Consider the following 72089-nt stretch of genomic DNA (forward strand, 5'->3'; position numbering starts at 1 on the left):
AGACGTGGATGGACCTAGAGACTGTCATACAGAGTGAAGTAAGTCAGAAAGAGAAAAACAGATATCATATATTAACGCATATATGTGGAGTCTAGAAAAATGGTACAGATGAACCAGTTTGCAAGGCAGAAATAGAGACACAGATGTAAAGAACAAACGTATGGACACCAAGGGGGGAAAGCAAGGGAGTGCGTGGTGCTGGGATGAATTGGGAGATTGGGATTGACATATATACACCAATATCTATAAAATAGATAACTAATAAGAACCTGCTGCATAAAAAAGTAAATTAAATTTAAAAAAAAGAAAAAAAGAGAGAAGTCATAAAAAGGAAACACGTATTTCAAAGAAATTTATAAGGAACATTAAGGACATGGGTTTATAGAAAAAATACATCAGGAAAAGGTAAGTGACGGTGCATTGAAGGTGAAGCAGAGATTTTAATATTAATTGTGGAAAGAAGAAAGTGGGCTTTGGAGTGGAGATCAATGCTGTGAATCACAATCAGCTAAGCGCCTTAGACACTAATATGGATGTTTATAAATGTTTCCAGCTGTGAAATGGCTCGGCTTTTTAGAGAACCTCAGTGGTGTTGGGGGATAATAGCTGTGAGTTCAGCACCTATAGCTTTTTCACCCCTAAAATCACTACCATGGTATTTTTAAATTTAGGATGAGTTGCTTTGGTGATTCTTGTCTTGAGCAGTCCTAGAGGGGACTAGGATAATGCATGATTATCTGGATTGGCACAGTGGACAAAACAGAGGCTATTTCTAACACAAACTAGTATCTTATTGATGAAGTGCAGGTTCCTGTTTTTGTAGATCACTCCTTGGCTTTGTGCCTCACCTTTGTTTCCAGATCAATCTTTAAATCTTCTGCCTTTAATGCATGAAACTATTTGATGTGGGGCTTCGCTCGTGGCGCAGTGGTTGGGAGTCCGCCTGCCAGTGCGGGGGAGGCGGGTTTCATCCCTGGTCCGGGAAGATCCCACATGCTGCGGAGCAACTGGGCCCATGCGCCAAAATTACTGAGCCTGTGCTCTAGAGCCCACAAGCCACAACTACTGAAGCCCACGTGCCTAGAGCTCATGCTCCGCAACAAGAGAAGCCACCAAAATGAGAAGCCCACGCACTGCAACAAAGAGTATCCCCCACTCGCAGCAACTAGAGAAAGCCCGCGCGCAGCAACGAAAATCCAACACAGCCAAAAATAAATAAATAAATGAATAAATAAATAAATAAATTTATTTTAAAAAAGAAACTATTTGATGTAACATTTCTTTAGAAAGAAGAAAAATGGGGGATAAATTCCTTGAAATATTTTCTTGTAATATTTTATAAATCATTCAAGGTGGAGATTATTGGTAAAACGCCTAAAATGAAGATTCGAACTATCTTAAAAGAGACTAACAAGACAATATTTTTACACATTTCTATCCACATACATGAAGGTTCATTTAGAGCATGAAAATATAAGCACTTCAAGGAAGATTAATAACTTTATATATCCTTTTTAATTTCACTGAAGTCAGTATCTGAGTGTATATATACAATCTCCTCTTTAAATACATGTGAAGAATCGATGTGCAGGGTGTGTAAACCATGACATAATGAAGCAGAAATGGCACTCAAATCGATTTTAGTATCTACCATATTACAGCCTAGCATGGTGTGTCATGATTGCAGATGGACGGGGAAACCACCGTAACCCGCCCTCTTGCTTGATGGACGCTTTTAATCCAAGGGATTCTCTGTTTGAGAAAAGATGAGAATACAACTGGGATGTTAAGAGAAGAGTTAAATCGTTTGCCACTTTTCCAGAGAATAGCTACAGATATGAATAGAGAGAGAAATTCCAGGGCACTCAGGGTGCAACGTCATTGGTCCTGAATTGCTCATGTCAGAATTGCTCAGGCCACACATAGATTCTAATTGCTGAGAATAGCAACAGCTTTAATAATGGAGGCTAATAATAAATGTATGAAATGGGATGGGCTGTTGATGTTCAAACCCACAATGAAAAGGCTCTTCCAAGTGTTGCTACTGCTGCACTGGGATTGTTTTTTTGCAGTCACCCTCAAAAGTAAAAAATCACAACAGAATAATAATCTAATGTTTTAGAGGGGAGGGGATAGGCATAGTGGAAATTATACACAGCAAGAGAATTAAACAAGTGAAAATTAAGAAAGAAAAGAAAGGGCAACAGTGGATTATAGGAAAGAAGAAAGGGAGGGAAGGAAGGAGGGGGGAAGGAAAGAATGAACTAATATTCTTGGGATGATTATTGAATTTTGGACTCTTGGCTCTATACAAAACAATTTAAAATTCTACTTAAAACTTTACACATAGCTCTCTAAAATATCTAATTTTATTTATGCAGTTTTTGTCTATAATTGGACTCTTCCACTAGTTAAGAAAGCTCTGTGAGGAAAAGACTTTGTCTTATTCATCCCTGTATCGCCTGTGTCTAAAACAGAGTCTGACTCATTGAAGACCTCGAGGGAACATTTGCTAAATAAACAGTCTAACAAAATAGGAATTCTTTTCCAGAAAAGGTAATAACTGAAGGCTGAGCTGCTGGTGGCAGGATGCACAAGGGAAGAATTTTTCCACCAAAAAACTAAAAATCTGTGTAATTTTCTTCTATTTCTCCTTATTAAAGACTATTTTCATACACCTGATGTCCACTGTCAAGTTCAAGGTTCTATTATCCCTGAAAGAACAAGGTACATTCTTGTCTAGGCTCTAGATATATTTAATTCTGTTACAAACTTCTAAGGTATCAATTCATATTTTTAAAATATATCTGATGCCCCCATAATTGAGAAGGTATTTGAGGGCAGAATATATTTCTTTCTTTCTTTTTTTTTGAAAAACACATGGTAGCCTCTTAACTGTTGTACCAATTAAAATTTCATCAATAATGTGACAGAGTTCCTTTTTAACAAGTAACTTATACATGCTGTCAGAAAAGAGGGCAAATGGAGTTATATTGAGAGAGCTGCAACAGTTAGATTAAGGAGAAAAATAAAATTTGTGTAAACATTTGATAAATGGGAAAATCATAATGGCCTTTTCAGAATAACCATTTGATTTTTTGTGCGTATTATTTGAGTGAAATTAATGAATTTTCATTTGAGCATGTTGGCTTTTTACTCATAAAGGAAAAGCAATTCAACCGAATAGTCAAAAGCAAAAACCTTTTAAAAATTTTACGTTCCAAGGGATGATTCAGCCCTCTTCTTTACTTCGTCACTTTGAACTAGGCTGCTTACATTTATCAAATTAACTAGATGCTTTACAAATCTTTGTATGTGCTGGATAAAACTGGCTGATGTCTGACAAACTATAGTCTACAATCTCCACATCAGTTGTTTGTAACATGCTTTGAGCTGAATTCTAATTTTCACTTCCCTATTTCTAATTTTTGATAATTGCACATTGCCTATCAATAATGTTCTCATTTAAACCCTTGCTGTAATAGATACATATATATCTAGTTCTTTTGCTCTTGTATAAGACATTGTGGCAGTTAATTCTATAGTCTAAGGACCATTTTGTAAAGAAATTTTGCTTGAATTGCTTATAAAATAATCCCCTTCTCAAACTTGATCAATAAACCTCTTGTTTTTCTAGTTAGTTATTACATTGGCTCAAACAGCTTCCTAGAATCAATCTGTTCCTTTCTATTTCAAACTTCTGTGCCATCATTTCTTTAACTCTATCAGTCACCTCTGACTAATCTATCTTTATAATTCATACCCACAACCCTGAACTATTTCTCTGCCTTCTGACCTAACCTTTTCAATCTCTACTATCCTTTCCCTAGTTTAGGGAATCTGGAGGTAAGCCTGATATTTCAAAAATGATACTACTGGGCTTCCCTGGTGGCGCAGTGGTTGGGAGTCCGTCTGCCGATGCAGGGGACACGGGTTTGTGCCCCGGTTCGGGAGGATCCCACATGTCGCGGAGCGGCTGGGCCCGTGAGCCATGGCCGCTGAGCCTGCGTGTCTGGAGCCTGTGCTCCGCAACTGGAGAGGCTGCAACAGTGAGAGGCCCAAAAGATACTACCTCCCTTTGGTGGGACAGATTTAATAATTTTGTTATAAAATACTTTATGTTCTTTTTCCATTTTGTCCTCAGTTTGAGAATAATATGGCTTTTTGTTTGATCCATTTGTTGATACACTAAAGTCAAATTAAGTTATGCTTAATAAAGCTGAAACTTTTATATGATTCAACGTGCCACAGTTGAGATTTATTAGTAACTGAGGACAAATTATCACATTAGTATATTTTATTCTTTCTAAATACAATTTTTATGTTATATGTCGTAAAATTCACTTTGTTGTGTACATTTTTATTAATTTTGGCACATTTGCAGAGTCATGTATCTACAGCCAAAGTCATGATACAGAACAGTTTTATCAAATCATAAACTTTCTTTATGGGTTTCCCTGGTGGCACAGTGGTTAAGAATCTGCCTGCCAATGCGGAGGACATGGGTTCGAGCCCTGGTCTGGGAGGATCCCACATGCCGCGGAGCAACTGGGCCCATGAGCCACAACTACTGAGCCTGCGCGTCTGGAGCCTGTGCTCCGCAACAAGAGAGGCCATGACAGTGAGAGGCCCGCACAAAACAACAACAACAACAAAAAAATTTCTTTATGCCTCTCCTTGATAGTCAACGCTTTCCTCTACCCTGAACCCCTAGCAACCACTGATCTACTCTCCATCCCGATAGCTTTGCCTTTTCCAGAACATCATATAAATAGAATTATTTAGTTTGTAGTCTTTTGACCTGGCTTTTTTCAGTTAGCAAAAAGCATTTGAGATTTATGAATGTTGTTGCACGTATCAATAGTTTTGTGTTTGGTTTTTTTTTTTAAGTTTTATTGCTGAATACTATTCCACTGTATGGATGTACTACAGTTTGTTTATCTGTTCACTGGCTGAAGAACATTTGGGTTCTTTCCAGTGTTTTGTGATTATGAGAAAAGCTGCTAAAAACTTCCACATACATGTTTTTGTGTGAACATAATTTTTCTCTCTTTTGGGGGGAAGTGGGATTTCTGGGTCACATGGTATAGGTGTGTTTACCTTTAAAAGAAACTGTTTCTGCTTTCCAAAGTGATCATTTTGCAATTTATGAATGTTCAAGTTGCTCTGTATCCTCACCAGCAACTGATGTTGTTTTTTAGGCATTCTAATAAACATTTGGTAGTATTTCATAGTGGTTTTAATATGAATTTTCTTAATGACCAGATAAAATGAACATTTTATCTGCTTATTTGCCATCCGTATACCTTCTTTGATTTAGTGTATATTCAAACATTTTGCCCATATTTTTATTGTGTTGTTTACTTTCTCTTTGATGAGTTTTGAAAGTTCTTTATATATTCTGTAAACAAGTCCTTTGCCATATAGGTGACTGACAGATATTTTTGCCCTGTCTGTGGTTTGTGTTTTCATTCTCTTAACAGTGTGTTTTGCTGTCTCAGGTCTTCTACCAATCTTTTGGGGGGAAGGTAGGGGAGCGAGGCCCATGGAGTAAGTTAGGTGTTAAGAGTGGGTCTGAACTCCCTCCCTATCTATGATCCCCAAAGGATCCACATACTCTTGCCAGTCTCTACTTGTCCTTTACCAATTTGTAAATAATTCCAGCTGAACTCTTTTTAGATTTTGGTCTAGTTGGCTACCCTGTGACTGAGGTCTCTTACGGATCTAAAAAAAGTTGTAAACTTGCAGTTTGTCCAGCTTTGGTTCTTGTTATAAGGATGGATTAATGTTTTTTTCAGCTCTCTACTTCCCATGTAGAAACCATAATTCTCCTCATTCTGTTTTTCATGTGACTTTTCATTTACCTAAGTTGGGGAAATATTATTAGAAACAAAAATCTTTTGTTAACCTAGAAAACCTCTCCACAAAGGTAGAAAAAGAGAAAGAAAACAGTTTTATTATTGAATGAGCATTAAACTAGAGTGTGATACATAGCACAGGCAATCTAAAAAGAATGCAAAGACAGAAAGAAATCTTACCCTTTTATACAACCAAGCAGATACAACCCATTATATACTTGTTCCCAAGTAAACAATAAACAATAACAAGCCTCAAGTATGAAGACTTGACAGCACCCTTTCTCACACAAAGTTCATCCAAAATTCACCTGGTAATTGGAGTGACCATTTGTGTTTGGTAATGGTCTTTATCCAAAAGAAAAAATATTTCCTGGATCTTTATGACAGGAGCTAGGTTTGCAACTTAGAGACAGATACCAGCTAAACTTAGGCTCCTGTCCTCTGTGGAAACTGGGAGATAGGGGCACTATTTTCCTTGATGATTGCATTTCAAATCATGGCTCCCTGGTCCTTGAGGAAACATTACTGGGTTGTAGAACTAAACAAAGGCTTACTTAGCTTTTGAAAAGATTTACATACACTTCAAAGAGGCAGAGAAAGATTTTATAATTACTGAAATTCTAAAGTAAATGCTTTAAGAAAAGGAAGGGGGAGGAGCCTGTTTCCCTGTTTGCACCAGGGAGAATTGATTTTTTTTTCTTATTTTTAATTTGTATTTTTTCTTACACCTGTAAACGTCAGGAATGCAGCCCACAGAAAGGTTTACACAATATATTTAAATGCTTTGGTTTACTTGAGATTTACAACAATCCTGTGAGGCAAGCCAGAAAGTAATTATTTCTATTGGTCCAGTTTAGTAGATGAGGAAATTAAGATGCAGAGAAGCCAGTTGAATTGTCCAATTACACACTTCTAAGAAGAAATAAAAGCAAGGCCTCTCAAATCCAGCTTCTCTGGAGTTGTCTCCAGTCCTGCCACTCTATACTACCTTCTCAAAAGCTTATATATTAATAATCCCAAGTTTATGTTTAGGATCAAAGAGTAAACACATGCACACTTCGCAGGTCTCAACAAACGTTTAGGATATGTAATTTAGCCATATTAAATGTACCCTTGATTGGTTCAGTTGACAAGTAATTTGGCTGAGAGCAAAAGAGCCAACAGAGTTAATATTTATTGATACATTTATTATCAATACACACATCTCACCTCATTTATGCCTTCAAAGAATATTTACTGAATGTCTATTATGTACCACATATCATTTTAGGGGCTGGGGAAGCAGTAATGAATCAAACTGATCAAGTCCCTGCCCACATGAAGCTTATATTCTAGTGGGTGGAAAAGAGAATAATACTTAACACTACATAAAATATGTATATATATACACAAAGTGATTGCAATGTATACAGTGTAGAAAACCAAAGACCAAAACAAGAAACAGGGGACAATATGTGTTAGGAGGATATAAGAGCTTTTTTTTTTTTTTTTTTTGGCAAAGGCCTGAAGAAAGCTAAGAGTAAGCCATGATGATACCTAGGGAAAAAGCAAATAAATAGGGGAAAAATAAGTAAAATGTCCTTGAAGCAAGACTATGTTTGTGTATTCAAGTAACAGCAAAGAAGATATGTGACTGGCACCGAGTCCAGGAGGAAAGAGAGGTGGAAGGGGCTAGGTTATTAAGAGCCTTGTAAGTGAGATCAGAAGCCTTTGTGTTTTGAGAAAATGACGTTGATCAAACATTTAAAAAGTTCACTCTGGCTGAGAAGACACTATTGTGGGTCTAGGGCACCAGCATTGAGACCAGATAGGAAACTATTGCAATTCAGCTGAATTCATGGTACCAAATAGGGGGAAATATCCCTGCTTTATCTTATTGTTATAGTTTTAAAATTCACTTTTTTTCAAAATGTTTTTTTTAATTTATTACAGTGGTAATAGATTTATGATACCATGTAAATATAAAATATGGACTTTAATACATCAGAAGGGCATTTGCTTAGGAAACATTTCATTGACATTTCATGTAGAAAAATAACTTCACATTTGCCTAGGATAGGCTGAGACCATGATAGAATGAGTAGTAAGAGTGCTCCGAGCTGTGTTTTTCAAATAAGAATTTACTTGATAGTTTATCAAGTAGACAACATGTGGAGAGAAAGATAGAGTCTGCACATCCAAATTCATCTTGTAGTAACATTTGTGATTGTGATTAAGGAGAGACGTACTGAAGTAAATTCCTATCTGCTTAAGAACTGACAAAACTTGATTTACATTTGTCAGTTTCTCAGTATTACTGAAATATGTATTGGTCCACTAACAAATTATTGCAGAGTATCTTCCACAAATTCAGTAACAGTTTTCCTGCATGGTGTCCCTATTTTTATCTTAAATGTGGCAAATTATAGAATATATGATTCCTCAACTTTAGGATAGTCTTCAAATTCCTTTGCATGTTAAGTAAATTTATTCAAAGGGCTTTTAAGTCGCTTTATAATTTTACTAAGATCTGAAATACAATTTCTAGGCTCTTTCTACTTTATTAGTTTGAAATAACTAACTGAAGACTTTGGAAGAAAAATCAGTATCTAAAAATGTTTTCCCTTTTTCTATTGTTAGAGTAAAACAAAGTAAGTGTTGAGATATCTTTGTCACCTATAGATTTCTCATTACCCTCATAGCATTCCATTGTTTGCTACATCCTTAATTGAAGGACTGTTATAAACACTCATGATCATCAATCTTAGTAAGCTCATGTAATTTAACAGACTTCTTGTGGGGTAGTTGTTCCTCAAGAAAAAGTTGCTCTTTATTGTTCAGTTTATTTTCACATTAATGGTTGTTTGAGAAGCTGCATCTATTTGTTTCTTTTCTTTTCTGACAGCTTTTAGCTTCTCCTCCTTTTTGTATTTATTTTATTATTATTATTTAAAGAATCTAGATCCTACCCTCATCTTTTACACAGAGTTAACAATAAGAATGACTAAGGTAAAGATGTCACTGACATCCCCATGACCACAACATAAATTCAGTTCAAATTAAAAGCCATCATCTTCCAGGCTTCCATTTCTTTGACCTACACCTAGGTATTTTTCTTTCTCATTTGAGTATACAAAGCCAACCTTCTTCACTTTCATACCCTTTTTCTAAGATCATAAAAACTTAAGTCCCTATTCCATAAATACACTCATTCAACACAATTTATATGTAGAATATATGAATCAGTGGTATCATCAGAAAAGGCAAAGGAATATGCATTGAATCTTGGGATCAGATAACACTGAGAGCTATAATGAACCTTCCAGATTATTTATACCAGCAATTTTATTTTATTGGTAAGCAAATTCAAAGGTCTGAGAGGTTAAGCAGCATACTTCAGGATACACAACAAAGTGCAAGTACTGAATTGGAACACTGGTATCTTGACTGCCATTTCGTGTTTCTGCTACTACACCACAATGATTTTCACCTACATAAGTAGTCATAGTAACAGTATAATGAAACAATACTTCAAAAAGGAGAATTAAGTTTATGTTGATGATAATTATATTACTAAGCACCTGCTTGGATATGCCATTCTTTCTTTCATCCAAATTACTAAAACAGAATACAAAGCACTTAAAAAGATACAACTGCTATATTATAGTAACTTATAAAGAAGAAATGACCATGGTTATAATATAAATAATTTCCAGAAATGTACCTAATTATGGAACATTTTCAGAAAGTAAGCATTTGCTTTATAAAAAATTAAGTGGCAAGGTTTTCTCTGATTTGAAAGAGAAGAAATCAAAGGAGGTCAGGAAAAGTTGAATATGCACTTTTATTTTTCTTTAAAGGAGAGTAAAAATTTTAAGTGGATACTTTATGTGAATTTTTAATGTAGAAAGTTATAGAGGCATAAGGAGTTCTAAGAGAGAATCAAATAAAAAGGTAATTCAACAATGAACCCCGTTTATTACATTCTTACTATGTAACAGATGTTTCCTGGCTCTGGGTGGTAAAAGAAAATAAGACCTAGTTTTGGATCTTAGGAATCTCAAGACTAATATTAAAACAAATTTATACTATTTAGTAAACTACAATATAGGTAGAAATATATGTAGAAAACATGATACAGACGAAGTACAAAAAAGGAATTTGTTTGCTCGACCCATCAATGTCAAGAAAGGCCCTGCCAAGAAATGATGACTAATATTGGTGTCAAAAGTTAAGAGTTCACCATAGAGACATGAGGAATATTATATCTCAGCAGGGGAAGCAGTCTGTTTAATGGTTTGGGGACATCAAACAACATGACATGTTTGAGCAAGGGCCAAAATTTTTCCTTTTGGATTATGCTTAGAATGTTTCAGGAGATGAGGATATAGAATTAGATAGAGAGCAGGACTTGGGAAGCCTTACTCTACATAACACATCAAACAGCTTTTTCATAAGAAATGAAACATACGGAGAAAAAGAAAAACAAAAGAAATGTACAAATCTGGGTTTATTTTGGTGAAATCTGTTGAAGCAAACCTCAGGATCATGATCTTATATATATTGTAGTGAAAAGTAATGCTTTGGGAAAGACAGAAAATCATCCACAATCGCATCATCATTTACCTTGACTTCTTGAAAGGTAGTAGCATCACACTCCCCTCTACATGCCCCTTCTCACTTTCGTTTCCATGAAGAGCCCCTCACTCCAACTCTTCTTCCTAGATATCTAAGCTCTTTGCTGCCATCATGCCCATAACTTTGTGACTTGAGGGTGTAGTGGGATTGTAAAAAATTCCTCATTAAATAGTAGTGCAGCCAGGGAAAGAGGAATGGGCAAATCAGTTAAGTCAGGGGAGAAAATAGTATGGTTAAAGGCAATGCAAATTGAATAGGAGACTCATGTTTAAGTTGAGGAAAAATGAGGAGAAAGACATAGTGATTTGTGTGAAAAAGACAAGAGGACTAGGGTCAAAATTAAAACCCTTAGAGCTGAATTTTAAACTAAATGTACAAAGTAATTTGAAGCAAAGCTAGTGGAGCAAAATATAACAAAGAGTCCAAATTGTGCCTTTTCATAAGCAAAGGTCATGAACCAGTGGTATTTTCTTTGTAATAGGAACCCTATAGGAAATCTAAGATCAATGCTGGATGTAGATTTACTTGCATTAAACATGCTGATTCTACACTATTTTTGAAAGGTTAAGAAAACATGTGAGGAGCCCAATACAATGAAAAGTGTTTGCATGATTTCTTTTTTGAACCTGAAGAGGTTGAAGCAAACCCTAGACTGAATCTGTAAGATGATAGTTGTAGCAGACACAGATGGCATCCCACCTCTCACCTTTACCATCTTGATTCATACTTGTGAACTTCAAACTGCCAGCTCTTAAATTTATGTGTGTGTGTTGTTTTTTTTGGCCCTTGGGGCTTGTTTTGCAGCTAGACAGCAGACCAGAAATTATAGGCAATTAATAGCTCCCAGGACAGCTACATGTAAAAGAATGAAATTACAACACTCCCTAACACCATACACAAAAATAAACTCAAAATGGATTAAAGACCTAAATGTAAGGCCACACACTATCAAACTCTTAGAGGAAAACATAGGCAGAACACTCTATGACATAAATCACAGCAAGATCCTTTTTGACCCACCTCCTAGAGAAATGGAAATAAAAACAAAAATAAACAAATGGGATCTAATGAAGCTTCAAAGCTTTTGCACAGCAAAGGAAACCATAAACAAAACGAAAAGACAACCCTCAGAATGGGAGAAAATATTTGCAAATGAAGCAACTGACAAAGGATTAATCTCCAAAATTTATAAGCAGCTCATGCAGCTCAATATCAAAAAAACAAACAACCCAATCCAAAAATGGTCAGAAGACCTAAACAGACATTTCTCCAAAGAAGATATACAGATTGCCAACAAACACATGAAAGAATGCTCAACATCATTAATCATTAGAGAAATGCAAATCAAAACTACAATGAGATATCATCTCACACCAGTCAGAATGGCCATCATCAAAAAATCTACAAACAGTAAATACTGGAGAGGGTGTGGAGAAAAGGGAACCCTCTTGCACTGTTGGTGGGAATGGAAATTGATACAGCCACTATGGAGAACAGTATGGAGGTTTCTTAAAAAACTACAAATAGAACTACCATACGACCCAGGAATCCCACTACTTGGCATATACCCTGAGAAAACCATAATTCAAAAAGAGTCATGAACCACAATGTTCATTGCAGCTCTATTTACAATAGCCAGGACATGGAAGCAACCTAAGTGTCCATCAATAGATGATTGGATAAAGAAGATGTGGCACATATATACAATGGAATATTACTTAGCCATAAAAAGAAACGAAATTGAGTTATTTGTAGTGAGGTGGATGGACCTAGAGTCTGTCATACAGAGTGAAGTAAGTCAGAAAGTGAAAAACAAATACCATGTGCTAACACATATATATATGGAATCTAAAAAAAAAAAAATTCTTCTGAAGAACCTAGGGGCAGGACAGGAATAAAGAAGCAGATGTAGAGAATGGGCTTGAGGACATGGGGAGTGGGAAAGGTAAGCTGGGACAAAGTGAGAGAGTGGCATGGACATGTATACACTACCAAATGTAAAATAGATAGCTAGTGGGAAGCAGCCACATAGCACAGGGAGATCAGCTCAGCGCTTTGTGACCACCTAGGGGGGTGGGATAGGGAGGGTGGGAGGGAGACGCATGAGGGAGGAGATATGGGGATATATGTATAGCTGAGTCACTTTGTTATAAAGCAGAAACTAACACACCATTGTAAAGCAATTATACTCCAATAAAGATGTTAAAAAAAAGAATGCTAAGTGGTAAATTTTGAAATCTAATTTTATATTTAATATTTCAAAAATCTCCCTGTAACCAAACGCTACCCCCATTAGAACAGTGGTAAGGATTCAGGTGTTATTATATCTCACTGATTCCTTATTTACAGGATATTAGAGAATATAAAATATGCTTCATCAGAGAAGGAAATGGATGCTTATTATTGTGCCATTGACAAGCTGAGAACCTTGGGGTCAGAGCAATCAAGAACATCTACCTGTCACATACTAATGGTAAGTGTGTGTAAAATGTAAGAGGAAGGAAGATTTTTCCTAACCCTATAGCTTTCATTATATTCACCTATCTGTCCTTTATATCTTTGATTAATTCCATTTAGGGGCACATAGATGTTTTCACAGACAGTTTATTTTGATACACAAAATGGAAAAACAAAGGACCTTTTTTCATTTTGCTTAAGCTTTAACTTCTAATTGAAGAACCTCACCTGGAATAAGCTTTACAATAGTGAGTACATTTTGTGAGTCAATTGTCACTTAAAACATATAATTCCTGAAACAAATTGGTTTACATGGACTTTAATTTTTGTCCTACTGTTTACTTTCTCCCAATAAAATATGCACCAGATGGATGTTAAGAAAATGGATTGAGTGAGACAATACATTTTTGCAAAGGTGATTTCTCCTCAAGTAAATCCGTTCATATTACTTCACCAAAAGTTTATGTCTAAGGAGGAGAAAATCAACTATACAAATGACTAACTATTAAACAGAACATATAATGTTTAGGGACAGTTCTCTATGGGTCACTTGCAATTCTGCATATCTTGTGAGGCACTGACTGCCCTTTGTCTGATCTTTTCAACAAAGTCTGTGTATCAAACAGCCTTGGAAGTTATAAATAATGTCTCCAGAGCAGGGGGGAGGCATGCTTTCTGCCCATTATACAAAATTCAGGTTTCCTAAGCACAGGGCTCCTTTCCTGCAATGCAACTCACTGTATGTTCTGGTGTCACCTGGACCTCTCCATGTCACTCTCTGGTTACTGGGACTTGGGTAACCAGTGTAAGAAAATGCATATACTCTGGCTACTACTATTGCTTTGAGTAATAACGTTCTTTATCTCTTACCCAAGCGTCTTGTGTTTTCTGCCAGCATCCATGAAACTGTGACAGGCTAACTTGTTAGCTTGCAAGAAAAATAAAAGTCTTAGCTTCTTCACAGCTCTTGACAGCAACCAAATACCTCTGTTTTCCTATTTGCAAAACAATATATAACAAAATTAGCCTTTAAAATAGCATTTAAGGGCTTCTCTGGTGGCGCAGTGGTTGAGAGTCCGCCTGCCGATGCACACGGGTTCGTGCCCCGGTCCGGGAAGATCCCACGTGCCGCGGAGCGGCTGGGCCCGTGAGCCATGGCCGCTGAGCCTGCGCGTCCGAAGCCTGTTTTCCGCAATGGGAGAGGCCGCAACAGTGAGAGGCCCGCGACCGAAAAAAAAAAAAAAGCATTTAAAATTTTCCTTTTGCTCCTATTTTTGTTTTAATATGTATCATAAGTCTGAATTTCTTCAAATCATTTAACTAGCTTCAAATATATGATTAAAATGTGAGATATGTAACATGATGAAGAGTGAAACTGTAAATCAAGGAATATAGTTTTGATATCAGTTATTTATGAAAGTGACGCTACAACCATTTTAACTTGTCTCCTTGTAGCACTGTATTCTTTTTTAACAGAACATCAAATTCACTGAGGTTAAGTAATGATGATAAAATTGAACTCTGTATTGTTACATATACATTATTTTTACTTGTTTATATCCATATTTTTTACTTTAAATGTTGTCAGAACTGTAAGAATAACATATATGTGTATATATTACACAGGTATATATTATTTAGATCTAAATTTATATACATTTCAGTATTATTTATATACTTACGTTATATATAAATTTATATATTTTTATTAACATACATTTGAGGAATATGTGTGAATATTTAAGCCACATCACTATAAGCTCCTTTGCTAATTACTTATCTAAATCTGAATTTCTTCTGTATTTAAGCAGAATAAACAATTTAAAATTGTAGGCAACAAATTAATTCTACTCATAATCTGCATTGATTATCTTATATAATTATCTAAAATAGTTGTACACAATGTTTGTATGGTGTTATATGCAAGAACATGGGGGAAACAAAGGTATTTAACTACTGAAAAATTTCATGACTTTCTGTCATAGGCTTTTGTCCTATCCCCTTCCCCATGTATTTTCTCTTTTGAATTTTAAGTACTGCACAATTTCAAACATGTGCTCCTATGGAGAAGAAGGGACATGCAGTTTTACATCCAGGTGTGATGCGACAGGTATCATCACTGAGTTCTGTATACACAGAACAGTATTACCAGTTCCATGTCATAGTTATCTATACTACTATAGTGCTCGCTAGAGCAGGGAATATCTTCTCCCTGGATTTCATCAGCATCAGGATTAATTTGCTGGCCTCAGTGTTGACCAGGATACTGGTGCTGGTGGGGTTAGAGATCTGGACATCATCACAAAGCTATTTCTATCACCAAACAACAAGGACTACTCTAAAGAATAGGCACAGTTTTAGTAAATCATTTTTATGCAGTTGCACTTGATGTCATTACAGGAAACTTGGAAGCTAGAATTAGAGGACATTTTTGATCCTTTAAGAAACTTTCCTAGCTCAGCAGACTATGAATACTGTTAAATCTCTTTCAGAGATAGTATCAGCATGATGGCGTACTTAGGATTGGACCCTAAAAACCCATATAAGTCAACATGAAAAAAGAGATTTTGGACATTCACTACAGTGCTATCAGTTTGAGAATGTTTGAAGTCTGTGCTTCCTCTTCTATTATTCCTGTTTTTAGATTAGAAACTCGAGAAAGGCAATGCTAACATTTGTTCCTAATTGCTAGGCAGTATGCTAAAAAATAAAGATAAGCAGAAAATAAAACAAAAATGTTGATGGTTGTTATATCTAAGTTATATGATGATAGAAGTATTTTTTTTGTTCTTTAAAGCTAATTCTATATTGCCAAAAATCACAACTCATTCTCCAGCCTAATCCCTGGAGACAGATGTAAAAACAGAATTCATAATTGGTTAAGTCTTAAAGACTGGGGCAGAGATTAAGAATATGGTGAATATTAGCACATGAGATATTGTCCTAAGATGCTGGGTTTTTGCTGATGGGTAGAGGGTCACTGATGAGATATGGAGTTTAGGGATAACAGAAGTAGTAGAGATGGGGTAGGGATGCCTGTTACATGAATTACTTGCTAAAATAAGTTAGATCTTAATAGCTGGTTTGTGGTTAAAAAAATGTGAATATCAAAATATGATCTACATGAGAATGACCATATCAAATGCCTAGGTAAAGCCCAGTGACCAATATGGTGAGCAGTCTCAAAGAGAAGTAGTCTATTTTGAGCAAAATACCACCTACCTGTGAAATGAACAGTCAAAAAGCTTATCTTTCTGTAACAGGGTATAGATAATATACAAATATCTCACACACTACATCTGACTCTCTTCTTTGGGGCTTATGCCTTGAGGCCACATAAACGTGTTTGCCATAAGTTAGTTTATTATTCTCTTTCATTTTAAGTAACTTATTGAATATTTCCTGTACTTTTATGGTAATTTTACAGTAATTTGCTTCCATTATGGTAATAATGAACGTTTATCAGCAACACTGTAAATAGTTAAACTACCTACATTTTTTTTTAACAGTCTGGCTTCAAAAATTGCTCATCTAGAACTTATCTAGCCATAATTACAAAGCAATGTTACCTTGTTCTTTTTGTTATTGTGATATTTGGGATTGGGTTAATTATGACCAACAAATATTAGGAATCGATTCTAGATGAAGGAGTAAGATGGGCTCTGAAATGTCTAAGAGATAGAAAGATCAGTTGAAGGATGTATATACAATATCATCACAGCCATGTGAAAAGGGAATTCGCATGGAAAATTACTCAAATACTTGGTGTATACAAAGCTAAGAAGGATTACGTAATACTTAACTTATGCTTCACCAATGCATTAAATAAAGTGGATAATTAAACATTATCAGTAAAACTTGGGTATTCCTGTTTTCTTAAAGTTCATGTTGTTATATTCTGAATCATATCATATTCTTATAATTCTTATACAATATTCATAGAGGCTATTCACAAAACCTAAATGTACAACTGCATACACATATGTAACCCATCCCCATCAAGATATAGTATTATTCCACCACCTCACAAAGATCAGTCATGCCTTTCCCAGCCAATTCCAATAGACCACCTCCACATCATTCCTCTTAAACAGTTCTGATTTCAACTATAGATTGGATTGGCTCATTCTAGAATTTTTAACAGCTTTATTAAGGTGTAACTCACATACAATAAACTGCATATATTGAAAGCACAAAATTTGATAAATTTTGGCATATGAATACATTCACGTAACAACCAGCACAATCAACATAATGAATATATCCATCACCCCCAAAAGGTTCCTCATGCTCCTTCGTAATCTCTTTCACATCCCTCCCAGTCCACAGGCAACCACTGAATGATACTCTTTACGTCACTATACATTCATTTTCATTTCCTAGAATTGCATATAAACGAAATCATACAGTATGAGTTATGTTGTTATGTGTTATGTTCTTTCACTCAAAATAATTATTTAGAGAGTCATGTATGTTATAGCATGTATCAATAGTTTGTTCCATTGTATGTATACACCAAAGTTTATCTATTCCTCTGTTGATGGACATTTGAGTTCTTTCCAGTTTTTCACTATTACAAATAAAGATGCTATGAACTTTCATATAAACATCTTTGCATGGATATAAGCTTTCATTTCTCTCAGGTAAATACCTGGTGGTATAATAGCTAGGTCATGTTGCAGGTATGTGGTTAACTTTTTAAGAAACTGCCAAACTGTTCTCCAAAGTGGATGTACCAACTTACATCCTCACCAGCAGTCTCTGAGAGTTCCTTCACATCCTTGGCAATACTTGGTATGAGCAGTCTTTTTACTGTGCATATTCTGATATGTGTGTAGTGGTATCTCATTGGGATTTTAATTTTTATTTCCCTAATGATTAATGATGTTGAGCATCTTTTCACGTGCTTCTCTGTCATTCTTAACTGTCTTTCAGTGAACTGTCTGTTTAAACCTTTTGACCATTTATATTGGGTTATATGTTTTATTATTATTGAGCTTTAAAAGTTCTTTATAAATGCTGGGTAGCTTTTTACCATATAAGCCTTTTACCATATATATGTTTTGCAAATATTTTCTCCCACTCTATTAGTTGTCTTTTCGTTCTCTTAGCAGTGTCTTTTTGAAGAACAGATGTTTTTAATTCTGGTGGAATCCAATTTATCAATTTGTTCTTTTATGAATTGTCCTTTTGAAGTAGTATCCAAAAAATCTTTGCCTAGCCCAAGAACCCAAAGGCTTTCCCCTACATTTCCTTCTAGCAGTTTTATAGTTTTGGATTTTACATTTAGATCTGTGATCCATTTTTTGTTATTTTTCTTCTACAGTGAAAGTAATGGATCAAAGTGTGTGTGTATATTTCCAATTGTTCCAGTATCATTTTTTGAAACGACTATCTTTTCTTCACTGAATTGCCTTTGTACCACTGTTGACAATCAGTTGTTTATATATGTTAGAGTCTATTGCCAGTTTTTCTATTCCGTTCCATTGAGCTATTTGTCTATCTTTACAAAAATACCACATTGTCTTGATTATCATACTTTATAATGTCTTGACATGACGTAGTGTCAGTCCTCCAAATTTCCTTTTCTTTTTCGAAGTCATTTTGGCTATTCTTGTCCATTGTATTCCCACATAAATTTTAGAGTATATCAATTTCTTTAAAAAAAATAAAGGACTTCTGGGATTTTGATGGAGATTTTGTTGAACCTAGAGATATTTGGGGGAGAACTGACAACTAAATGGTCTCATTTTCCAATCTCTAACTCCTTTATTTCATTTATTTCCTTTTACTGAGCTGGCAGGTGTCACTTTTACAATGTGGAATAAAAAATAGTGATAGTAGCTATTCTTATCTAATTCCCAATTTCCAGTGGTTTTCCACTAAGTATGATGTTTGCAATGGAGGGTATTTTTTTGGTAGATATCCATTATCTAGTTTGATAACATCTCTTTTTATCATGAATCAATATTGATTTGTATAAAACAATTTTCTTTATCAACCTGTATATTTGTCTCATTTAATATGTCATTGTGTTATGCCAGCCCTATACTTATCTGCCCTCAGAGTCACTCCTTACTCTTTCTTTGCTCTGCTCTGTAGTGTTTTGGAGATAACTCCTGCAGGCTGCAGCTCCTAGGTTCTCCAATATTTGGCTACTATCAAGGATCGGGCAACAAGGACACCAGCAGATTATAGTCCAGGAGGAGAGAAACAGTCAGACATCTTCTCCTTCTCCCTTTCTCTCTCTGAATCAAGTGGCTTCTCCTTCAACGGTTACATCTTCTCTATGACTCTAGCCCCCAATATGTTGGTTAACCATGGTTCTGGATCCTGCTGACCCCAACTCCCAGTCTCCAGTAACACTACCTCCTCTCTTTGTCTCTCTATCCTAAATATGGGAGTGATTTCCTCAAGTTGCGAAGTATTGGTTTTCCTGACTCTATCCTGTTTGGCTTCTCCATTATTTGAGTAACCAATTTCTTGCATTAAATTCTACCTGAGTTATCGATTGAAAGTAACTTCTGTTTTCCTGAATAATCTCTGACAGTTGCATTTGTAATTATTTTGTTTGATTTTCTAATGTGAAACTCTCCTTTCACTCCTAGGAAAAACTCAATTCAGTCATAAGCAGTTAAATGTGTTCAAGTCCCTTATATCATATATAACCAAAACAAAACAAAGCAAAACACCCACTGGGACCCTGAAACCTCTCTAAATAATTCTCTGCTTCTCTCCTCCTCTTCACATCCTTCTCCAAAATAATTTTCTCCACTTACTAGTATTTGTGTGTGTTTGCATGTGTATGTGTGTGTGTGTATGTATATATATGTATATAGATATTCAAAAAATTCTAAGAACATAAGGAATACAGAGACATTCAGCTTGTAAAAAATTCCAGCACTACACATAAAGCTCTATTAGCATTACTTGTGGGAAACACCCCAAGTGGTACTCAGAGGGATATTTATAGCCTTAAATAAATTTATTTAAAAAATAATGCAACTGCTATGGAAAACAGTATGGAGGTTCCTCAAAAAACTAAAAATATAACTACCATATGATCCAGCAATTCCACTTCTGGGTATTTCTTGGAAGAAAATGAAAATGCTAACTTGAAAAGATATATGCACCCCCATGTTCATAGCAGCATTATTTACAATAGCCAAGATATGGAAACAACCTAGATGTCCACCAATGGATGAATGGATAAAGAAAATATCATATATGTATATATATATGTATGTGTATATATATATATATATATATACATAATGTAATATTATTCAGCCATAAAAAGAAGGAAATCTTGCCATTTGCAACAACATGGATAGACCTTGAGGGAATTATGCTAAGTGAAATAAGTCAGACAGAGAAAGGCACTTATATGTAGAATTTAAAAAAAAAAAATGAACTCAATGATACAGAGAAACTACTGGTGGTTGCCAAAAGCAGGGGGTGGAGAGTGGGCAAAATGGGTAAAGGTAGTCAAAAGGTACAAACTTCCAGCTATAAAATAAATAAGTCCCGGGGATGTAATGTACAGTATGGCAACATGGTTAATAATACTGTATGTGTATATTTGAAAGATGCTAAGAGGGTAGATCTTAAAAGTTCTCATCACAAGAAAAATTGTAACCATGTGTGGTGATGGGTGTTAACTAGACTTATTGTGGTGATCATTTCACAATATATACAAAAGTTGAATCATTATGTTGTATACCTGAAACTATTATGATGTTATATGTCAATTATAACTCAATTTAAAAATAAAATCCATTAAAGAGAATAGAAAGCATAGAGACCATAGGAATAAGAAATTAGGGAAAAGAACAGGCTAATTTGAAAAAGAACTAAAACAATATCTGGAAATAAAAATATAGTTATTGAAATTAAAATCCCAATGGACAAAAAAATTAGAAATATTTAAAACATGCAAAAAATTTCAAGAAACTAGAGGAGCACCATATTAAACCCCCCAAAATAGAATGTATGAAATAGTGTAGAAATGATTAATTAAAAGACAATGAAAAAAAAAAAAAGGGCTTCCCTGGTGGCGCAGTGGTTGAGAGTCCGCCTGCCGATGCAGGGGACACGGGTTCGTGCCCTGGTCCGGGAGGATCCCACATGCCGCAGAGCGGCTGGGCCCGTGAGCCATGGCCGCTGAGCCTGCGCGTCTGGAGCCTGTGCTCCGCAATGGGAGAGACCACAACTGTGAGAGGCACGTGTACCGCAAAAAAAAAAAAAAAAAAAAAAAAGACAATGAAGCCAACTAACAAAAGCCTACTCTTTGAAAACGCTGATATAACTGACAGTTTTATAGTTATCATCAATTACAAAAGAAAGAAACAGAAGTAAGTGATATTAGTTGAATAATATTGTACAAAATATAGGTGCAGAAGGAATTTAAATATTCTAAGAGAACAGTATAAATATTACCAAATGGAGGACAAGGATAGGTTTCTACATAAATATATATTTCATCTAATAAATTCAGAAGGAATGATAGAAAGAGAAAATTAACATTGTGTAACTCTCAATTAGTTAATGGATAAATATGCTAATCTTCAAAGACTGCAAACATCAACACAAATGGAGACAGACATTAGGTTCCTAGTAATAAAAGTGCACAGTATCACCTATGGAGCAGTCTTTCCAGAAGAAGAAAAAAGACAAAGAGAAAAAAGTTAAACCTTAATCTGATCTAACTTCAACCGATTTAAAGAAATACAGGGGGAGAAGGACACCAGTGTTGGCATCAGCAAAATCCAGGCCATACGAAACTGGACTGAACATAAGATGTGAGGGTTTTTTCCCCCCCGAACAACAGCAACAAAATGACAAGGAAAAAGAAGTAATGTATCTATTGGAGAGGGAGGAGGATAAGATCTATAAATTAATGGACATAAAAAACAATGACAATGAACAGACTTTACTTGATTCTAATTCAAGGATAAAACATTTAAAAAATATGTCAGGTAAATGTGAAAAGTAATTGGACATTTGAGGATATCACAGAGTTAGTTTTTTTAAGGTAGAATATGTATAATCCTATCATATAAGGTTTATATTTCATAAAGAGTACTTATCTTTTGGAAACCGGCACTGACATATTTAAAGATGAAATGGTATTATATCTAGGATTTGTTTCTCATTATTTCAGTGGCAGAGATTGGAGTACCTATGGGTATAAATGGAACCAGACTGACTATGTATTGATAATTGTTGATTCTAATGTCAGATGTGTTGGTTTTACTACACTAGTCTCTCTATGTTGTATATGTTTGAGAATTTCTCCAATGAAAAGAATATACATGTTGTCATTAAATTTGAAACCCCAATGAAAATAGACCATTATTTAGAAAAAATATTAATTACCCAATTGATCCAAAAAAATAGAAAACTGTAATTGAGAAATACAAACTGAAACTCTCCTCAAAGCTCCAGCCACCTTCAAATGTTTCAGGACAAGGCAGTTCTGCCATATAATAAGCAAAAAATGAACCATTATCTTATGTAAACACATCCAAAGCATACAAAAAGATGGGAAATCTTTCAACTCATTTTCCCAGGCTAGCTCTCCTTGATAAGAAAACCAGCTGAGGACACCCCGAAAACAGAATACTTGAGCCAAGCTCACCCACACACAGGCAAAGATCCTAAATAAACCCATAGAAGTTTCAATACAGCAGTCAATTACATGTAGAAAAACGAGGCTGAATCCAAGAAATGTAAAATGATATAACATTAGGAAAAAACTGCCTAAAATATTACCACATTAACAGATAAAATTTTAAAACGCTTTGACCATGTACTGAAATGCAGAAAAAGCTTTTGAAAAGAACTCAACACTAATGCATAGTAATACCATTTAGCAAGCTGACATTAGAAGGGAATTTTCATTTCCTAAAATCTACAGCAAAAGAATTGAAATGTGAAACGCAAAGTGTTAGTAGCATTCCCGTTAAGGTAAGGAAGAAGACACAGCAAGCAGTATGCTACCAACTCTACTGTTTAACACTTGACTGGAATGCATAGCCAGAGGATAAGAATACAAAAATAAATAAATGTTAGGACTATTAAAAAGAAACAAAAGTTATTCGTTGTAAATTTGATCATCATTTTAGAAAATCCAAAGGATTTTGTACAAGTATCAAATGAAAGAGCCCATTACCAAGGCGGATATGTTGAGAAATATAATACAGATGTACAAGAATCACTTCTATAAGATCCTCAGGAAAGCCTCTGAGCATTTGGAGCTGGTCTTTGGCCTTGACGTGAAGGAAGTGGATCCCAACAGGAATACTTATGTCCTTGTCAATAAACTGGAACTAAGCTATGATGCAAAGCCGAGTGATGACAGAGAGGTTCCCAAGACTGGTGTGCTGATGACTGTTCTGGGTGTGATCGTCACGAAGGGCAACTGCGCCACTGAGGAGCAAGTCTGGGAATTGCTGAATATAATGGGGTTGTATGCTGGGAGGAATAACTTCATCAGTGGGGAGCCCAAGAAGCTCATCGCCAAAGATTTAGTGCAGGAAAGGTACCTGGAGTACTGCCAGGTGGCCAACAGTGATCCTCCATGCTATGAGTTTCTGTGGGGCCCGAGAGCCCGCGCTGAAACCAGCAAGATGAAAGTGCTGGAGGTTCTGGCCAAGATCCATGATACGGTCCCCACTGCATTCCCACCCCACAATGAAGAGGCTTTGAGAGATGAGGGAGAGAGAGCCCGAGCCAGGGCTGCAGCCAAGGCTGGCACTGCTGCCCTGGCCAGCATGCGCTCCAGGGCCATAGCCAGCAGCTTTTCCTGCCCTGAGTGAAGGCTGAGGAAGATTATTTAACATGTTCAAAGAGAACAGCTAATGTTCTGATTAGTGGAAGGTTGGGGCAGGGCTGGAGAAAACAGAGTATATAACATGTTTGTGCTCCTGTTCTATGTAGTAACTTGGATAAATTTGCCTAAATGTTGCTCCTTTTAGTAGAAAGTTTAAGTAGCTTCAGAGTCTGAGTTTATGAATGATGTAAATCAGACATTTATTGATGTTTATGAGGTTTAAGAGTAAGAGTTTTACTATTTTATAGAATTGGGAAATTTTCCATCTCATTTAGTTATTTGGAACAAGATAACATGTCATTGGGTTAGGCATTTCCTTGGAAATGTGAAAAGAAATCAGCAGTAAAATGGTTGGGATCAAGAAATAGAGGAGAAAAAGTAAAAGGCGATAAATATTTACATTCCCTTATCACGTTTAGTCTGTTGTTCTATAAAATTAAGAGATATATACTTGGATGTGCTTACTTTATTCAAGAATGTAGAATTAATTACATCATAAGAAATTAGACCTCTTGCACACTGTCTCATCTATTTCTCAAACATTCCATGAGCATCTGCTCTTTGGCAGGCTCTGGGCTACTACTGGGAATGTCAGGAAAAACAAGACCAACTGTGCCCATAGAATTTTAGAGTCTAGGAATAGCTATAAAGTAAGGAAGATAATGAGATACACCCTAAGACCTAAGGACAGGTCAAAAGGAGGAGAGGACATAGGAGGATCCAGAAGAGAGCAGTCAAGTGTAAATGCCCTGAGGCCAGTGGGTTTGGGAAATGGCAAGTCCTTCAGTGTGAGTCAGTGCTGTGGTAAGCTGGGAGGCGGGTCAGATGAGGCTGTGGGAGTGGTGGGCAAGGGCCAGACCCTCAGAAGGTGTGTCCAGAGTTGAGAGACTAAAGCCTGAAATGGAAAACTTCTAGAAGTTACGTTTGAGTCATGGATAAACCAGAGAAAGTTCTCCACCTGGGATAAGAATGGAAGGTGACCTACATCCTTTCCAGTGTCCTTTTCCCAGTGCAGTTGAGCACAGCACATGAACTATGTGTTTTATGCTCATAATCCCCAGGGAATTTCTGAGAAATAGGGGTGATCATCTATGACATGCGTGTGGTCAGAAGCCACCATGCTAGCAATCTTTGCTCTGGCCTGGGAGAGACAGAGTCCACTACATTTGAAGTTCATCTTATTTAGGTTGTCTTGTGTGTAATTTGGCAAACTCCAGGTTAGGGCTAGATTTTTTTTTTTTTTTTTAGGGCTAGATTTTTAATGGGACTGAAATAAATGAAAATAGAGGTGGTTTGAATGGAAGGACAGTTGGAAGGGATGGAAGGAGTTGGTGCTTGACACAAATTCTGGAATCCCTAAGTTCCACCTGGGGAAGATTCCCCTAGACACACAATAAATAACAAAACCTCAAAAACTTATGTAGTAAGTAATTTAGTTTTACTTGCTAAGCATCATGTTAGCTAATATGCCATATCATAGGGTGCCCCATATTTTCTGATATCTCTTGGATTAAAAAAATCATAGAGCAGATTTTGGTAGGGTCTGGGGTCAAAATAATAACAGTTAATAACTGCAAATCATGAAAAGACTCAATACTTGCCAGACACTGTGCCTGGTGCTTTCATACATTACATACATCCCAGGAGTCCTACACAGCAGGGCTTATCAAACTCACTTCACAGAAAAGCCTCACAGAGCTTCGCAATTTTCCTGACTTCACATGGCTCATGAGTGTCAGAACTGGGACTAGACCTCTGGTCTGAATTCATTTAGGGCTCTCACTGTTCCACTCCTTGAATAAAGCAGTTGCTCTGTCTCTTAATTCAGTTCTACTCTCAACACTCCACAATGTCTTTTAGGCAATGAAATGAAGGACCCTGTTGCCAATGTACTAACGCCAGGTATAATAAGTAAAAATTAAAATGAGAATTAAAAACAGTTCAGGATAGGCTGTGAGCTTAGTTTACCTAGGCTCCTCCTGCCCCTACCCCCAGAGATCCTTGAGATCTGACTCTGCCCTAATCCAGCACTTCCAGAAATATATCACTCTTGGCCTGGGTCTTCCTCCTGTCACAATCTAGATCCTGACTTGCTGTCTAGTTTCCGTTCTTAAGGCTGCTGTCTGCTCCCAGTGGAAAAAAAAGCCCCAAATCACCTGCCTCTCCCCTGATTTAGAGCCTCCCAATCCCCACAGATATCCCCTGTCTGTCCCATCCTTGACTATGGAATCCCTCTGATAACAACAGCCCCGTCCATGTGGTTGTTCACTTTGGCAGTGAAGTTTAGACGTCTGCTCATCTGCTCTGGGCCCTTCCCCTACACTCAAAGTTTTTTCCAAATTGGCCTGTGAGTAGAGTCTGGTTTGGCACAGGATCTACGGGTTATTGGAAGATAACCCTGAAGTTAGGGAAGAGATTTTAGAAAGCGGATGAGGTTAGTAAGAAAGGAGAATTTAACCTGGGATTTATTTGAGACTGACCACTGAATCCATACACTGAAGAGTGAGCTTAACTAAGTGGCCAAGAACCAAAGCTTCTTTCCTAAGTGGTAGATGAGGAAGGACCATGTCACAACCATCTGCAGAGGCTGGATTCCTAAGAACTCAGGTTTTTAGGAGGATTTAGTATTTTTCTATTGCTGACAAACAAATTGCCATAAATTAAGGGACTTACAACAACACACATTTATTATCTCACATTTCTGTAGATGGGATATATGGGTGGGCTATGCTGTTTGCTTTGTTCAGGGCTACACAAAGCCCAAATCAAGCTGTTGGAGACTGGGTTCTAATTGGTAGGTGCTGAAAAGAATTGCATTCCACTCTCACTCAGGTTGCTCTCAGAATCCAGTTCTATGAAGAATTCAGTTCTTTGTGGTTATAAGACTGAGGCCGTTTCCTTGCAGACTGTCAGCCGGAGATGCCATAGTTCCTCTAGGCCTTCCTTCAGTCCTTGCAAATGGGCCCCTGCTTCTGAAACAGCACATTGCATCTGTCTCTTGTGGAAACTCCTACTTTCCCCTCTGCTGCATCTCTCTTCTGCATCCAGCCAGAGAAAAGTTCTCTGCTTGTAAGGGCTCATGTTGTTTGATTGGGCCCACCCAGATAATTCAGTATAACCTCCCTATTTTAAGGTCCATTCCATAATTTTAATTACATACACTAGGTGCCTTTGGCTATGTAACATGACATATTCACAAATTTCAGAGATAAAGCTATGGGCATTATGTGGAATGACTATTGAGTCTACCACTGAGGTAGAATATGTCTCCTTGGTGGAGATGCCAGCTTTAATAAGAAAAAGAAACTGACCATCATTTTCCTGAGTCTTGTCTGTATCTGCTCCAGAGGAAAACCCTGCTTTTCCAGTGTGCCTAGAGACATCTGTACAAGTGTTCAGGCATGTTCAACAGGTGGTGAATAGCAGAGACTCACAACTATGATTTTTTCATGCAGCAGAAGGAAGAAGAAAAATCTCAGTGTATTGAGATTATAGAGGTTACTGAAAAGGTCAGTGTAGAACGGTGCTAAGAATGAAGAAGGGTGCATCCTCCCTGCTGAGATTTATGAGATCCTTTTGAAAGCTGAGGTGACCCTGTATTTGAAAAACACAGGTCACATACTGGCACTGGAAAAAGTTGTTGAATTGCAAGGAAATTTGATCTTCCCAGAAAATCCTCCAGGAATGACGAGGGCTAATGTCATAACAAATTTTAATAGCTGCTCTTTTTTGAGCAACTACTGTGTGACAGTTAATGGGAACGTCTACAAGTGCTCATTTACTTCGTGTCCTACTCTCCATCCTTGTAGTTCATATGGAGACTACACGCACAACCACTTGTAGCTAAGAAGGGTCATGTGATTATCCATGACACTGAAATATGAGCAGAAGCATGCTTGTCACCTCCAGACCCAGGTATTTGAGAACCAGTATGTCAACTCCATGCTTCGTGTTTCATTCAGCAGCAAACGCGGAGAGCCTGTGTTGAGATGTGGAAGCTCATGATGGAAGCAGCCTAGATCCCTGAGTCACCTGACAGTGTAGACACCACCACCTCCTGCCAGCACCCATCAGATTTTATGTGCATAAGAAATAACATTTTGTTATGTTAAGCCATTCAGAAATCAGACTTCTCCTACCATATCTCATAAAAATCTTTATCTGAATAATACATACCTACTCTTTCTGTTATTTTTGTTTAAATATCTTAACCAAAAAGGAAATAGGACATATATTCTTGTTTCCAAAACATTCTAACAATAGGAAGAAATCCCAATTCCTCTTCCTTACCATGTTCCTCCAAAATTCATCCTTGCCCAAAGGTAACTGCATTAAAAATTCTTCTGTGTAGTATTTTAGCATTTATTCCAGGCCTAGTCTTACATACCTGTGCTAGAAATTTACACTGTGAGTTTTTAAAATACATGCATAACACTATTGTTCTGACTTTTGCCCTTGTCACTGAATAAAATGAATGCAGGATCTTTCCGTGAGAACATATATAGATTGTGTCGCTCTTTTAACTATGCCCTAGAATTCTAAAGTGTGTATGTGTTGTAATTAATTTAACCATTCTCTTCCTGACAGACACACAAGTTGTTTCTCATTTGTTGCTATGATTAATAGAACTGACATCAACATCATCGAACATCAATTCTCGGGCAAATGTGCATGTTTTATCATAGGAAAGATGTACAAAAGTGCAATTAGATTAAAGTGGAAGGAGTGTGATGATAGTAAATTTTTATGAATATTGGTGATATTCTGTTCCAAGAATGCTATACTAAATTATCTTCTCACATATTTATGTATGTGAATAAATTAAGCTCTCACTGGTATTTTATCAAACTTTTAAATTTTGGTCAAACTTTTGATTGAAAATATAACATCTCACTGTCATTTTAATTTGTATTTCCCTATTTTCTAAATAGATTGAGCAGAAAATTAATTTAGTCCTTCACCCATATAAAGCAGAGTTTCTTCAGTGATATCTTAAGTACCACGATTGCCCTAGGTGCACGCTTTAAGAATTCTGATATGTCAAGTAAATGTTCCCTTTACTTTGAGAAGCAAGGATTTGTCAGAATGATCAGGTGCCAGGAAATGAGCCTGGACAGGAAAACATCACTAAGTGAGGGACAACAGGAGGTTGTTGGGAGGGGTGATGGGGGGATGGGGGGAGTAATTTCCAGAATCCATGAGAGAGATCAAATATTGAAACAAGTCCAGAGAGCCTAGGGCAGCTGGAAGTCGGGGACCTGTATACAGACTTCAGCAAAAGATGGAAAAGGTACAAGGAGGAGAGAAGGTGGAGAATCTGGTGGAGGGTACTGGACAGCTTACATGGAAAGGCTAGGGAATCTCTGGATCATCATTACCACCCTGAAGTTGTAGAGTGGTCTGAGTGGGAAGGTCTGCTGGATCAAAGTACCAGAGGCACACCTGAGAATGCCCCTACCCAATGTCAGGCAGAGTATAGCTAGCTGACCTGTGTCATCCACCAAGTGACGTTATTGACAGATTCTGGGAGGGTACATCTCTTCACTACTCTGGTGGTTCCGTGCACCCTTGCCAGTGTACCAGGGCCGAGAGATGTATTGATGCCTGAGGGAGACGACTATTTCTCCCCATGTATGTGGCCCTCCTACTGCTGAGGGTGAAGCTATGCAAGTGGATGGAATTGGTTGGTGATCCAGGTCAGGTTTTAACTGGGCAAGTATTACTAATGAGTAGAAGGGGGTGTGCAGCTGCAAGGAGGGGGAAACTGGAGGAGGAATTCCCTAAGGCTAATTACCTCAGTGACTCTGGGAATAAAGGGCTGAGTATAGACATGCCTTGAAAAACAACTCTGGTGTTATCCCCAGCTTGGACTGCCTCCATGGTTCCTGATTTCTTTGCACACCAGAGGGCAGAAGTACTTTGGCTCTGTTTGGTGGTCTGTGTTGCTACCAGATACTGACTGGAGTTGGGGCTGGTCCACAATGCAAACATTTACAGGGTAGATGGAGAACAATGTAGTCTGTGTAGTTCCTTGTTAAATGGACTGTGGATGACAGATATATGTGGAATCCAAAGCTATATCTCTCTTATGGTAATAACTCTTATGGTTTAACTTGATTGAATTAAAATTAAAAAAAGAAAATTCTGTGCCAGCCATTCCTGAAATCATCACAGTGATCTGTAGTAAATATAGTAAAATCAAACTCTGAAGTGAGGACAGTGGACCAGCCTGTCAGTTTCAGGCTGGCCGATGGAGGAAACCCAGGCCCTAACAAAATTAAAGGTGAGGACTCTGAATGAGGTCAGAGGGACCAGCCATTCCAGAACAGAAGGTGCCACCATACAGAGGCCCATCCCTGTTGTTAGCCTTGGGAAGCTCCAGAAAGCGTGGCTGGAAATGGCTTCCCTTGAATTCAGTCTCTGGTGTCTAAGGGATGTGAACACTTTGATCTGAGGTGGGCAGCATCAGGTCAGCAGAGGGAAGAGTTCCTGTCTTGCTTGGAGTTTAGGTAAGGTCCCTGATTTAGTTTGAGGGGACCCCGCACTCCAGAAGAGTGGACCCCAGGGACTCACCCCTGCTTTCAGTCCTGACAAGTTCTGTGCAGGGATTTCCTAAAGTAGTGCCTTCTGCATTTCCCCTCTGGAGACTCAGAAAGTTGGGGGCATTGGACCTGAGTGTCAGCTCAATGGAGAGTGGGTCCCAGGCACTAACAGAAGTAAACATGAGAATTCTGTTTGATTTCTGAAGGAACCCCAGAACATGTGGGCAGCAGAGTGGCCTGCTCCTGGTTTCAGCTCTGGGAAACCCCGGTATGGCTATGAGGCTCAAGAAGTCCCCTCACCTCACCCTTTGAAACCTGGAGAGCGATGTATGGAGGGCCTTGGTTTCAGTCTAGTTAACCAGAGGGAGGATACACAGGATCAGGCAGGAATTAAAAAAAAAAAAAAACCCTATGTGAATTCCAAGCGAATCCCCACCCGTAGAACAAGGTTGAACCCATAGAACCCCGCCCCCTCGCCCCATGTCAGTCCTGGGAGACCCCAGGCAAAGCTGGCTGGAAGTGGTGCACTCTGATATCTGCCTTGGGGTCTCAGGGAAGTGAAGGCATAGGTCTGAGGGGAGCGGTGTCTTGTACGCTAAGGGAGGCACTCTGGGCTCTGCCTGGAATTACAGGAAAGATCCTGAGTTAGATGTGAGGGTACCGCCCGTCGCAGACTAGAGAGGCTCCCAGAGAGCCCCGCTCCTGCTATCAGCCCTTAAAGAAACCAAGCAGGAATGTAGCAACCTCTGAGAACCTTCTAAATTCCCTCTGAGGGGCCTAAGGCAGGTGAGGGCGGTGAGACCAGGGTGTCAGCTTCAAACTAGCAGAGGGACAAGTCCCAGGCCCTAAAGGAGTAAAGGCAAGGACCCTGGGCAAAGTCTGAGGGAACCACCCGCTCCAGCACATAGGTGGCCTCGCAGAGCCCAAGCCCCTTTTGCCGGCCGCGGCGAGGGGCCTAGGTAGGGGTAAGGATGTGACGCGGGCCAACTTCTGCCTGTGGTGTCTGAGGAGGCAGCATCAGGTCAGTCCAGGGAAAAGCTCCAGGCTCTGTGTGGAATTACGGTAAAGACCCAGAGTTGGGATTGAGGGGACTGGCCAGTCCAGATTAAAGGTGTCCCCAGAGAGTTCCACCCTGCTCTCAGCCCTGAGAGAACCTGGATGGCAATCATCTGACAGAACGACCTGTTAAGTATTTTCGAAATTTCCCCTGAGGGGATGAGGGCAGAGCAGGGTGTCAGCTTCAGACCAACAGCGAGACGGGTCCCAGGCCCTAATGGGGGTAGAGGCGACATCTGTCTCTTGGTGTTCCGGGGGGAATGAACACTCGAGAATGGGAGGAGGATGGCACGGCGTTAGGGGGAGGTGCTCCCAGGCCCCGCGGCCTGTTACAGTGAGGGCGCCGAGTGAGGTCTTGGGGAACTCCCACCCCCGACAAAGGGGGCCTTGCAAAGCCCCACCACCGCCGTCAGCCCTAAGCAGCCTCCCATAAGGGGCGAGGCCGAGGCATCCCCTCGTGTGCTCCTCGGGCACTCTCACCAAGACGAAGTCTGGTCTGAGACGGCAGCCTCATGGTCATTAAAGGGAGGGAATCCAAGCTTTTCCAACCGTCAGTGTGAGGATCCCGAGTTAGGGCCGGGGGGACCACCTGCCTCAGAACAGTGGGGGTCACAGAGAATCCTATCCATGTCATTAGCCCCGAGGGTACCTGGGGCAGATAGGTTAGACTGAGGCCTCCCTAACCTCCTCCTCAGAACTTTCAGGATTTGAGGGCCTTGCTCTGAGAGTATAGGTCTTATGTCAGCAGGGGGAGGAGTCCTAGGCCCTACCAGAAGCGAAAGTGAGGGCACTGAGTGAGGACTGAGACGGCTAATCATCCAAGGATAGAGAGGGTCCCACAGAGCTCTGTGTTCTCTTCCCTGTGCATTCCCAGGCAAGTGTGGTATAATGAAGTTCTGCTCATTTCCATCTCTGGGGTCTCAGAGCGATAAGGACTTTGAAATGAGGGGTCAGCATCAGACCAGTAGAGCACAGGAACCCCAGGGCTTGCCAAAAGTGAAGTGATGACACTCTGTTCGTTAACTCGGAACAGAGCCACTGCTCTAAGCCCCAGTGAGCCCCAGGCAGATTTGGTAGGTAGGAGCTAAGGTACACCCTAGTTATTTCCACAGGGTCCTCAGGGAAGAGGCAAATTAGAGAATAGGAACTTTGTGGGCTCCTAGAACAGTGCCCTCAAGGAAACCTACAGAGGCGGCCTTCAGTAGAGGCCAAGGCTGTATCTATCTCCCTGTTGAAGTGGCCCAGCAATCTCATCCTCTTTCCTTTAGGTCACTGAGTCACCTGCCACTTGCCTGCTGCTTTTGTTGAAAGTCACCATGCCTCGGGGTCAGAAGAGTAAGCTCTGTGCCCAAGAAAAACGCTGCCAGGCCCTAGACGAGCCCGAGGATCTGGTAGGTGCTCAGGCCACTGTGAGAGTGGGAGAAGAGTTCCCGTCTTCTTCCTCATTGCAAAGCTATTTCCCAAAACTCACCTATTGCTTGGTCATGTTGCAATCCACAGGGTCAGAGAGCCAGAGCTGTTTCATACACTGAGCCCATCTACAGAGGCCATATGGATGAGAAGGTGGTTATACCGGTGTACTACCTGTTGTACAAGCATCTAATGAAAGAGCCTATTACCAAGGCAGATATGCTGAGAAATATAATCCAGATTTATAGGAATCACTTCCTTGAGATCCTCAAGAGAGCTTCTGAGCACCTGGAGATGATCTTTGGCCTTGACCTGAAGGAAGTGGATCCCTACTGGCACATCTATGTCCTTGTCAACAAGCCAGAACCAAGCTATGATGCAAACCTGAGTGATGATAAAGAGGTTCCCAAGACAGGCCTGTTGATGGCTGTTCTGGGTGTGATCTTGACTAAGGGCAATTGTGCCACTGAGGAGCAAGTCTGGCAAATATTGAATGTGATGGGGTTATATGAGGGGAGGAAGCACTTCATTTTTGGGGAGCCCAGGAAGCTTATCACCAAAGATTTAGTGCGGGAAAGGTACCTGGAGTGCCGCCAGGTGCCCAACAGCGATCCTCTGTTCTATGAGTTTCTGTGGGGCCCAAGAGCCCACACTGAAACCGGAAAGATGAAAGTGCTGGAGTTTGTGGCCAAGATCCATGATACGGTCCCCAGTGCCTTCCCATCCTGGTATGAAGGGGCTTTGAGAGATGAGGGAGAGAGAGCCCGAGCCAGGGCTGCAGCCAGGGCTGGCACTGCTGCCCTGGCCAGCGTGCGCTCCAGGGCCATAGCCAGCAGCTCCTCCCACCCCAATAGAGTCTGAGGCAGATTCTTCAGTTTGTTGTTAAAAAGAGAAGTCCACATTCTAAGTAGTAGAAGGTTGGGGTGGGGCTGCAGACAACATAGTGTATAACATATATTTGTGTTTCTGTTCTATGTAGTAACTTGGATAATTTTTTAAAATATTGTTCCTTTTAATAGAAGGTTTAAGTAGCTTCATAATCCAAATCTATGAGTGATGTTGCTCAAACACTGATGGCTGTGAATGAGATTTAAGAGTAAGAGTTTTATTATTTTGTAAAACTAATTGGAAAAGTTCTACCTTATTTAGTAATTTGGAATAAGATAACATGGCAATAGACAAGGCATTTCCTTGGAAATGTGAAAAACTCAACAATGTAATAGTTGGGGTCAAGAAATAAATAAAAGATGATAAATTCTTGGCTTCATTTATCACTTTTGGTCTGTTATTTCATAACATGATATATATATATAAATAAAATAATATTGTAATAAATATTATTGTAATAATAATATTTATTATTATTAATATTGGAGAAATAATATTGTAATAAATTAGACCTCTTTTTCAGTGGCCCACTTTTTTCTCCCTTAACAATAATTAAGCATCTAATCTTTGCAAAGCTCCCTGTTAGTATGGGGAATACTAAGATGAACAAGAACCATTCCTGCCCATAGAATTTTAAAGTAGAATTTTAAAGTCTTGGAGCAGCTATGACGTTAGGAATATTGTAAGATATTCCCTACCACTAAAAGGACAAGTCAAAAGATGGTGTGAGGACTTGGGGGTTTTAATTGTAGTGAAATGTAAATATCCCATGGTAAAGGGGTTTGAGACCTTGGGAAACTGCAAGCCCTTCAGTGGGAGGTAATTTTAATTAAGCTGGGTGGTGGGTCAGATGAGTTTGTTTGAGCGGTAGGCAGAGACTAAAATCTCAGATGATGTGTCTCAGATTGAGAGACTAAAGCCTGGAATGGAAAGCTGCTTTTAGCAGTTGCTTCAAGACCATGTATAAAGCAGAGCAATCTTCACCTGGGGCGGAAGTGGAAGAGGGCCTGTGCTCTTTTTCCAGTGTGGGGGAACACAGTCCAAAAAATAGGTGATTTGTGCACATTATAACAATGGAGTGTCTGAGAAGTAAGGGTGATACTTATATGAGGCGGGATGCTCAGAAGCCACTGTGCTGGCAATCTTTGCCTTGGGCTGGGAGAGACATAGTCCATCCAATAGATGGGCATTTTAATTAGGTTATCTGGGATGTAATTTGGTAAACTCTAAGCTAGAACTAGATTTGTGATGGAGGTAAAGTAATTGCAAACACAAGTGTTTTGGATGGAAGGGAAGATATAAGGGAGGGATGGAAATAGACTTTGACACAAATTTCAGGAATTTTGAGTTGCATCAAACTGGGTAGGATCCCCCACACCAGTAATAAATAATATATCCTAAGAAAATTTATACAGCAAGTAACTTAGTTTAACATGCTAAGCAACATATTGGCTGATTTCTTATGCCATATCCTAGAGAGCTACAAATTCTATGATATTTCCTGGATTAAAAAAAAATAAACCAGAGGGGGAGGTTAGTAGGTTTTAGGGTGAAAATAATTATAGTAATAACTAAAGTTTAGTAAAACCCAATAAATGCCAGAGACTGTGCCAGTGTCTTGCATAAGTTACATTCCAACATTCCTATTTACATGATATATGTGAAGCAAGAGCAAGAGGACTACTTATCAAGTCCATTTCACAGATGAAGACTCTGAGGCTCATAGTGTTTTGCAATTTTCCTGAGTTCACCTGGCTTGTAAGTGACAGAGCTGGGACCAGAACCCTGGTCTGAATTCCTCTAGAGCCCACACTGTTCCACCCCTCCCAGCCTGAGGCCAACTTTCTATCTTTTAATTCATTTCTCATTACTCCACAATGTCTCCCGGGAAATAAAAAAAAGAAGGTATCTGCAGCCAATGTACTAAACCCAGGTGTATTAATAAAGTGAAAATGAGAATTAAACACCAAGTGAGGACTATCTATGGCCTGCATTTGCCTAAGGTTCTCCTGCCCCTATCCACAGGGTTCTTTTAGGGCTGATTCTACCCAATGCTGGTACATGGGACCAGATCCAGTCCTTTCCGAATTACATCACTCTTCCCCTGGGTCTTCCCCAGTGTGCCCTCATGCCCACATCTGGATCCTAACCTGCTGTCCAGCTCTCCCCTGCTTCCTTTTATAAGGCTGCACTCTACTCCCAGTGGAACAGAAAACCCAGAATCACCCACCTTTCCCCTGATTTAGAGCATTCCAACTCCCTGCAGACATCCCGTCTGTCCCATCCCTGACTGTGGAATCTCTCTTCTAGCAGCAGCCCCAACCACTGTTGTTTACTTTGGAGGTGAAGTTTAGAAGTCTGCTCATCTGCTCTGGGTGCTTCCACCGCACTTTCAAAATTTTTTCCAAATTGGCTTGTGAGTAGATTAGGCACAGGATCTACAGGTTCTTGCAAGATAAATCTGAAGTTAGAAGGTTTTAGAAAGCAGACAATGTTAGAAAGAAAAGAGAATTTAATCTGCTGACTTATTTGAGACTGGCCACTGAATCTGTACACTGATGAGTGAGCTTAACTAAGTGGTAAAGAACCAAAACCTCCCTTCTAAATGGTAGATGAGGAAGGACCAAGGAAATCACTGGGTCACAACCATCTGCCTAGACTGGATTCTAACAGACCCTGTAGCCCTTCCAGAAGTTTATGCCAGTATTCCACATATTGCCACAAATTTAGCAGTTTACAACAACACAAATTTATTCTCTCACATGTCTGTGGGTAAGAAATCCAAGTTGCTTCTGCTGGTTTCTCTGTTCTGGGTTTCACAAGGCCCAAGTCAAGCTTTCAGCTGCCAGACCTCTCCTCATGAGTTCTGGGAACAATTTCCTTCCAAAAGCATTCAGGTTGTGGCAGAACCCAGTTCTTTGTGATAATAAGACCAAGGCCCTGTTTTCTTGCTGACTGTCAGCTGGAGCTGCCATAGTTTCTCTAGACCTCTCCCCCGTCCTCACATGTGGGCCCATATATTTTGAGTCAGCAATTAAACTTTGAATCTTTCTCACGCTTGGCATTTCTTGAACTTCCCTGTCTGCCACATCTCTCTTCTGCAGCAAGCCAGAGAAGGTTCTCTGCTTGTAAGGGGTCAGTCATTAGATTACCTAGGGTCCAGCCAGGTATTCCAGTATAATATCTTTATCTTAAAGTCGCTTGCATAACCTTACCACATCTGCAAAGTGCCTTTGGCCATGTAACATAACATATTCACAGGTTTCAGGGATAAGGTATGGGCATCTTCATGGAGCAATTATTCAGTCTTCCAACAATATAGAACATAATCTCCCTGGTGGACATGCCATCTTTGATAAGAAAAAGAAATTGACCATCATTTTCCTGACTCTTGCCTGTATCTGCCCAAGAGGAAAACCCTGGTTTTCCAGTGTGCCTAAAGACACCTGTACAAGTGTTCAGGCATGTTCATCATGTGATGGGCAGCAGAGGCTCACAAGCTGTGATTTTTGACCATGCAGAAAAAAGAAGAAGAAAAGTTTCAGTGTATTGAGACTACTGTAAAGGTAAGTGCAGAAAGGTACTATTTAGTGACAAAAGGTGACCGACACTTCCCTGCTGAGATTTACAGTGTCCTTTAGAAAACTGGTGTGAGCCTGTATCTGAAAACACCTGTCACATAGCAGACACTAGAAAAAGTTGGAGTGTTGCAAGGCAATTTTTGCCTTCTTAGAAACTTCTCCAAGAATGAAGAGGGCTTTTGTATACAAATTGTAAGCGTTGTACTTTACTGATGATCTCCTACTCCATTAACTGTTTGTGGAGAGATTGCAAGACTGTATCGTCCAGTCCACTTGTATTAGAAAGGGTTTTGTGACTACCCTTGCCACTGAAATATGAACAGAAACAATGTTTGTCCTTTTCAGACCAAGGCATTTGACAGTGTGCTACCTCGATGCTTTCTGTTCAATTAAGCAGCAAATATGCAAACCTGTGCTGAGATTTGGATCCATACGGTGGAAGCAGCCTGGATCCCTGGGTCACGTGACAGCAGAGACACTGGCTAACCCAAGGCAAGCTTTATGTGTAGGAGAGACAAACTTTTGAAGTGTTGTCATTCAGGTTTCCGGCTTCGTCCTACATTTCTGCTAACAGATACTTTATCTGAATAACACACAGCTACAATTATTTCTGTTGTCCGTCTTACTTAAATATACTAATTACAATAGAAATACTGCATATATTCTTGATGCTAGAAAAATATGGATGAATCCAAATCCCATTCCTTATTTCATCCTCCAAAATTCAGACTTACTCACAGGTAACCATAATTTTTCAATGTTTATATATTATATTAAAATATATTCTGGGCTTTTTTCTTACATAGATATAGTACGAAAATTCAATGTGAGTTTTTTAACACACATAGATAATGATGTAAATATTGTTTTGCCTCTCATCCCTGTCACTTAATGAAATGAGCGCAGGATTTTCTGTGAAAGCACATATGGATCCATCTCAGTCTTTTAACTACCCCCAATAATTCTAAAGTGTGTATGTGCCATAATTAAATTAACCATTCTCCTTCTGATGGGCACATAAGTTGTTTTCCATTTGTTGCTATAACTAATAGAACTGATACCAACATCGTTAAATATAAATTATTGGGCAAATGTGTATTTTTTCTTATGGAAAGACATAGAAATGAACATTGGGTTGAAGTGGAAATAGTGTATTGATTGTAAATTTTTATGACTATCACTGCTATTCTGTTTCAATAATACTGTACCAATTTCTACTCTCACATATTAATGTATATAAATATCATAAACTCACAAGCATTTTATTTGATCAACTTTAAATGTTGATCAATCTTTTATGTGAATATATATCCTCAATGTTATTTTATTTTGTATTTCGATTTTCTAATTATTTTACTCAAAAAATAATTCCTCATTAATTAATTCCTCATCCATACAAAGCAGGATTTTCATAAGGTATCTTGAGTACTGGGATATCTCTGGGTACATATTTTAAAACTCTATGTCAATAAGATTCTTTTCAATTACTTTAAGAAGCAAGGATTTGGTTAGAATGACTAGATCTCCAGGAAGAGTCTAAACAGGATATCCTCAACTAGTAAGGAGCACCAGGAGGCCTGAGGGGTAAAGAAATTTCCAGAATCCATGAGAGAGGCCACATACTAAACCAAGTCCTGATAGCCCAGGGCAGGCTGGCAGTCAGGGTTCTGAATTCAGAGCTCGGCAGATAGTGGAAAAGGGAACAGAAGGACAGAACATGGGGAATCTTGGAGGGTCCTGGCCAACTTCCATGAAAAAGCTTAGAAAATCTATGAATCATTACCACCTTAAAGTTGTAAAGCCATCTGAGTGGGTAGATCTACTGGATGAAAGGACCAGAGGCTTGCCTGATACCCCTCCCTACCTTAGAATCTCCCCTGCTCACTGTCAGTCAGGCAGAGTATAGATAGCTCCCCCTTGTCAGGCAGTGATAATACTAATGAATTCTGGGAAACCTACATCTCTTCACTACTCTGGTGGTTCTGTGCATCCTTGCCAGTGTACTAGGGCTGAAAGCTCTCTTGATGCCTGATGACAAAAGCTATTTCTTCTGTGTACAGAGCCCTTCCAGCACTGAAGTTGGGGCTAGAACATTAAAAAATAATCTAGATGCTATCCCCACCTTAGACTGCCTCCCTTGGTTCCTGAGTTCTTTGCAGCCATAAGGCAAACGTGTATTCGGTAGTCTATGTTGCCACCAGATACTCTCTGGGGTAGACAGCTGGCACCAGGTATGTAAACATTTTGCAGACTGGGTGGAGAGAATCATTGCAAATGGTGCAGACTGGGAGTTTGGGATTGACATGTACACACTGCTATGCTTAAAATAGATAACCAACAAGGACCTACTGTAAAAAAAATAAATTAAAAAAATGACTGGAGTTGATATGTGATGTCCAAGTTGTTGTAATAACTCCAGATTGATTGAATTAAACATTAAATTAAATTCTGTGTTAGCTATTCTCAACATTTTCAATAGTTTTCTAATTATAGAAAAGTTGCAAAGGTAGTACAGAGAGTTCCCTTATACACAGCACTCACTCTCCCCTATTCTTAATATCTTACATTAGTATGATAAATTTGTCATAACTATTGAACCAATATTGATACCTTACTAGTAGCAAAAGTCCATACTTCATTCAGTTTTCCTTCATTTTTTTCCTAATGTCCTTTTTCTGGACCAAGATCCCACCCACAATAGCACATTGCATTTAGACATCACTTCTCTTAGGCTCTTCTAGACTGTGACAGTTTATCAGACTTTCCTTATTTTTAATGATCTTGACAATTTGGGGGAGTATTTGTCAAGTATTTTGCAGAAGGTCCCCTCTATCGGGATGTCTTTGATATTTTTCTCATGATTAGACTGGCATTATGGGTTCTTAAGAGGAAGGCCTCAGGAATAAAGTGCCATTTTCATCACATTATATCAAGGGCACACTATCAACATGACTTAACAACTGATGATATCACCTTGTTCACCTACCTAAGGTAGTGTTTGTCAAGTTTCTCCACTGTACAGTTACTCTTTCCTCCTCCTTTCCATACAGTACCCTTTGGAAAGAAGTCACTATGTTCAGCCCACACTTAAGGGGTGGGGAGTTATGCCCCACCTCCTTGAGGGTGGAGTAGCTATATAAATTATTTGGAATTATTCTCTACATAAGATTTTTCTATTCTCTCTGATTTATTTATTCATTCAGTCACTTATATATAGCAATGTAGACTCATGGGTATTTATTTTATACTTTGGGTTATAATACAGTATTAGGTTTATTTTCCCACTCATGTTGTTCCCTTGCTATTAGAGTCTTGTTGCTTTTAAGCCCTCTCAGAAGATAGAGCTTAGAAAATGTCTGTATACTAGCCCATGTACCCATATATATCTATAATTATTTATACATCTGTCCATTTGTATCTATATTAAGGTACACATGAGTCATACTGATGTCTCCAACTCTAATCTAGTATCACGTTGATTCATTCTAGCCTTCCCCCCTGCTTACCTTTGTGAGAAAATTGGCTCCAACTATCCGTATACTTATTTACTCAATCCCAGTATACACGTATATTGATTTCAGATTGTTAGCCCATACTCTTCTAAGAACCTTACCAACTAGAATACAGTATCTATATACAGTTCCTTTTTTCTTTAGTCTTACAGTATCCACTCATTTCCAAAGTTACTTAGGTCAGCACTCCTTTTCCCCATACTCTTCATTGATGTTATTTCATACGTTTGTAAACAGCTAGATTTTTTTTTTTTTTTTGTCATAGTCTGCATTCCATCCTGGGGTACCTAGATCTCTGAATTGATTTTTTATTTGCATACGTTAAGGTTCACTCTTTGTTCTCTAATGTTCTATGGGATTTAAAAAATGCATAGTGTCTCATATCTATCCTTACAATATCATAAAGATAGTTTTACTATCCTAAAAAATCCCCTGTACTTCATTTGTTCAACCACTTCCCCCCTGACAAAAAAACGTCTAGAAACTACTGGCCTGTTTTTTGTCTCTGTTGTTGTCTTTTCCAGGATATCTTACAAATGGAATCATATAGTATGCAGTATTTTCAGACTGGCCTCTTTTGCTTAGCAATATGCATTTAAGGTTCATCCATGTTATCCCGTGAATTAGGAGTTGATAGTTTATTACTTTTTATTGCTGAATAGTATTCCATTGTATGTATGTACCACAGATAATTTATTCACTCACCTATTAAAGGCATCTTGGTTTTTGGTAAGGTAATTATGGATAATGCTGCTATAAGCATTTATATACAGTTATTTGTGTTGACATTAAGTTTTCAATTCAATTGGATAAACAGGAGCACAATTTCTGGATTGTATCAGAAAAACATGTTTAGCTTTTTAAGAAACCACTAACCTGTTTCCAAAATAGCTGCATCATTTTGCATTTTCAACATCAATGTGTGAGAGATCCAAATGCATCCTTGCTAGCCTTTCAGTAGGTGTTCACTGGTAAAAAATTGTTGTTTTAACTTGCATTTCCTTAGTGCCAAATTGTGTTGTGCATCCTTTCATATGTCCATTTATCATCTGTCTATCTTCTTTTGTGAGATATTTGTTGAGATCTTTTGTCCACTTTTAAAATAAGGTAATGTATTATTTTTGTAGAACATCTGTAATAACACAAACTGGGAGGCTTACAACAAAAGGAGTTTATTCTCTCACAGTTATGAAGGCCAGAAGTCTGAAATCAAGCTGTCAAAAGAGTTGGTTCCTTCTGGAGGCTCTAAGGGAAGATCCATTTCCAGACCTTTCTTCTACCTTCTGGTACCTACCCAGCAATTCTTGGATGTTCCTTGGCTTGTAAATACATCTCTCCAATCTCTGCCTACACCTCCATATTCACATGCCTTTCCCCTCTATGTCTGTGTCTCAATTCTTCCTCTGTCTTTCTCTTATGGGACCTGTCCTTGGGTAGATCATCCTTAATCCAGGATGATCACATCTTGAGATCTTTAACTTAATTACATCTACAAAGACTTTTTCCAAATAAGGTCACATTCATAGGTTTCAACAGTCTCTTTTTAGAGACACCATTTAAATCACTACTGGTTCCTTGTTTTATTATTGTTGAGTTTTAAGAGCTCTTTGTACATTCAAATACAAGTCATTTATCAGATATGTGATTTGCAAATATTTTCTCTCAATCTGTGGCTTAGTTTTTCATTCTCTTAACAGTATCTTTCACAGAGCAAAACTTTTTAATTTTAATAAAGTCCAACTTATAAGTTTTTTTCTTTTATATATTGTGCTTTTGCTATTGTATCTAAAACTCATCACCACATCCAAAGTCATAGATTTTCTCCTGTATTTTCTTCCAGAAGTTACATAGTTTTGCAATTTACATTTAGATATATACTCTATTTTCAGTTAATTTTTGTGTAAGGTGTGAGGTTTGTGACTAAGTTCATTTTTTCCCATATGAACATCCATTGCTCTAGCACTGCTTGGTGAAAAAAATATTTTTCACTTATTGATATTTGCCTTTGTACCTTTGTCGAAAGTTAGTTGACTATATTTGTGTGGGACTATTTCTGGGCTCTCAATTCTCTGGTTCAACGATCTATTTGTCTATTCTTTCACCAATACTATGCTGTCTTGATTACTACAGCTTTATTTTAAGCCTTGAAATAGGGTACTGTGAGTCTTCAAACTTCATTCTTCTTTTTCAACATTGTGTTGGCTCTTCTAGGACCTTTGCCACTTCATATAAATATTAGAATCAGGTTTTTTTAAATTTCTACAAATAAGTTACTGGGATTTTGATTGGGACTGCATTAAATGTATAGATTAAGTTAGAAATAATTCACATCTTAATAATGGTGAGTCTATCAATTCATTAACAGAGAATATTTCTCCATTCATTTAGATCCTCTTGGTAAGTGTCTTGTAGTTTTCCACAAATCGATTTGGTATATATTTTGTTAGATTTATAGTTAAGTATTTCATTTTTTTGCATTGGTAAATGTTTTTGCTTTTTTAAACTTCTAATTTCAATTGTTAATTGCTGGTATATGGTAATGCAATTATACTGTTATTAGGTCCAGGAGGCTTTCTTTATAGATTCTTTGTGGTTTTCTACATAGACAATCATTTCCTGTGCCAAAAGTATATAATTGTAATTTATCCCTTTCCTATCTGTATACCTTTTTTTTTTTTTTTTTTTTTTTGCGGTACGCGGGTCTCTCACTGTTGTGGCCTCTCCCGTTGTGGAGCACAGGCTCCAGACGCGCAGGCTCAGCGGCCATGGCTCACGGGCCCAGCCGCTCCGCGGCATGTGGGCTCTTCCCAGACCGGGGCACAAACCCGTGTCCCCCGCATCGGCAGGCAGACTCTCAACCACTGTGCCACCAGGGAAGCCCTCTGTATACCTTTTATCTATTTGTTATCGTTTGTCTTGCACTGGATAGGGCTTCCATCATGATATTGAACTGGAGTAATGAGAGGACATCTTTGTTTCATTTCCAGTCTTAGGGGGAAAGCATTCACTCCCTCATTATTAGGTATAAGGTTAGCTCTAGGTTTTATGTACCCTTTATCAGGTTACAGAAATTCCCTTCTAAACCTACTTTTTAAAGTTTTTATCCTAAATGGGTATTAAAAATTTCAAATTATTTTTCTACATCTATTGGTATGATAACATTTTTCTTATTCAGTCTATTATTCTGATAAAATCACTAATTGATTTATAAATGTTATATTAGGCTTGAATTCTGGAAATGAGCCCTACTTGGTAATAATGTATTACTCCTTTTACATACAGCTGAATTCCATTTGCTACTATTTTGTTAAGGATTTTTTTGTCTATGTTCATAAGAGATATTTGTCTGTAGTTTTCCTCTCCAGTAATATATTTATCTGGCTTTGGGCTTAGGGTGATGCTGGCCTCATAAAAAAAAACTGAGAGTGCTTCTCTCTTCTTCTATTTTCTGAAAAAGATTGCAGATGATTTGTATTATTTCATCCTTAAATATTTAATGGAATTCATCAATGAAACTATCTGGGCCTAAAGATTCCTTTATTTAGAAGGTTTTTAACTATTAATTAAATTTCTTTCATAGGCGTAAGGCTCTTCAGACTATCTATTTCAATTTAAATGAGTTTAGGTAGTTTGTGCCTTTCAAGGAGCTAATCCATTTCATCTTTATCAAATTTGTAGACATAGAGCTGTTCATAACGTTCCATTTTGACAAAAATCCTTTTAATGTCTCTGGGATCCAGAGTGGTGATCCCTCTTTTATTCCTGATATTGGTAGCTGATGTCTTCTCTATTTTCTTTCTTGGTTATCCTGGCTAGTGACTTACCAAGTTTATTGATGTCATTGAGGATTTTATGGATTTTCTCTATTGTTTTCCTATTTTAAAATTTCATTTATTTATAATTATTTTTTATTATTTCCTTTCTTCTGCTCATTTTACGTTTAATTTGCTCTTTTTTCTCTAGTTTCCTAAGGTGGGCTCTTAGGTTATTTGCATCAGAGCTTTCTTTTTTTTCTAATATTTGCATTTAATCCTCTAAATTTCTCTCTAGGCAGTAGTTTAGTAGCAATTCACAAATTCTGGTAATCTGCATTTTCATTTTCACTTATTTAAAAAAATTTTTAGATTTCAAGAGAAATTTTAATTTTAAAGAAGAAATCTTTGATATAAATTTTAAAGAAGAAATCTTTGATTTATGAATTATTTATAAGTGTATTGTTTAAGTTATAAATATTTGGGAACTTTCCAGATATATTTCTGTTATTGATTTCTAATGTCTGCTGTGATCTGAGAACATATTTTGTATGATTTGTATTCTTTTAAATTTGTTAAGGTGTGTTTAATGGTATTTTATGGACAGAGATATGGATGAAAATGTGGTGTATACAGTAGGCCCTTATTAGTTATCTATTTTATGTATAGTAGTGTGTATACTGTATAGCACAGGGAACTCTACTCAATACTCTGTAATGGCCTATATGGGAAAAGAAGCTAAAAAAGAGTGGATACATGTGTATATATAACAGATTCACTTTGTTGTAGACCTGAAACTAACACAACATTGTAAATCAACTATACTCCAATAAAAATTTTTTAACAATTTTAAAAAAGAAAGAAAAAGAAAAGTTGGTCTAGCTTGGTGAATGTCACATGTAAGCTTGAGAAGAATGTATATTCTGCTGTTGTTGTTGGATGGAGTAGTGTATGATGTCAATTAGGTCAAGCTGATTGTTAGGATTGCTCATGCCATCTATATATTTGTAATGATGTTCTGACTTCTTCATCTATCAATTACTGACACAGAAGTGTTGATGCCTGCAACTATGACTGTATATTTCTTCTTTCAGTTCAATCAGTTTTTGCCTCATGTATTGTGATGCTCTGTTGTTAGGTGCATATATGTTTGGGGTTGTAATACATTCTCAGATAATTGATCCTTTTATTATTACATAATGTCTCTTCATATCCCTGATATTATTCCTTGTTCTGAAATCTGCTTTGGCTGAAATTTATATAGCTACTTTAGCTTTTTTTGACTACTTTTATCATGGTATATCTGTCTCTATCCCTCTACTTCTTTTTAAGCAGTCTACTCTGAAGTACATTTTGTTGAATTCAAAGGTGAAATGCCTGAGATATAAGAAACTAAAATAAAGTTAGACAAGCATGCATCATGAGACAAACCAGTGATGAGTCCCATTCAAACAAAATCAGAGCAGATACTAGTTCATACCACAACCCCCATGAATGTGTTTCTATTTAATAGAACCGTACATTAACAGTAGCAACACAATGGCCGCAAGAGACCATAAGTGCACTTGAACTTTTAGTTAGTTCTGGCTAGGCTCTGACAAGTCTACCATTCTTTTTTCACCAGCCAAGTAAACAAAAGAATTTATCTGTTAATGTCAGAAACCTTAAAGTTCTTTATTCAGCTGAAAATGACCACAAGTAAGGGTGCATTTTCTAGCTTCCTGCTTCCTCAATACAGATTTGCCTAACAGGTTAATTTCAGCATAACAGAAGGTGTCATCTGGCTGGCTGCACCATGTACTGGTGAAAGGAACAAGTTTAACGTGCTTTGTGCTCAGGTTGCTAAGCTTCTTGGCTGGCCCTGTCTTCCCCTGCACCTTGGTTCTCAGCATTCTGAGACTTGGTCAGCTGAAGATAAAAGAAATCTACCAGACAGTTTAGAGGTATGTTCTTAACAAGATAATCCATCACATCATCTAAAGACTCCTTCTTTTTCTGTAGCTGACTCTTGCTTGAGTGCTTTAGTTCAATTACAATATAGATTTATTCCAATTACAGTAAGCTGGTTATGTGTCTACCATGTATGTGAATTTTCCTTGCTCTTGTTTTAATTAATAGACATTATTTTTAGAGCAGTTTTAGACTTACAGAAATATTGAGCCGAAAGCACTAGTTCCCATATACCCCCACCCTGACACACACACACACAGTTTTCCCTATTACTGACATCTTGCGTTAAGTGTGGTACATTTGTTACAATTAATAAACTAATATTAATATATTATCATTAACTAAAGTCCATAGTTTACATTAGGGTCACTCTCTGTGTTGCACTTTGACAGGTGCATAATGTTATGTATCCACCATTACAGTATCATATAGAAGAGTTTCACTGTACTAAAATCTCTCATCCTTTTGCTTTTAACCTATCAGAGTCTTGATACACAAATGGGTTTCTCATAGATAGCATATAGTTGAGTCTTTTTTAATTTATTTTTTAACCACTGTGACAATTTCTGCCTTCTAACTCGTGTATTTAGAGTATTCACATTTAAAGTGATTATTGATATATCAATAGTTTTACTAAAATCTACTATTTGTGTAACTGTTTTCTATTTGTTGCATTTGCTCTTTTTTATATCCTTTTTTTATGCTCTCTGGTATTAACTGAGCATTTTACATGATTCTATTTTATCTCTTTTCTTGATATATCGTTCATACTTTTCTTTAACCTCTTCACTGGTTTTCCTAGGGTTTACAATACACATTTCTAAATAATCTTAGTCCACCTTCAAGTAATATCATATTGTTTCACATGTAGTGCCGATTCTTTATAACAGAGGATTTCTAATTCCTTCCTGTCTCTTGTGACATTGCTCTCGTTTATTTTACTTGTCCATGTGCTACAACCACCTAGTCCATTGTTACTATTGCTGCTTAAAACAAACATTTTTAAATTAATTAAGAATGACAAAAGTTAAAGATTTCATTTTATCTCCATTTATTCCTTCTCTGATGCTTTTCCTTTTTTATACTCATCCGAGTTTCTGATCTATATCATTTTCTTTCCACATAATGAATTTATTTTAACATTTCTTGCACAGTAGATCTACTATGAGGCCTATGAGGCAATGAATTGACTCTGGGTTTTTTTGTCTGTTTGTTTGACTGAGAAAGTCTTTATTTCCCCTTCTCTCTCTCTCTCTTTTTTTAAAATTTTGTTGGATACAGAATTCTAGTTGATACTTTTTCTTTCAACATTTTAAAGATTTCACTTCACTCTCTTCTTGCTTGCATGCTTTCTGATGAGGAGTTTGCTATAATCTTTATTTTTCTTCCTCTTTAGGAGACGTGTCTCTCCCCGCCCCCAACTTTCTTCAAAATGTTGTCTTTGCCTTTGGTTTTCTGCAGTGTGAATACGATATGCCCAGGTATAGTTTGTTTGTTTGTTTTGGTATTTATCTTGGTGTTCTCTGAGCTGTCTCAATCTATGCTTTGGTGTCTGTCATTAATGTTAGAAAGTCCTTGGCCTATTGTTTCAAATGTATTTCTACCCCCATTCTTCTCTGCCTGGCATTGGAATTATCTGTATATTACACCTTTTGATATTGCCCCATGGTTTTTGGGTGTTCTGTTAATTATTTTGTTCTTTGTTTCTCTTTTTGATTCAACTGAGGAGGTGCAATTCACCTGTCTTCAGATTTACTGATTGTTTCCTCACATGTGTCACATCTACTAATGAGCCTGTCAAAGGTATTTTTTCAATTCTCTTACTGTATTTTTGATTTCTAGCATTTAGTTTTGATTCTTTCTTACAGTTTCCTTCTCTCTAATAACATTACTTATTTAGTCTTGCATATTGTCTATTTTTCCTATTAGAACTCTTAAAATAGTACTCAAATTTATTTAAATTCCTTGTCTGGAAATTTCAAAATCTGTAAAGTAAAAACCTAACAAATGCTAACTGGATCAATATTTACCTCTAACTATTAATGATTGTTGATTCTGAGTGTCAGGTATACTGGGTTCATTTTACTCTTCTCTGTATGGTTGTATACCATTAATAATTTCTTTAGTGAAAATGTTCATTATAAATATCATATCTTTATACCACATTTTCTTTCTCCAATAATCTGTTGATGATAAATTGCTAAACTCATTTTAATAGGTGTGCTGACCTTCAAACAGAGACCAAATAATGACACCCCAAGAAAAAAAATCACTTGAGCTAAGCTCACTTATGTAGAGACATCTATCCTAAATAAATTCATGGCATATCCAATACAGCAGTGAGTAAAGAGGCTGACTTCAAGAAATGCAAAGATATTATAACATTACAAAAAATTGTCAACTGGAATTTCTCTATATTAATAGATTAGAGAATAAAATGTATTTGATCATGTCCAGGGGTGTAGAAAAAGCCTTTGAAAAAATACTTAACACCATGGTTAAAAGCCTTTAGTAAAATAACATTTGAAGAGAATTTTCATTTCCTAAAATCTACAGCAAACTTAGATAAATGTGAAATGTTAGAAGCATTCCCATCAAAGTCAGGACAAAGACACAGATATTATGGTACTGTATCTACTGTTTAAAAGTGGACTGGAATACATAACTAGAAGAATAAGAATATTGAAATAAATAAGAGGAAGGAATATTGAAAAGACAGAGATAATAAATGGCGACAATATAACCCTCTAATTAGAAAATCCCAAGGAACCAGTGCACAAAATACTCAAATGAACAAGAGACTCCAAAAGCTGTTGTATATAAGATTACTATACCAAAATCAGGAGCCTAACCACACAAAATCAATAGCTAATTAGAATAATTAATAGAAAATACTCCCATAACAACAGCAGCAGCATCCAAAACTTACTTAAAAGGAAACTTAACAAAAATGTACATGATCTTTTTGTAGGCAACTATAAAAATGTACTGATAGAAAAAGAAATCCCAAATAAATAAAGAAGTACGCTATGTTTATTCATGGGGAAAAGAATATTGTAAATATGCCACTTCTCCTTGAATTATTTACAGATTTATTACCTGGTATGGACTGAATTGTGCCCTCCACACTCCCCACAAATTCATATGCTGAAGCCCTAATCCACCACTGTTGCTGTATTTGGAGACAGGGTCTTTAGGGAGGTTATTAAGGTTAAATGAAGTCATAAGGGTGGGGCGCTAATCCAATAAGGCTGATGTCCTTACAGGAAGAGTAATTGACACCAGATATCATTCTCTTTCTGTGTATTTACAGAGAAGAGGCCCTGTGAGGACATAGCAAAAAGCCAGGAGGAGAGCTCTTACCAGAAATTGAGTCGGCCAGCACCTCTATCGGGAACTACTAGCCTCTAGAACTGTGAGAAAATAAATTGCTGTTGTTAAGACATCCAGCCTGTGGTATTTTGCTACGGCAGCCTGAGCATGCTAATACACTGCCTCATATGTAGTTTCCAAGATGGCTACCAGACTTGGGCTGCTGTTTACTAAACTCGATACTGGAGAAACTATAAAAGTGAGAATGAAAGAACAATACCAGCAACAACAAAACAAAATAAATGAGAACCCCCTGGGAGAGACTAAGGCTGTGTTGAACTAGAACCTGAGTGTGGGCAGGTAGGGGGATGCCCTGAATTCGAGACAGGTCTGTAGCCTGCAAGAGAGGCAGATGACAGGATTGATTAGAGAAAAGCCTATAACGTTGAGCCCTTGATTCTTCCACTGTGCTCTGGGACCATGAATCTCTACTGCTTCACTGAAGGAATCTGAGGCAGCATTTCAGAGCCCGCATGCCAGGAGCATGGGACACCAAAGATTGGGCTGGATGTGGCAGTATGGTCCACAGGCTGTGAAATAACCATCTGAAACTTTCTTAGTGCATGACAACTGGCCTTTTTAAGTGATCATCTTAATAGACTATCGCACACGGACTAAAAGAGAAAAGCAAGTAACACAGTAGTTGTACAAAAGGACAGAAATTCATTTCTGAACTTTTGGGCAATGCCCCTGATGTCAACAAAGAGAGACCACAGTGAGAACTGTCAGGCTAAGGCGCCCCTTCACTAACTCCTCTGGGATTCTGTGGGGCACGGTTGGGGACAGGGATGGATTCATACCAGAGAAGGAAGGAATCGCAGGCCCTGCCAGCAGTCAATGTGAGGACCTTGAGTGAGACCTGACGGGCTCCAAACCATAGAAGAGAGTCTCGCCTCCTTTCCCCTCAGTTCATCTTACCTGCAGCAGCCATCTCTGGGAGGCTCCAGGCAGAAGTGTCCAGATGAGACGTGCCTGCACTTCACACCAGCAGTCTCAGGGAGTTGATGTCTTTGATGTGAGGCCTTGGCCTCAGGTCAGCAGACGGGAGGTAGCCCAGCACCTGCAGGGAGTCAAGAGAAGACACTGAGAGAGGATTGAGAGCAGCATCCGCCATAGAAGAGGGGGCCCCAAAGAGCCCTCACTGTCAGTCTCGGGGGACCCAGGCATGGCTGTGAGGCTCAGGGCCCCAGATACTTCTGGCTGGGGGTGCTGATAGAAACGAGAGCGAAGGTGTGACGCCTGCTGACTCAGCTCAGCAGAGTGAAAAGTCCCAGGACCCGCCAAGAGTCAATGAAAGGCCCTCGTGCCAGGCCTGCCGGAAACTCCCCCAGAAACACCCCCCCACACCACCCCCCGTTCCACCCGGCCCCGGCCCCGCCCCCGCCCCGCCCCTGCTGTCCCCCTGGATCCCAGATACGCGTGACCGGAAGTGACGTCATCCTAACGACGATGTGGGGGCGAGGCCATTTTTGAGAGCTGACTTCCAGCGAGGGTGAGCCGTGGTAGGAGTGCTACGTCTCGTCAGGTTACAAGGTGTGAGGTGACCCCAGTAAGAAGTGCCGGGACACGCCCCCTACACCGCCAATTCCCATTCCCTCCGAAAAGAGGCGGCCACACAGGCCCCACCTCCCCCGCCCCTGCTTTCGGCCCCGGAGGCTCGGGCCTGGCTGTTAGGCCCAAAGTCCATCCGCTTCCCCAGCGGGGTCTCGGGCAAGGAAGGCCTCGCTCTGAGGCTGGTGGACCCTGGCTCAGCTCAGTAGAGGGAGCGCCCCAGGCCCTATGGAGTGAAGGACGGGACCCTCGTGGGGACCGAGGGGCTCCACACCCCAGAATGGCGGCCACGCGGACCCCGCCCCTGATGTCGGCCTGGGAGCCTCCGGGCAGGTCTAAAGACTGAGGGGCTCCCTCAGTGCGAACGCGGACGGACGGACAGACGCGGGAGACACAGGGAGGAGGGGGCCTTGTCCTGAGGGGCTGGCCGCAGGTCAGCAGAGGGAGGATTTCCAGGGCACGGGAGGAGTCAGGGCGAGGACCATCCTCACCGTCGCAAGGGCACCTCAGAAGCCCTCCCCTGTTGTCAGCCGCTTCCTTCTGGCCACACACGGAGAAGGGAGGGCTGCTGTCTGAGAGGACAGGTGCAGGCCAGCAGAAGGCGCGTCCCTAAGCACTCCCAAGAGTCAGCCCAAGCCCTTGAGTGAGGGCCAGTGGGGCCGCCAGCCACAGGGCCTCGACCTGTCTGCCGCACGCTGCAGGCTTGGTAAAACTCTGCCACATGGTGGCCGCGTGGTCACCCTCACTGCCTCCGAATGAGACTCAAGGAGGTGCCGGCACTGGTGCGAGCAGATGGCCCTCGGGGCAAGAGGAGCTCCAGGCTGCACCGGCCGTCCAGGGAGGACCCCGAGTGAGGACTAAGGGAGTCACCCACCCCGAAGAGAAGGGACAAGAGAGAATATGGCCCGTTCCCTCCTGTCAACCCTTAAACTCCCAAGAAAGGACTGTCAGGCTGAGACTGCCCGTAATTTCCTCTGCCAGGTCCGAGGGAGGTTAGAGCTTTGTTCTGAAGGGGCAGCCACCAGGCAGCAGAAGGGAGGGTCCCAGGACCCTTCGGTGGTGGGCTGAACGCTCCCTCCTTTCCTCCTCCTCGGTGTCATGGAAGATGGTGGTGTCAACTTCAGAGCAGCAGAGGGGAGGGGGTGGGGGGGTAGTCTTGGCAACAACTGTCATCCTGACTCTGAATGGGAACCGTGGGGACCTACCTCCCCTGCCAGCCCCGACTGTCACCCCCGTACCACCCAGGCAGGGCTGGCTGGCTGTGCCCCAAGGCTCACTCTACAGTCCTCCACAGGGGTCTCAGGGGACAGGCTGAGCAGGAGAACAGGAGCCCTGTGGGTCCTCGAGCAGTGCCCTCAAGGACCCTGCAGAGGCGGCCTTGGTTAAAGCCAGGGAGGAATCTCCCCGCTGAGGGTGCTCACAGCATCTCCTTGTCCCTCCCCCAGGTGCCCTCGTTGCCTGCCTTCCTGCGCACACTCCCGCCTACGGGCCCTGACCTGTGTCATCATGCCTCGGGGCCGGAAGAGCAAGCGCCGTGCCTGCGAGAAACGCCACCAGGCCCACGGGGAGACTCAGAGCCTCAAGGGTGCCCAGGCCAGTGAGGCGGCAGCGGCGGCGGCGGCAAAAGAGATACAAGGGTCGCCCTCCTACTCCGCTTCTGTTTCTCAGGGCACTCCCCCGAGCTCCCCTGCTGCTGGCACTCGCCAGGAGCCTCAGGGAGCCCCAGCCACTACCTCTCGTGATGAAGGGGTTTCATGCCCAGGATCTGAAGAGGGTGCCCAGAGCCAAGAGGAGAAAAGTGCAGGTACCTCCCAGGCAGCACCTTCCATTCCCAGCAGTTGCAGAGATCCTCTGACTAGGAAGGTCAGAAAGTTGGTGCAGTTCCTGCTGGAGAAGTACATAACGAAGGAGCCCATCCCGCAGGCAGCACTGCTGAAGGCTGTCAACAGGAAGTACCAGAAGCACTTCCCTCAGATTCTCAGCAGAGCCCTTGAGATCATGGAGCTGGTCTTTGGCCTCGAGCTGAAGGATGCCGACCCCAGCAATCACTCCTACGCCCTCATCAGCAAGATCGCCCTCCCCAGCGAGGGAAGTCCGAGTGATGAGTCGGGGCTGCCCACATCCGGTCTCCTGATGATTCTTCTGGGCCTGATCTTCAAGAAGGGCAACCGTGCCACTGAAGAGCAGCTCTGGCAATTCCTCAATGCGTTGGGTTTCTATGCTGGGAGGAGGCACTTGATCTTTGGGGAGCCCAGGAGGCTCATCAGCGAAGATTTCGTGCAGCAGAAGTACCTGACATACCGCCAGGTGCCCAACAGCGATCCTCCGCGCTATGAGTTCCTGTGGGGCCCGAGAGCCCACGCTGAAACCAGCAAGATGAAAGTGCTGGAGTTTGTGGCCAAGATCATCGGTACCGTCCCCAGTGCCTTACCAGATCTCTATGAGGAGGCTCTGAAAGATGAGGAAGAGAGAGCAAGAGTGAGAGTCGCGGCCAGGGCTGCAGCTGTTGCTGAGGGCAGAGTCCCTTCCAGGGCCAAGGTCCACATCTGCCCCAAATGTAGGCGGGGAGGCCGCGGGCAGATTGCTTACTTTCTTTTGGAAGAGAGCAGTCAGGCTCCTAAATAGTGCAGAGTAGTAGGGGTGGAGGGAACAAAGTATAGATCTTATTTATCTTCCTGTTTTAAACTAGTAACTTCTATATATTATTGATTGATTGATTTAGGTTTTTTCAAATTTTTTTTCTTGTAATAGATAGTGTGTTTTCTTAAGAATATGAATTCGTGAGTGACATTGCTTGCATATTTATTGCTGTTTAAAGAGTTCTAAAGTTACAGTTTTGGTATATGTAAAAGGAATTCACAAACCATCTATATTTTCTGTATGATCCAGAAGTAGAAAACAAGGCACTGCAATAGAGATTTTCATGGAAATGTGAAAGGCGACCACAGAAAATATTTAGAAACAAAAAATGGAGAAAACAGAGAGTAAAAGCCATTTAACTCGTGGTTTGCCTTACTTCGTTTAAACTTTCTTTTGGTAGAAATAAGATACTTTGACTGATTTAGCTCATTTGTGAGTATTTGTTTGTTTTGCCCTAGTGCACTGCATATTCTCTGCTACCTACTGGATTAAAAATAAACTCTGATGGGAGGGTGGTATTCTGGGGGTTCATAATAATCATATCATAACTGCCATTCATCAAAAACCCAATATTTCTTAATGAGTATGCCACTGCTTTACATGTAGTACATAACATTCCAACATTCACGCAGGATAGGATTTAGCAGACTCCCTTTATAGGTGAATAACTTGCAGATTTCTCAAGTTCACAAGACTGATTTAAGTGACCTTGCTGGGTCTAGTCCCCTGGTCTGGAATAGTCTAGAGCCTACACTCTTCCACTCCTCCCAGCCTAAGCCAGACCTTATGTCTTTTAATTCATTTTTCTTCTCACCACTCCAAAATGTATCTCATGGGATAAAAGGGGCCCTGTTCCCAAAGCACTGTTTTGGAATACAGTAACAGTAACGCTGAATAAGTGAATGGTATGAATAAAAAGAAAAATTTTCGGTGACAATGGGATGTTCTACATATGCAATGTCAGATACCCTGAAAAGATCAGCATCTCCTCATTTACTCTTCAAGTTTCTCAGGGACATAAAAGCCTTGGTTTAAGAGCTGTGTCCTCAGGTCAGTGGAGGGAGGAGTCCCAGCCTCTGATAGTTACTCAAGGTGAGGACCTTAGAACAGAAGGGGGCCCCACAAAGTCTACCCTGCTTTCTCCCTTGTGTGGCCATGCGCAGAGCTGTCTGTCTGAAGGTACCCCTTCTTTTCCTCCGGGGCAAGGGTGGAGAGGTTCTCAGGGAGGTGAGTTCCTTGGTCTTGTGGCAGCATCTCCAATTCTGCCCAAGCAGGAGATCCTAACAGGCCTTAATTTGCTTCAGGGTGAGGACACTGGGTGCCGATGAGTGGACTCCCCATAACAAAGGGGACCACACAGAGGCCCCCGGCAGGGGTAGCCGGGGAATAGGTCTCTTATCTCCCCGTCTGGTGTCTCAGGAAGGTGAAAGCCTTGGCCTGAGGCTGGCAGACAGACAGTACGGAGGATGGAGTCCCATATGCTACCTGAAGTCAAGGTAAGAAACCTGAGTTAGGACTGAGGGGCCACTGACTCCAGAAGAGTGGGGCCTTGTAAAGTCCTGCTCCTCAGAAGACCCCGACAGCTTTGGACAGATCTGGTTCATCCTGACTTCCAATTCAGAATTCCCAAGAAGGTAATGCCTTTGTTCTGAGGAGCACAGCTTCAGGGGAGTGGAGGGTGGAGTCCTGGGTCTGGTCAGGCATCACGATGAGGACCCTGAATGAGGAGCAAGAGGACCACTCACTCCAGAACAGAGGAGAATGCAGAGTCCCGCCCCTGAGGTCAGCCCCAGGAGGCCCAGGACAAAGCTTTCTGGCTGACCTGCCCCCTCTTTCCACTGGGGGTGGTCTCGGGGAGGTGAGGGCCTTGGTCTATGGGAACAGCCTCACTCAGTAGAGACTGGAAATCTAGTGACTCTAAATGAGGATAAAGGGACTCCACCTAGAGCAGAGCCCTGCCACTGGATACCTCCCCTTGGCAAATCCAGGAATGTTGGCATGATGCGCCCCACGCCTTTCCTTTTAGAGCGTCTCAGGTAGATGAGGCACTTGGTCCCAGGGGCCAGCCTCAGGGGAGCACAGGGAGGAATTCCAGGTCATGCCAAGAGTCGAGCAGAGGACCGTGAGGACTGAGGGAACCACCCAAATCATAAAAGTGGGGACGCCACAGAATCCCTCCCTTACTGTCGGCCATGAGTGACCACAGGCCGTCATGCCCACGTGAGGCAACCCTCACATCCTCCTAGGTGGTCTCAGGGAATTAAAGGCTGTAGTATGAGAGCACAGGCCTCTCTAGGTCACGGGAAGAGCCAGTGTAAGGACTCTGAGTGAGGACCAAGGGGAACGCCCAACCGAAAAGAGGAACAAACACATAGCCCCACCACCCTTTCGGCCCGGGGAAGCCCCAGGCAGGGGTAGTTCGATGTGTCACCCACTTGCCTCCGGCTCTGGAGGACTCAGCTCGGTAGAGGGAAGAGTCCCAGATCCTGACAGAGTGAGTGAGGACTATTGAGGTCACAAACCCCAGAAGAGCGGAGCCTGGGGAATCTTGCCCTCTGTGTTAGTCCTCAGAAGCCCCTCAGAAATAGCTGTGGCTACACGTGGCCTACTCTGACTTCTACTTCTGGGGACTCAGGGTGGTGAGGACTTTGCTCCGAGGCTGGCTGACTCAGCACAGGGGACATTTCCAGGTTGTGCTAGGAGTTGGGGTGAGGACCTAAGGCTGGAGTGGAGCATGAAAACCATAACAATGGGTGCAGCACATCATCTCTCCCCTGCTGTCAGTCCTGGGAGACGCCTGGAGAGATGTCAGGCCGAGCAGAGGCAACCCTTAACTCCTCCCAGGGTGACAGAGAAGTGGGGACAGTAATAGGTGAAGAGAGGGAGAAATTATAGGTCTTCCCAGGAGTCAAACTGAGGAAGGGCCTGAGTGAGGACCGGCGCGGCCAAGCATAATAAGGCCTGGATCTGCCGGCCCCAGCTTCCTGCCTTCAGAGACCACAGGTAGACGTGGGACATCAGGCGACCCTCACTTTCTTCTGTTGGCTCTCAGAGAGCGGTGGGCCTTTCTATGAGCACAAGTCCTCAGGTAAAGAGACAGGAGCCACAGGCCTTCCCAGGAGTCAAACTGAGAACCCTGAGTGACGACTAAGGGGAACATGCCCCACCCGCTGAGCTGTGGGGACGACAAAGAGTCTAGCCTTGCCCCTGCTTTCAGCACTTGAAGGCTCAGGACAGGGCAGTCGGGCCGAGGCTCCTTTACATCAGGTCTAAGGGAGGTGAGACCCTTAGCCTGAAGGTAAAGCCATCAGAGGGCAGAAGGATGGGTCCCAGGCCCTACGTGAAGCCAGCTGAGAGCACTGAATAGGGACTGAGGACCCAGTGATCCCAGGATAGAAAGGACTCCACAGAGCTGTCAGCACTGTGTTCCCCCTGTCAGGCCGGTGAGATGGACCACCCCTCACTTCCTCCTCATGGGTCCCCGGGACCACTGAGGTGTCAACTGCAGAGCAACAGAGGGGAGGAAGCCCAGGCCCTGGCTGCCGTCCACCTAAAGATCCTGAAGATGAACTGAGCAGACTCCCCGCCCTAGAACACGGAAGGTCCCACTGGCAGCCCCTTCTGTCACCCCAGTGACACTCAGGTAGGCTGGCAGCCTGTAGCCCAAGGCTCACTCTACCGTCCTCCACAGGGGTCTCAGGGGACAGGCTGAGCAGGAGAACAGGAGCCCTGTGGGTCCTCGAGCAGTGCCCTCAAGGACCCTGCAGAGGCGGCCTTGGTTAAAGCCAGGGAGGAATCTCCCCGCTGAAGGTGCTCACGGCATCTCCTTTTCCCTCCCCCAGGTGCCCTCGTTGCCTGCCTTCCTGCGCACACTCCCGCCTGTTGGCCCTGACCTGTGTCATCATGCCTCGGGGCCGGAAGAACAAGCGCCGTGCCCGTGAGAAACGTCACCAGGCCCGCGGGGAGACTCAGAGTCTCAAGGGTGCCCAGGCCACTGAGGCGGTGGCGGCGGCAGAAGAGATATAAGAGTCGCCCTCCTCCCCTGCTTCTGTTTCTCGGGGTACTCCCCCGAGCTCCCCTGCTGCTGGCACTCACCAGAAGCCTCAGGGAGCCCCAGCCACGAGCTCTCGTGATGCAGGGGTTTCATGCCCAGGATCTGAAGAGGGTGCCCAGAGCCAAGATGAAGATAGCGAGTCACACACGAGCGGGCCTGCCCCATCCTGGACGGTTCGCCTTTCCCTCCCCTACCTGGACACTGGTGGTTGCAGCATGCCCAGAGATCCTGCCTCTCGTGGTCAAGGACCACTGCTAGGTTTCCAGCCATACCAGGACCAAGCAAGACAAAACCGCCAGCACAGGTTGACGCAGGCGCACCAAGACCTACAAGGTGACTCAAGGTAACCCAGGGTTCATTACGCCTCATTTGAAATAACTTAGCATTGCGGCTTTTGCTTCCCGGCCCCACCCCATGGGTTCTGCTTGGGTGCTTATGGGTAAGTGCCTGCATACTAGCAGGAAAGTTATATAGCCTAAAGCTGTCAATCGATTTGTCAGTCAAATAACACAGGACACAGGGAGGGACCACCACTCTACAAAACACAGCCCTACCCCATTTTGGGGCTGCTTCTGGTTTCCAGACAGCCCGCTCTCCTGTTTTCTCGGGAGCGTACCTTTGCTCTGCTTAACTGAACTCTTGCTACTTAAAACTGCTCTTCGCCTCTCGACTGAATTCTTCCTCTTTGGGAGGGCAAGAGTCCAGGAAATCGTCATTCTGCTGGTGACAGTATGGATCGCATATTCATTACTTTTATCAGGTACAAGTTAAAGTTTTGATATTTCATAAAACAAATTTAAAAACCTTCCTTTTTTTTTTTATGACCTAGAACAAGAAAACACAGCAATGGAAGAGGGATTTCCATGGAACTGTGAATAGACTCGGCAGTAAAATAATGTGGGTCAAGTAAAAAAAGAAAAGAAAAAGCATACATGGTGGTACATTTTTGGTTTGTTTTATTCTTTTAGTGCTTCTTTTTGTAAAACTGAAAGATGTTTTCTTAGATTATTCAAGATTGTGAGAGAAATTAAACAATAATAAAGTAGACATCCTTATCGTTGCCACTCTTATTCCCAACCATTAGTTGAGCATCTACTCTTTGGAAGGCTCCGTGGCAGAACTGGGGATGGTAAGAAAAAGAAGACTGAGCCACTGTCCATAGACCTTCAGAGCCTAGGAGCTGCTGCCATATCAAGAAGATGGTGAGACACACTCTGAGACCTAAATAAATGGCAAGTTAAAACAAGGGGTGAGAAAGAGAGGAGGTTCCAGATGAGAGCAGTCAAGTGTAAATGCTCTGAAGCAAGGAAGTCTGGAGCTTTGGGACACTGCAGTTCCCTTGAGGAGGTGATTTTAAGTTAGGCGGTATGGTGGGCTAAATGAGGCCGAGTGAATTGTGGTGGGGGAGGGTGGGACCCTTAGATGGTGGGCCTCAGAGTTGACAGACTCAAGACTGGAATGGAAGCTTACCCTGAATTTTTACTTTGGGACTGTGGGTAAAACAGAGAGAATCTCCACCCGGGGCAGGAATAAAATGGCTTCCGTGTTCCTGTCCCAGTGCAGGTGAACACAGTGCACAAACTAGGTGTTTTAATCCCATCGCCTCCAGGGAGTTTCTGAGAAACAAGGATGATACTTCCTTGAAGTGAGATGTCAAGAAGCCACTGTGATAGCACTCTTTGCACTGGGGTCAAAGGGCCAGAGGCCACTCCCTTAAAGGGATGTTCTACTACTTACCTTAAGTGTAATCTGGGGAACTCCAAATGAAGGCTACAGTTTTTGGTGGTGGTGAAATTATAATGAAAATAGGGGTGGTTTGGATGAAAAGGCACCTGGGAGGGAAGTTGTTGGTCCTTGACGCAAATTCTAGAACCTCTGAGTAGCATCCAGCTGGGAGAGATTCCTCTACACTCAAATGACATATTTACAAATGGGGAAGATTTACATAGTTTTACTGTCTAAGCAGTTTTGTTCGTTCCAAAGGTGCTGCGTATCGTATTTTCTGACATCTCATGAGATTAAAGAAAAAAATCCCAAAGAGTTGGTATTACGGTCTGGGGTCACAGTTATCGCAGTAATAGATGCCATTCTTGAAAGACCATCGTTGCAAGTGCTTTACAAACACCACGTATATTACAACAGCTCTACAAGGTAGGGCTTATCAGACTCACTTTGCACATGATGAACTTGCAATTTTCTCAAGTTCACAAGACTTGTGACAGAGCTGGGACTAGACCCTTGGTCTGAATTCGTCCAGAGGCCACACTGTTCCACTCTTCCCGGCCGGAGGCAGACCTAGTATCCTTTAATTCACTTGTCTCCTCACTACTTCAAACTGTATTTCAGGCAATTTAAAAAATAAAAAGCAAGCAAGCAGACAAAAAACCCTGTAGCCAAAGGACTATAAACAGTCCTGATGAAGGAAGGTTAACACAAGAATAAACCGTAATTTGGGGATTGTCTGTGGGCTTCATTTATCTAGAGTCCTCCTGCCCCCCGCGCCAGGGTTCCCTGAAAGCTCACTGCCCTGGTCCCAGCACGTGTGTCCAGCTCCAGCACTTTCCCACGTTAGAGCTCCTTTCTCCTGAGACTTCCCCAGTGTGCCCTCAAGTCCAACTCTGGAATCTGTTAATGGTGTGTTGAGACTGGCCTCTGAATAAATACACCAATGAGTGAGCTTACCTAGGAGGTCAATATCCAAAGCCTCCCTCATAAGTTGGAGATGAGGACCTGAATAGACATTTCTACAAAGAGGATACACCAGTGGCCAAACTGTACATGAAAAGATGCTCAATATCATTAGTCACTAGGGAAATGTATATAAAACAGACAGAGTGGGATGCCATTTCACTAGGTTGGTTATAAAAATGGAAAATAACAAGCGTTTGCGAGGATATGAAGAAATTGGATCCCTCATACATTGCTGGTAAGAATGTCAAATGGTTCAGCCTCTTTGGAAAACAGTTTGGTAGTTCCTCAAATTTAAACAAAGAATTACCGTATGACCCAGCAATTCCAGTCCTAGGTATATAACCAAAATAACTTAAAAATTGTATTCAAACAAATCTTTGTACCCAAATATTCAAAGAAGCATTATTCATAAAAGCCAAAAAAATGCAAACAACCCAAAATTTCCATCACTGAATGAACGGACAAACAAAATGTGGTATATTCTTACAATGGAATATTATTCAGTCATGAAAAGGAATGAAGTACGGATAACTGAGAGACCATGGATGAACCTTGGGGACATTATGATAAATGATAAACGAAAGGAGTCAGAAACAAAAGGTCACATATTATATGACACCATTTACATGAATTGTCCAGGATAAGCAAATTCATAGAGACAGAAAGCAGATTGATGATTGTCCGGGGCTAGGGAGAGGTATGAATGAGAAGTAACTTTTTGAAGGGTAAGAGGTTATGTAAGCAGATAGGATAGGCAGTCCCTGGAGACAGAGAACCAGGCATGGCTTTCTTGACATAAGAGAAGCCAGTTTTTGGCCTAAGCCATTTTGTGATTTAAGCCATTTTAACATCATTTTGTGAACCTGGAGACAAAGTGTGCCCTTGAACACACCTCCGTAATAATGATCTTAAGGGAATAAAAGAATGCAGCAACAAAAGACTGTTATCAGGCAGGAGTAGTAACAGTAGCAAAGGTAATAAATCAGTTGTTAAGACTCCCAGTCTTTTCAAGGGTAAAGATTAGCCTGAAGCACAATCTTCAGCTGTTCTGCAGAATTCAAACCCCCCTCGAATGATCAACCACCACCAGACCAACTGGAACCCAAGGAATGAAGACGGTAATCTTCTCTGACCCTTGTGCCTTCAAACCCCTATAAAGCTCGGACTCTGTTGACCTTTGCCCCAGCTCTAGGCTGAATTCTCCTCTGCTCAAGCCCCTTCATGAATATGCATGTACCCTTAGCTTGAAACTTCCCCAGTTCTGCTGTCCAGGGAAACACTGCTTTGGGGAAGATCCCCAGGGTTCTCCTTCCTTGCTGCAAGTAATAAATCCTTCCTTCTCCTGCTCTTTGACTTGGTTGTGTATTTGGCTCGACACCCACCAAGAGGCAAACCCAGTTTTCGGGTAGCAGTTACCTTTTGGAATGAGGAATATGTTTGGAACAAGATAGAGGCGGTGATTGTACAACATTGTGAATGCAGTAATGCCACTGAATTATTCACTTTAAAATGTTATGTGGATATATATCAATGAGTTATATTTTTAATATTATATATAATACAATCAATAGATTGATTGATCCCACTATATATATAATATATATAATATATAGGTGTATGTATGTATGTAAAATCAACGGAATGATAGAATCAGATAGAATGAGTGAATTACCATTCTACAGCCCCTAATGGATTAGTGGATAAGGGTGAAGATCCTCACTACCTGTCAATACCACCAGGAAGCAGAAAACAGACACTATGTATCTCCTAATGGAAGCACACAGCTTGGTCTCAGGAGTGAACTTGCCAATAAACAAACTGGTAAATCAATAAGCCTTAATCTGAACAAGCTGTTTCCTATAATTATTGAGGATTCTTGATGCTGAGTTCCAGGTATATTGGGTTCATTATTTTATTCTCTGTAATGTTGTATATGATTGTTTTTATTATAAATATCATGCCTTTAAATTTGAAAACCCAAGTAAAATGGAACAATTTTTAGCAAACTATAAATCACTAAAGTGAAAATGTAGTCCAAACCCAGAGCACCATCAAAATGTTCCAGGACAATCCAGGTTTGGAGCCCCCTCACACCAAATGATCAGGGAAAAACTAATCACCACCTTATTTGAATTCTTCCAAACCATACAAAAAGATAGAAAACGGATCAACCATTTAAATAGGGTAGCCTTCCTTGATACAAAGTCCAGATAAGAATGCCCCAATAAAAGGATACTCACACATAACCATGTGATTAAATGAAGAAATGGGCTATGACTAAGGAACACAAAGATATCATATTAGAAAATACTGACAGTTGGAAATCACTGCACTAACAGAGAAAGGAGAAAATGCATTTCTAAAGGGAAAGAATATTTGTCTCAACACTTCTATTCTCAAGCCTGTTGACACCAAATGTATGGGCTTTTTGTTTTGTTTTGTTTTGCTCACACAAACCAATTCTCTACCACCAGCTGAGTATCCTACAATTCAATTCAATTCTGACAATATCTACCTGCAGTTAGCATCAGATCCCACAAGGTAAGGGCTCATTCCCACAGGATTGCCCTACACTTAATCCAAACCCAGGTCTCCCATAATTCTGACTGACTGGCTATAAATTGGGGGCTCCCACAGCCCCCTCCCTGGGTTTGGTAATTTTCTAAAATGGCTCAAAGAACTCAAGGAAACAGTGTACTTACTAGATTACTGGATTATTATAAAAGGATGTGACTCCCTAACAGCCAAATGGAAGAGATGTTTAGAGTGAGGTGTGGGGAAGGGGTGTGGAGCTCTCATGCCCTCTCCAGCTTCATCACCGTCATAGCACCTACATGGGTTCAGCAAACTGAAAGCTCTCCAGGCCATTTTGGTTAGGATTCTTACGCAGGCTTCATTACACAGGCATAATTAATTAAATCATTGGCCACTGGTAATTAAGTCAATCTCCAGCCCTTCTTCCCTCAGAGGGTAGGACTGAAAGTTCCTAGCCCCTGATCACATGGTGGGTCCCCAAGGCAGCCCCCCACCCTCAGGGGCTTTCCAAAAGTCACCTCATTAACATAAACTCAGGTGTCGTTGAAAGGGGCTTGTTACCAGTAACATGAAACACTCCTTTCACCTTTCTTGCTCTTTTCACTTAGGAAACCCCAACAGTTTTAGCAGCTCTGGGGACAAAGACCAAATATATATTTCTTAGTATAAATCACAATTTAATTATATGCAGGGGTAAAGAAAGGGCCTTTGATAAAAATTTTCCACCAGTCCATGGTAATAACTTTTAGCAAACTCACATTAGTAGGGAGTTACTCTTCTGTAAAATCTATACGTATTAAACATACTTAAATGTGGAATGTTATCAGAATTCCCAATAAAATAAGAAACAAGACACAGATATATGGTACCACCTCTACTATTTGACAAGAATTTTCCTGCTCTGCCACATGAACATCTTGGAAGTCATCACTCCCATCCTCACAATGACAAAAAGCTGAACAAACTCAAAATCAACAACTCTTCTTAGATCCATCAGAGAATTGAAGTTACAGGGAAAACCAATGCTTCAAAACTGAAGATACAGGGAAATACAGGGAATCACAGCTCACTGGGAGCTGAAAGTCCTGGATCCAGGAAGGAGGAGAAAAATTTACATTGTACTTGATGCAACACTGGAAGCTATGTGTGACAAGCTTCAGAGCCCAAAACTCCTAGGAGCTGAGTCTTAGGGGAGCCCACACACTTCTGTGAGTTTTACCTTCTGGGGTCCTAACAGGTTCTCACCGTAAAGATACAAGAAAAATGTCCTCATGCTTCTGGCATGAGGGGGACATAAACCCTTTTGAAATACACCTAGGAAAAAGTAACCATTTTGAAACACAGGCCCAGATGTTTCTGTTCTGTGTACTTTCCTAAACCAACTAACTTGGATGAAGGGAAAATCCTAACTCCAGCTCCCTCCAGACTTCCTATGTCACATAACAGGGGGGATAAAAGCTGAGAAGCATTTGTGAAGGCAATAGCCCAGGGGGCACAGAGCCACTAAAACATGGACAGCTAATCACAGGATTATAGAACACTTCCCGGACAACTTACCACTGCATCAACAAGGTCCAATATAATACCAGAGGATTCCTGTTGAAAGAACTGCAAGGCTTAGACTACTTATGAAGGCGTTCCTAGGGAAAACCAAAGACAACAAGAACTCTCATGGAAACTGAAATCTCAGGTGCCTACATTAAGAGCAAACAGTAAACACGACATAACTCTTATGCAGATAAACACAAACTCTCATGCTAAAGGCCCTTTAAATCGATTCCTATTTTCCAATACATTAAGTCCAGCCTTCAACGAAAAATTATAAGATATGCTAAAAGGCAACAAAGCACAGTCTGATTAAACAACGCAAGTAAATTAACCACACTCAGGTATAGGAGATAATTTGGAATATCAGACTAGGATTTTATAATACTTATGATTCATATGCTAGGCCTCTAATGGAAAAAGTGAACAACATGCAAGAATAGTAGGTAATGTACATAGAGAGACGGAAACTGTAGGAAAGCATCAAAAGGAAATGTGAGAAATCAAAAACATCGTAACTGACATGAAGAATACCACTGATAGGCTCACCAGTAGACTGCACATGGCCAAGGAAAGACTCAGTGAAATTAAAGATATACATTGATAGAAAACCCTCAAACTAAAAAGCAAAGAGAAAACAAAATAATTTTTAAAAAAGAAATGACTAACCAAGGATTGTGGAACAATGACAAGAGATGTAACATATGCATAGTGGGAATAATCTGAGAAGAAACAGAGAAAGAAGCAGAATTTTCAAAGTAATAATGACTGAGAATTTCCCCAAATTAATGACAGACACTAAACCACAGACCTAGGAAGCTCAGAGAACACCAAGCAGGATAAATAGAAAAAAATAAATCTACACCTAGGCATATCATACTCAAACTGCAGGAAACCAAACAAAAAGAGAATTCTTGAGACGAGCTAGAGAAAAAAAAGAACTTACTATAGAGGAACAAGGGTAACAATTACCAAGATTTCTCTTCACAAACGATGCTATCAAGAAAAGACTACAGTTAAATTTTTAAAGCATTGAAATGAAAAAACCCAACAACAACAACAAAAACACTACCACCAACCTAGAATTCTGTAGCCAGGGGGAGAAAATCCTTCAACGGTAATGAGAAATAAAGACTTTCTCTGACTGACAAAAACTGATGGAAATTTGTCACACAGATCTACTTTGCAAGGAATGTTAAAAGAAGTTCTTCTGGGAAAAGGAATATGATATAGGTCAGGAGCTTTGGCCGACATAAAGAAAGGGAGTAACAAAGGAGTAAATGAAGATAAACTAAAGCCTTTTATTTTTATTATTTTCAACTGATCAAAAAAGATAACTATTTCTTCAAAATAATAATATAACAGCAATGCATCCAGTGATTATACATTATGGATAAGAGAAATAAATGGCAGAAATGGTATACTTGCACTGTTATGAGATACTTGCACTAACTGTGAAGCAGGATGGGGTTATTTGAAAGAGGACTTGAATACGTTGGAAAAGTATAACGCAAATGCTACAGAAACCACTAGAAATTTTTTAAAAGTATAACTGATATGCTAAAGAGGACAGAAAATGGAATAACATGAAATCTTGAATTAAAACTAGAGAAGGCAGAAAAAGAGCACAAGATTAAAAAGGAAACAAAGAGTAAGCTCAATGAGTAGAAAACAGTTACAAATATGGTCAATGTTAATCCAACTGTATCAATAATCACTTTTAATGTGAATGGTCTAATTATACCAATTAAAAGGTAGAGATTGATAAAAATAATGAAAACAAAGGAGACCTAACCCTATGCTGTTTATAAGAAACCCACTTTAAATATAAAGACATGAAATGATTAAAAGTAGAGGGAGGGATACAATAGCTGGTCATGGAAGCAACCTAAATGCCCATTGACAGATGAATGGATAAACCAGATGTGGTACATATATACAATGGAGTATTACTCAGCCATAAAAAGGAACAAAATTGGGTCATTTGTAGAGACGTGGATGGACCTAGAGTCTATCATGCAGAGGGAAGTAAGTCAGAAAGAGAAAAACAAATATCGTATATTAATGCATACATGTGGAATCTAGAAAAATGGTACAGTTGAACCAGTCTGTAAGGCACATATAGAGACACAGATGTACAGAAAAAATGTATAGACACCAAGGGGGGCAAAGCGGGGGTGGGATGAATGGGGAGATTGGGATAGACATATATACACCAATATGTACAAAATAGATACCTAATAAGAACGTGCTATATAAAAAAATAAAATAAAATAAAATTCAAAAAAAAAAGTAAAGGGATGGATAAAACTCTACCATGCTAATATGAGTGAAAAAAAACATCTGCCCTAGCTATATTTATTTCAAACAAAGCAGAATTCAGAACAAGAAAGTCAGGAATAAAGATGGGCATTACTTAATGATTAAGTGGCCAATTCTCAAAGAAATCATGGCAACCCTTAATGTCTATGCACCAAAAAATTCTGTTAAGATACACGAGGCAAACACTGATGAGACACATCTACTCTTATAGAAGGAGATGTCAACACATCTCTTTTCATAATTGACAAATCCACTAGGCAGAAAATCAGTAAGGTGCAGTTGAACTGAAAAGCAACGTCAATTAACTAGATCTAAATGACATTCATAGAATACTTGACAACAGCAGAAAGCACATTATTTTCAAGTCCACATGGAACATACACCACGATAGATCACATTCTATGCCATAAAACACACATCATCAAATTTAAAAGAATATAAATGATACAAAGAATGATCTCATTCTGCGACGGAAATAAACTAGAAATTGATAACAAAAAAGTAGCAAGAAAATCAAGGGTATTTGGAGATTAAACAATATACTTCTAAATAACACATGGGCCAAAGAGTAAATCTAATGAGAAATTTTAAAATATGTTTAAGTAAATGGAAACAAAATTACAACTTATCAAAAGTTGTGTAATACAGCAAAACCAGTACTTAAAGGGACATGTATAGCATTGAATGTCTATACTAGAAAAATCTAAAATCAATAATTTAAGCTTCTACCTTAGTAAACTGGTGAAAGAAGAGAAAAAAAGCAGACGAAAAAGAAATAGTAAATCAAAACAGAAATCAATGACACTGAAGAAAGGGAAAAAATAGAGAAAAACAACAAAACCAGAAGCTATTTCTTTGAACATATCCAAAAGAAAAAACAAGAGAACACTCTAACCAGGGTACTCAAGGAAAATAAAAAGAGAGAAAACACCAATTAAATCGCTAATAGCAGAAATGAAAGAAGGGCCATCACTAGTGATTGCATGGACATAAAAAGGATAATAAATGAATATTATAAACAACTGTATGCCTACAAATTTGAAAAGTTAAATCGACAAATTGCTTGAAGATACAATTTCCCAAAACTATACAAGGATAAATAGATAATCAGAATAGGTTTGTATCTATTAAAGAAATTTAATCTATAATTAATAAGCTTCCAATAAAGACAGCACCAGGCCCAGATGAATCCACTGATGAATTCTAACAAAAATTTAAGGAAGACATGAAAACAATTCTCTACAATCTCTTCCAGAAAACAGAAGCAGAGGGGACACTTCCTAATTCATTCTATGAGGCCAGCATCACTCTAATGTCAAAACCAGAGAAATAAATTAAAAGAAAGGAGAATTGACCACCAATATCTCTCATGAACATAGATGCAGATTCCCCAACAAAATATAAGCAAAACAAATCTAACAATGTATAAAAGGAATTATACACCACAACTAAGTGGACTTTATTTCAGGTGTGCAACATTTGAAAATCAGTAATGATAACTCATCATATCACTAGGCTAAAGAAAACAATCACATGATCATATCAATAGGTGAAGAAAAAAATTTGATAAAATCCAGTACCCATTCATCATAAAATTTCCCAGCAAACTAGGAGTAGAGAGGCATTGGCTCAGCTTCATATACTGAATAGAACATCTAAAGAAAAAAAACAACAACAGGTAAAACATCCTACTTCATACTGAGAAGATAGATGCTCTCACACTAAGATCAGGAACAAGGCTAAGATATTCCCTCTCACCATGCCTATTCAACACTGGACTGGAAGTCCTAGCCAATGCAATAAGATAAGAGAAGGAAAAGCAAAAGATATACAGATTTGAAAGGAAAAAATAAAACTGTTTTTGCTCACAGATGACCTAATTGTCTACGTAGGAAATCTCAAATCATCAATCACAAAAAAACTCCTGGTATCAATAAGCAAAGGTTAATATTCAACAGTCAATTGTTTTCCAATAAACAAATGGAATTTGCAATTGAAAAACCTAATGCCATTTACATTACCACCAAAAAAAGATTGATTATAAGTAATTCTTAGAAAAATATGTATAAGATTTATAAGAGAAATACAAATGTCACTGAAAAAAATTAAAGAAGATCTAAATAAATAGAGAAACACTCCATGTTCATGGATAGGAGGATGCAAGATTGTTGAGATGTCAGTTACTCCCAACTTGATTTATATACTCAATAAAATTCTGCTCAAAACTCCAGCAAGTTGTTTTGTAGATAGCAACAGACAATCTAAAGTTTATATAAAAAATGAAAAGATCCATAATAACCAACTCAAATCAATACTGAAGAAGATCAAAGTCAGAGAACTGATATTACTGGATTTCAAAATGGACTTTAAACCTACAATAATCAAGACCACATACTATTAGCAAAAGAAGAGACAAACAGACCAAGGCACAGAATAGAAAACCTAGAAACAGACCCCTCATACAGTCAACTGATCTTTAACAAAGGAGCAAAGGCAATTCAATAGAGAAAGGAGTCTTTTAACTCACAGTGCTGGGACAACTAGACATCCACATACAACAAAAAAGAATGCTGATACAGACTTTACATGTTGCAAAATAATTAACTCAAAATGGATCACAGACCTAAATGGAAAACTCAAAATTAAAAAAAATCCAGGGACTCCCCTCAAGGTCCAGTGGTTAAGACTGCACTTCCACTGCAGGGGCCATGGGTTTGATCCCTGGTCAGGGAACTAAGATCCTGCCTGCCATGTGGAGTGGGAAAAAAAAAAAAAAAATAGAAGGTAATATAGGAGAGAGTCTTGGGTTTGGCAACGAGATTTTAGACACAACACCAAACGCACAATCCATGAAAGAGAAAAATGATAAGCTGAACTTCATTAAAATTAAAAACTTCTACTCTGTAAAAGGTAGTATTAAGAGAATGAAAAGACAAGCCGCAGACTGGGAAAAAATAATTGTAAGAGACATATCTGATAATAAACATGAATCTAAAATATACAATGAACTCTTAAAAAACTCAACAATAAGAGAACAAAAAATTCAATTTAACAGTGGTTAAAAGAGCTGAACAGACGCCTCACCAAAAATATACACAGATGGCAAATAGCATACGAAAAGATGATCAACATCACATGTCTCCAGGGACTTTGGGATTAAAACGACAATGAGATACCTATTAATATGGCTAAAACAAAAACAAACACCTGACAATACCAAATGCTGGCAAGGATGGGGACCAATAGGAACTCTCATTCAGTGCTAAAGGGAATGCAAAGTGATAGAGACACACTGGAAACTGTCTGGAAGTTTCTTTTAAGCTAAACATAATCTTATCATATGATCTAGCAATTAAACGCCTAGGTATTTACTCAAAAGAGTCGAAAACTTATGTCCACCCAAAAGCCTTCAAACAAATGTTAATAGTACACTAATTCATAGCTGCCAGAAACTGAAATCAACCAAGATGACCTTCAGCAGATGAATGGGTAAACAAACTGTGGTAGTCCACATGATGGAATGCTATTCAGCCATGAAAAGAAATGACATTTCAAACCACAAACAGATATAGAGAAACTTAAATGTATATTGATTAGCAAAAGGAGCTAGTTTAAAAAGCCTACATATTGAGTTATTTGTAGTGAGGTGGATGGACCTAGAGTCTGTCATACAGAGTGAAGTACGTCAGAAAGAGAAAAACAAATACCTTATGCTAACACATACATCTGGAATCTGAGAAAAAAAATGGTCATGAAGAACCTAGGGGCAAGACGGGAGTAAAGATGCAGACCTACTAGAGAATGGACCTGAGGATATGGGGCGGGGGAAGGGTAAGCTGGGACAAAATGAGAGAGTGGCATGGACATATATACACTACCAAATGTAAAACAGAGAGCTAGTGGGAAGCAGCCGCATAGCACAGGGAGATCAGCTCGGTGCTTTGTGACCACCTAGAGGGGTGGGATAGGGAGGGTGGGAGGGAGGGAGACACAAGAGAGAAGAGATATGGGGATATATGTATAACTGATTCACTCTTTTATAAAGCAGAAACTAACACACCATTGTAAAGCAATTATACTCCAATAAAGATGTTAAAAAATAAATAAATAAATGAAAAGCCTACATACTGTAGCATTCCATCAATATTATATTCTGGAAAAGGAAAAATTTCAGAGAGAGTAAAAAGTTCAGAGTTGTCAGGGGCTCAAAGTGAGGTTTTGAGGGATGGACAGGTGGAGCACGGGAGATTTTTAGGGCAGTGAAACTCTTCTGCATGATGCTCTGTTGGTGAGTAGATGATGTCATGCCTCTGTCAACCACTATAGAACTGAAAAGCACAAAAAGTGAAATGTGTTATAAACAGTGGACAATAATCAATAATAATGTATCACTATTAGTTGATCAATTATAACAAATGAACTTGTATCCACTGAACCAATACAAGATGTTAATAATAGGAGAATCTAACTGGAAGAAGAGAATGGCTGTATGGGAACTCTTTGTACTCTCTGCTTAATTTTCTGTAGTCCTGAATCTGTTCTTTAAAAATGTCTATTAATTTAAAAACTGGAAAAAAAACCTGGACAAGAACACATAGCCAGTACAGAGCTATATACAGCAATAGCAAATAAATAAGAGTCATGAGTAATGAAAAGCAAAAGATAACAATGGTAATAATTTGATCCTCTAATTAAAAATCTAAGGGAATAGGCACAGAGAATAGTCAAATATATAGAGAACTTCAGAAACCTGGTGGAAAAAAAGATCACCACAGCAAAATCAAGAGACTGGCCTGAAACAATCAACAATTCCTTAGATCATGTTAATCGAAAATACACCAAAGACAAAAGCAACAATATAAAAAACATACTTAGAAGGAAACCATACAAAAATGTATATAATCTACATGGAGGCAACAAAA

General features: G+C 39.8%; 3 protein-coding genes across 4 annotated transcripts; all 3 read left to right on the forward strand.

The window, feature by feature from the left end:
- Window positions 1-22840: 22840 nt before the first annotated feature.
- On the forward strand, window positions 22841-23786 carry LOC111169571 (melanoma-associated antigen B10-like). The gene has a single exon (XM_022563889.3). It carries the CDS (start codon window positions 23090-23092, stop codon window positions 23750-23752), a length of 663 nt encoding a protein of 220 aa, XP_022419597.3. The 5' UTR covers window positions 22841-23089; the 3' UTR covers window positions 23753-23786.
- Window positions 23787-32680: 8894 nt separating this feature from the next.
- LOC111169570 (melanoma-associated antigen B10-like) lies at window positions 32681-33635 on the forward strand. 2 transcript variants are annotated; one of them, XM_089903887.1, is made up of 2 exons: window positions 32681-32767; window positions 32871-33635. In XM_089903887.1, the coding sequence occupies exons 1-2, from the start codon at window positions 32681-32683 to the stop codon at window positions 33633-33635; spliced, it is 852 nt and encodes a 283-aa protein (XP_089760013.1). The 2 variants fall into 2 exon arrangements, with proteins under 2 accessions (XP_089760013.1, XP_089760014.1); XM_089903888.1 differs by having other exon boundaries at window positions 32681-32755; window positions 32865-33635.
- A 19251-nt stretch (window positions 33636-52886) lies between these two features.
- Window positions 52887-54810, forward strand: LOC111171358 (melanoma-associated antigen B4-like). The gene has a single exon (XM_022566930.2). It carries the CDS (start codon window positions 52887-52889, stop codon window positions 54003-54005), a length of 1119 nt encoding a protein of 372 aa, XP_022422638.2. The 3' UTR covers window positions 54006-54810.
- The last annotated feature ends 17279 nt before the right edge of the window (window positions 54811-72089 follow it).

Source organism: Delphinapterus leucas, chromosome X (assembly GCF_059928025.1).
Source record: "Delphinapterus leucas isolate spDelLeu-1000000601 "Yukka" chromosome X, BTC_Dleu_Yukka2, whole genome shotgun sequence".
NCBI lineage: Eukaryota > Metazoa > Chordata > Mammalia > Artiodactyla > Monodontidae > Delphinapterus > Delphinapterus leucas.

Excerpts from the sequence above, each read along its gene's own strand:
- LOC111171358 (XM_022566930.2), top strand. The coding sequence starts at position 52,887 with ATGCCTCGGGGCCGGAAGAGCAAGCGCCGTGCCTGCGAGAAACGCCAC.
- LOC111169570 (XM_089903887.1), top strand. The coding sequence starts at position 32,681 with ATGCCTCGGGGTCAGAAGAGTAAGCTCTGTGCCCAAGAAAAACGCTGC. Across the intron at positions 32,768-32,870 it reads AGGATCTGGTAGGTGCTCAG|AGAGCCAGAGCTGTTTCATA; the intron begins GCCACTGTGAGA and ends CCACAGGGTCAG.
- LOC111169571 (XM_022563889.3), top strand. The coding sequence starts at position 23,090 with ATGAAAGAGCCCATTACCAAGGCGGATATGTTGAGAAATATAATACAG.